The 72,089-nt window shown below is 33.8% G+C and overlaps 4 protein-coding genes across 5 annotated transcripts in view; 1 reads left to right on the top strand and 3 right to left on the bottom strand.

Moving 5' to 3' along the window:
- Window positions 1–176, bottom strand: part of LOC127557485 (olfactory receptor 52H1-like) — a 945-nt gene extending 769 nt beyond the window's left edge. The window contains exon 1 of the mRNA XM_051990796.1: window positions 1–176. This exon is cut by the window's left edge and continues 769 nt beyond it. Coding sequence (XP_051846756.1) covers window positions 1–176 — 176 coding nt within the window.
- A 22,530-nt stretch (window positions 177–22,706) lies between these two features.
- LOC127555350 (olfactory receptor 52H1-like) lies at window positions 22,707–23,654 on the bottom strand. The gene has a single exon (XM_051987583.1). The coding sequence runs from the start codon at window positions 23,652–23,654 to the stop codon at window positions 22,707–22,709; it is 948 nt and encodes a 315-aa protein (XP_051843543.1).
- A 17,292-nt stretch (window positions 23,655–40,946) lies between these two features.
- Window positions 40,947–48,236, bottom strand: LOC127555348 (olfactory receptor 52B2-like). 2 transcript variants are annotated; one of them, XM_051987580.1, is made up of 3 exons: window positions 48,225–48,236; window positions 47,612–47,687; window positions 40,947–41,851 (listed from the first exon to the last, which is right to left on the bottom strand). In XM_051987580.1, exons 1-3 carry the CDS (start codon window positions 48,234–48,236, stop codon window positions 40,947–40,949), a joined length of 993 nt encoding a protein of 330 aa, XP_051843540.1. The 2 variants fall into 2 exon arrangements, with proteins under 2 accessions (XP_051843540.1, XP_051843541.1); XM_051987581.1 differs by lacking the exons at window positions 47,612–47,687; window positions 48,225–48,236 and having other exon boundaries at window positions 40,947–41,894.
- Window positions 48,237–70,506: 22,270 nt separating this feature from the next.
- On the top strand, window positions 70,507–71,403 carry LOC127557484 (olfactory receptor 52B2-like). Its single transcript, XM_051990795.1, has one exon. The coding sequence runs from the start codon at window positions 70,507–70,509 to the stop codon at window positions 71,401–71,403; it is 897 nt and encodes a 298-aa protein (XP_051846755.1).
- Window positions 71,404–72,089: the final 686 nt, after the last annotated feature.

Genomic DNA, 72,089 nt, shown 5'->3' with positions numbered 1-72,089 from the left:
TCATGGAGGCTGCGCTCCACAGCAATGAGGTATAGCAGGATACAGTTACCCCCAATGGCCACAAAGTAGATAGCACAGAAAGGAACTGCGATCCATATGTGGAACTTCTCAAGCCCTGGAATGCCCACTAGGATAAAGAAGCTGGGGTTGTAGCTGCTGAGGTTGAATGTGGCCATCAGGTAATTCTTGAACCTTGAAGAGAAGCCAAATGCCAGAATTAGCTGCCAGAGTTGAGGGTGGCCCTGTAGAAGGTGCCACTGTCAAACGTTCTATGTGTTTAGGAGGCTCTTCTCTAGTGCAAAGAATTCTGTAGGGTGTGGTAGAGTGAAGAACTAACAGCTCTGCGTTAATTTGGGCACTTTAAAGGAGGAATAGAATAACAGAGGGCATTGTGTCCCAGGAAAGGAATAATGTGCTAAATCAAATATGGGGACCCATGAATGTACATGCATAAATATGTATGTTTACATACATATTTGTAAATATAATGCATAAATGTACTCATAGACGTACCTGTATGTATATAAGGTACACAAATGCTTTTCTCACTATATATATATATTCTCACAATATATATAATATACTGACATAGATATATATATGTATATCTAAGTCAGTATATTATATGCATGTATGTATATTAGTAAATTGAATATATAAAATGCTGTTCCTAAACAATCATATATACACACAGATATATGTGTGTATATAGTGTACTATACATAAACTTTATAGTTTACAAACAGTTTTTCTGACAGCAACTCTTTGAGGTCAGTAAGACAGAGTAATATAAACTTGTGGATAATGGATTCAGAAAGATTATGTTATTGGCCTATAGTGACAAAATTAATAAATTTGGGAACCCACATTTTGTAATCTGGCCAGTACTCTTTATGTAAAATGGCAAATGATCATATTCTTAAAATTTTAGTAATATGAACTAAAGTGATTCTTGAACTTAGAATAATCTATAAATTTTTTAATGGGACCTGATGGGGAGAGTACTAAATATTATAGCATAAAGCCTATAGTATAAGAATTGGTATGATTTATTTGTGGATAGAAAAATCATTGATATTGGGAATTTCTAGTAAGAGACATTCTCTGTCAATGAAGGTTAACATCTTTTCTCATATCAATAGCATTAAAATGTTACCTGGGAACACAATGACTAAGTGATTCTGGGACAAAGATATACTTGACTTGAACCCTAAACTTCCTAGTTTTGAAGTCAGCTCTCTCCTCTATAATATGTTGTCTCTTGTTTATATTCAAGGGGAAATGATACTTGATCAGTCAAATAGTCAAGTTATCATCATGTTGGAAGGGGATATTGTATTTCATCAAAGAATTTAGGATATTTTATGTTTGAACAAGAAACCAAATTTGTCCCCAAAAATGTTCATGTAATGTCCACTTAAAAGTACAGGATTGTTGATTTCAATCTAGAAGGGATCTTAGAAAACAGTTAATCCAATCTCCTCACTTTACAGATGAAAAAACTAGTTCCCAGAAAGACTGATTTGTTCAAAATCACATAGGTTGTCATTCTGGAGAGCAATCTGGAATTATGCCCTAAAAGTTATCAAACTATGCATACCCTTTGATCCAGCAGTGCTACTACTGGGCTTATACCCCAAAGAGATACTAAAGAAGGGAAAGGGACCTGTACGTGCCAAAAGCCCTGTTTGTAGTGGCTAGAAGCTGGAAAATGAATGGATGCCCATCAATTGGAGAATGATTGGGTAAATTGTGGCATATGAATGTTATGGAATATTATTGTTCTGTAAGAAATGACCAGCGGGATGAATACAGAGAGGCTTGGAGAGACTTACATGAACTGATGCTAAGTGAAATGAGCAGAACCAGGGGATCATTATATACTTCAATTATAATACTGAATGAGGATGTATTCTGATGGAAGTGGATTTCTTTGACAAAGAGAAAATCTAACTCTGTTTCAATTGGTCAATGATGGACAGAAGCAGCTACACACAAAGAAAGAACATTAGGAAATGAATGTAAACTGTTTGCATTTTTGTTTTTCTTCCCGGGTTATTTCTACCTTCTGTATCTAGGATATACTGTGGCATATTTAACATGTATAGGACTGCTTGCCATCTCGGGGAGAAGGTGGAGGGAGGGAGAGGAAAAATCGGAACAGAAGTGAGCACAAGAGATAATGTTGTAAAAAATTACCCTGGCATGGGTTCTGTCAAAATAAATCACATGCCCCTCAAAAAAAAAAAAATCACATAGGTTGTGACTGAGCATTCTGTTGCTAAGCTTGGCCTTCTTTCTGGTATTCCCTGAGAGAAGCCTCCTTGCTTCTCGACAGCAGCCCAAATATATAAATGTTATATCAGAATAGATTTGTTAGAGGGTTTCTTTTATGTTAAACCAAAGTATACCTCCTTGTATTTTCCCTTATTATGTTTAGTTCATATCTGTGGGACCAATTTTTTAAAAAAATATCTTTTCTACTTGCCAGTCTTTTGGAGATTGAAAGACAGTGATTGGATCACCTCCAAATTTTATTTATTCAGACTACATCACTTTCTTACTTGGAGCAATTATCATGGATTCTGGTTCATATTTCCAACATTATCCATGTTATCATTTTATGGAGATACTCTGATAATATGACAACCTGAATTAAAGCTAAAAACTTGAGCAAAGATGATCACCTTTCTTGCTCTACAGTCTTTTCAATTTGTAAGTTACATTATTGAGCTCATGCCTATCAGAAACCTAAATTAATTTATGTTATTTTTATAAATAAAAATAAAAAAATAAATAAATATGAAAATAAATAAATAAATAATGGTTATACCATTATTTGGGTATAACCTCGTCTTTCAATTTTGAACTTACAAAGTGAATATTTTTGAAAACCAGTTCAAAACTTTACATTAAACTACCTAAAAAAGTGGGAGGAAGCTATCAACCTTAAGTAAAGATATCTGCAGATCACATATTGACTTTGAAAGCCATGTATTAACAATATCAGTGCTTCATTGTATTCAGTGTATTCATTGTATTGTATTTCTCAAATATACTCTGGGAGTGTTTAAGGCCATATTCAGTCCAGCTCTCTCATTTTGAATGGCTGCTCTTGGTTATACAAGTTTATATTTCTTTAAAAAAAATCATCCCAACAATTGACCTAGAAAGTAGATCCAAAAGAGATAACTTAAGAATTATTGATCTACCTGAAAATTACTATAAAAAGAGCATAAAAGTATAACATAGAACACACATAATAAATAGAGTATTACAATTAATTTCTCTTTAAGTGAATTGTTAAAGTTCCTTACTCCCACAATGGAGTTTCTTCTTCAATGGACAAAGAAAAAACCATGAATGCTAATTAATTTATTCAAAGATTATCTTTTCTTGAAATTAAAAACTGACTTTATCACACAAGCTATGCAATTCTCTATAATCTGAAGCTAACTATTGGTCTTATCTTATACTCCCATATAGCAATATGAGAACCTTATAGGTGAAATGATCTACGTACTCTCTTTCCCCTACACACTCTTGGGTTCATAAATTTAGAGCTGGAAGGGGCTATCCAATCTAATTCTTCTCACTTTATAGATGATGGAATTAATTGACTTGGCCAATGTAGCTCAGGAAATAATCTTTATAGAAAGAATGTGAAGTCCATATCTCATGTTTAACAATGTCATTTTTATAGGTGCATAACTTTGCTAATAATTTTAACTCTGAGTAAAATATTCTCTATCTCTCCCTTCTTTATCAAATAAACTGAAACACATCCTTTAAAGTCCAACCTAAATGAAATCTTCTCCAGGAATCTGTCTCTCATCCCAGGCTAATGATGTGAGGCTTAAATGAGATAATGTATATAAAACACTTTGCAAACCTTAATGTGCTATATAAATGCCAGTTATGATTATGATTATAGATATCATTAGCCTTCTGGTAAATATTACTAATGATATCAAACAACATCACAGAGTGCAATATGAAGGTATGCTGGCAAATGTTTAATAACTAGGCTCTCTGGGAAAAAATATGCACACATTCCCACTTACAAACCTTATCTTAAGAACAATTAATAAACCAATAAATTAATCTCTGTTTTTACTGACTTCTGAAGTGTAAATATTCACACTGAAAACTTTAGAACTTACTCTTAAAAGATGGTTGGAGCTTGCTTCAGTACACATTTGCTCTGATTTTTCTTATTTAGCTTGAAAAACTTGTGGATTTCTTATTTAAATGAATAAGTATACATTCACACTTCCCCCAAAATTATACTTGAATTTTATGATCATTTAAATTAGAACCAATGGCAAAAATGAATAGTTTTCTGGATAGAGAATTAATAATCTCTTACATAAACTGCTGAATGTAGTTTTATTTAAATTTTTTACAAGTGATTAGGAGAGAATGTATTCAATACTACAACTACTATAAACAATAAGCCAATAAAATTATAAATGGTTTAGGAAGAAAATTTGGAGAAAATACTGAATTTTAAGTTCTAGTAGCACTAACTGCATTTAAAAGAATTTGAACCTAGTTTCATTTCTCTATGGGACCTTGTTTCTTTCATTTACTGTTGAGTTATACAGTAAAAAAAAAAAATGAAGCGACATATTAAAAACAAAAAAACGCATGGAGTACAAAGCATGTGTAATAAATGATCTAGCAAAGATTTCTAATGCCAGGACCTAGCCCAGGCCCCACTCCAGTACTTTCCTCAGGACTGAGTCCCTCTTATATACTCGCATATATACACATATATATATATGCATATATGCATTCATGTATGTATATGTGTGTATATCCAGAGCAGGTATGGAGAACATGATATGTGTGTATATACACACACATGATTATATACAACACACCTACACATGTCACATTCTCTTTATCCATTCTTTTGCTCTTTCACAACTAAAAGCCCCTATTCATCCAAGACAGTCTTGTGCACTTTCTTGCTTCCAGATGAGACAAGTCTGAGACAAGGTAGTTTAATGATATTAATGATATTGGACATATAGAATAGCTCCCCATCCCCACACAACCTTGTCCCTTACTTCCACCACTACTACTGCTCACAATCATGGTTTAACTCACCAAGCTCAGTTTCCAGTTATCCTACTTGTAGGAAGGAGAAATCTTTCTTTGACAGGGAACTCAGATGAAGGCTGAATGAATACCCTTGAAAGAAACAAGATAGGACTTTTTATTCTTCTCCTTGGTATCCCAGGAGGGAAAGCTGCAAGCCTGCAAATCCCTGAGTACTTAATTGTGTGTCATTCTCCAGGATATAAGAAAAATCAGCTAGATTAATCCTTTGCCTATCTGAGAACAGATACTGTATTCTGTGCAAAGAATGGCTCTAGAGGTATGGAGATCAAGAATACCTGGGTTCCTGAGAGGCTCCTGACTTCAGTGGATTGGATCATGAAACTTGTCTGACATGTGAATCTTTGGCTCCTTATATAAGAAGTATCATCTCAAAGCATTAATGGCTTCTCTTTTTCTTTAGCACATAATACAACTTCATTAATTTGTCATTCATGACCCTCTGGAATCTGTGTTCACCTTTTCAGGATTTTTTCACCCTATCTCATTTCACATAGTTCATATTCCAATTTAAATTCAGATTTTCTTTGCAAATTATTGTTTGGATTTCGTGTGCCTTCCTTTACCTCTAAACATTCACCTGGGGTCTTTTTCAATCCTGGAATTAACACAATTCTTTTCTATCACTTTGGTGTTTTTTCTTTTCTTTTAAAGTTTTTCATTTTCAAAATATATGCATAAATAGTTTTCAGTATTTACTTTTCCAAAAACTTACTTTCCAATTTTTTCTCTCTCTTTTCCCCTCACCCCCTTCCCTAGATGGCAAGTAATCCAATATATGCTAAACATGTGCAAATCATGTGCAAATCTTCTATATATTTTTTCACAATTATCATGCTGTAAAAAAAAAAAATCAGATCAAAAAAGGAAAAATGCTTCTCTATCACTTTGGTTTATGATGGTAGAGTCTGCTGTAATTTTACCCTTCCTTCAAAGTCTAGTTTAGGCAGCGTTTTCTCTATGAAGCTTCCTATAATACCTCCTAGCTTTCTTAATTTTCTAGACCATTCTATTTTGTATTTATACTTTTAAAACTTTTATTATGAGAGGCAGTATTTCATATTAGAGCCAGCCTTGAAAAGAAAGATATAGGTTAAGGTACTACTCTTGGACAATTACTGGTCATGTGACTCTAAGGAAGTCATCTAACTTTTTGGTGCTCTAGACGGTGGCTTTTCAAACTTTTTCCACTTGCAAACCCTTTTACCACAGAAATTTTAAAGTATAATTGAATATATAAAATAAGAATACAAAATCAAATATTTGCTGATAATGAATTATAATTTTGTGACTCTTACATTATGAAACCCTATATAGAGTCTTATACCACACTTTGAGTAGCTGGGCTCTAGACTTTTAAAAAATATGAAACCCATATAGAAAAAGGCTACTGAATTGTACATATAGGCAGCATATTGACTTAGAAATTATATATAAGCATTATCTATGTCCTGTTGTATTTTTATTTAATGTATTGAATACTTCTCAATAACATTTTATTCTAGTTTAGCTGTATGCTGGAATATTGCCTGCTGCAATGCCAGTGGGTTGAGTGCTTTAGACAACTCTTTAGGACTATAAAGTGTAAAGAGAGCATAGTTCTACTATTGATAGAGGGAGAATTCTCACCTGGGAATTTCCTATACCAATGAAAATTTAGGCACAGTTCAGCATTCTAATTGGTATTGTAGTTATTTGTAGAGATGTTTTATTCTTATATTAGATTATAATCTACTTGAGGACAGAGCTTCATAACTAGTAGGGGATTTTGAATATGGCAAATGTCTGCTCATTGGTAAATGACCATTTCAATTTTTCTGTGTATCTGCATGCACACACACATATTTAATCAGTGTATTATTAATTAGAAGAGGAGGGGAAATGATCCAGAATCTTTGAGAAAGTTCAGGAAACTCAGGACTGTGAAGCAAAGTCTTCATTGGATACTTGTTGACTCAACACAAATATCCTAAAAAACACAAATATCCTAAAAAAATATTCCCTGAAGGAGAAACAGAATACTAAATATAAACACCTATTTATTGTTGTACTGGATTACAAAAAAAAAAAAACATTCAGTACTTAGTACTTATACTTTATGAATTCACAACAGCATTAATTTACTGTTAATTCTGAGCAGTTAATTCTATTGAAGAAATTATTTCTCTGTTATTAAGGACTTTTATGCCTACTTTGCTCTCTTGTTTCAATTTATTCCAATACTGGCATATACAAATCCCACACACTGCCATAATGTGGCAACAATGGATAATACTCACAAGGTCACAGTAGCAAAGCAAGCTCTATTCTTGAGCATTATGTTTGGGGGACTGTAAGTGGCTATTTCAGGCTTAGAAACAAGCTTTCAATAACTTCTTTATATCAAAGAATATAGATATCTGGGAAGTTAGATGGTCCAGATGCAGAGTGAGAGTAAGAGTTAACAGAATCACAGTTTATAGTGTTTGCTTTACGGAAAAGCAAGAGTTGTATTCAATAGAACACATGAATAGTTTTCACTCTAATTGCTGGCTGAGGGAGCTCATGTCAGTCATAAAGCCATAAAATTACACCAGCTAATCATTGGAAAGGACTTTAGGGGCTAGCTAGTCTATTTTATCTCTGACCAGGAATCTTCTTTATCTACAACAATTCCCAACCAGTACCAATCAGCCCCCATGAGGAAGTTGAAAATAATGATGGAACTTACTCTACTTAGCCAGCAAGTCAATTGCACTTGGCTGACATTGTTTAATGATATTTTCCCCCATTTGCTGGGTCCAAAGCTGTCTCTCTAGAATTTGTATCCATTAATCTTTATTCTGGCCTATGATGACAATCTTTAAAAAAGTCACATCAAATGCTGAACTTTTATTAAAACAATCAAACAACAAAATAAATCCAAACATAAAATATTTGGCCCAATATATTAATGAATATGAAAGACAATGTGAATGATACAATAGATAAGGCTGGCCCCAGAATAGAAAAGTCCAGAATTCAAGTTTTGCCTTTAAAATATATTGATTGATTTTGTCATCTTGGATGAATTATTTAATCTCTTCAGCACTAGGCAAGAAACCACAGAAGGTTCTTAATTGCCAAATGACAGTTTCCAATCTATATTAGCTAAAGGAATTAGTTTCCTTGAAGGACTGAATCCAGTGTTTTAGGTTCCTAGTCAAGTCCACCTGCTCTGAATTCAATACTGTTCTGTGAAACCATCAGTTAGCTATAGAATTCTCTGAAGTCCTGAAACCACAGTTTCAAAAACTAGAGCTTTCTTTGCTTCAGATCCTACCAGTTTGGACTTTGGAAGATATCTGACACATCAAGCTTTTGGCCTCAGCAAGGGTAGCCAAACCATTTTATACTACCTTAAAAACATTTTTAAGGTTGCTGGAAAGGACATCTTTATGGGTTGTGTTCTAAGAAGTGATTTGACAGAAACATTATCAAGAGAACCTAAAAGCTGAATAAATGGAGAAATTTAATATGACTTTCTACTTTGGTTATTAAAAGAAAACTATGCTTTATTGTTCTATCAGACAAAAAAATGTTATAGGAAACAACAAAAAAAAAGTCTTAATAGCCTCTGGCCAGGCCTTAAAGGAAGACAAGTAGAAATGAAGATCATTTAAATCAAATTACATAAAAGGCATTCGGGGCCCATGAGATTAAACAAAGGTAGTATGATAGCCATCATTATTTAACACTGAAAAAATCAATCCAAGGGAGAGATTATTCTATAGAATGATAATGGAATAAGTTTCATTTCCTATAAAACCAAAAAAATGAATTTCCACTTTGTCTTTTGTAGGAGCTCCAGTGCATTGTTATCTGAGAGAGGTACATGTTTTCTCATATTCATGATATGGAATCTACCTGGAAGCTAAAAAGACCCTCATTAATATATGTCTATCTGTTTCGATTTTAACAAAAGAAAGAAAGAAAATTGTTCTCCTGTCTGACAAGTCTTGGATAGATATGACAAAAAATGATAGGCCTTTCCTTACTGGGAAGATTACTTATAATATTCAGTGCTTCCATAGAAGAATGCTAAAATTCTTTTTACAAGAGCAGCAATGTGAAAGATACATAATCTTTCATGAATGATTGCTCTCAGTTCCAGAGTTATAATTAATTCTGCAAGACTTACAATACATATTCATATTGTACAAAAACTGATTATCAAAGTTCCTAACAGCAAATTTCAAATAGTTTTTTATAGATGAACAAAATGGTAGTTGAATATAATACAAATGATTGAAGAAGCAAGTAATAGCAAATACAATTTGGAAAGATGTATTAGTGCTGAATTGAAAGTTGTGTAGTGTACTCGAAAGGCAATGAGATTTGAAGGCAAAGTACTATCAAGTGGTGAGTGTGATGGAACCATTCTTGGACCAAGAATCAAGAGGATTTAGTTTTGTCCTGGCTTTGCTACAAATTTTTTATATGAAAGTGAATAAAATCTAGCAATTCTATTAGTTCTGATCTATTGTGATTTCACTACGGGAAATGTATTTTGCTATTCCAACAACATCTCCAGTTTTATTTTACATTATTTTTTTAATGCAAATCAAAATTTTATCCAAACTGGAGTCCAGATTGAAGGAATTGGAATGGGAGAGAGTTAAAAATCTGGATTAAGATAGGGATAGGAAAACTCAAAAGGAGAAAGGGAAATGGAAAGAGGAGAGAAAGGTTTTTGGTTACCTCACTTTCCTTGCTTCTCTATGGCTGTTTTCATAAAGTAATACCTCTAGCTCCTGATTCCTTATTCTCGAATCCAATGACTTATATACACTAATGAACCAACTTCTCTGTTCTCTGTTTATCTGTTGTCCCTCACTTATTCTTCCATTATCAAATTTATTATTTCACAAACCCCTACAACTTCAACTCCTACCCTAGCTCCATATGAAGCCATTATTATGGGATCTTCCTAATTAATTTCTCATGATTTTTGGTAATTTCCACTTTCCTTGTTCTCTCAATAATACAGTTTTCCCCTTTTATTTCCCCTCAACCTTGCCTTCCCTTGTACTGCTAGCAGAATGTTTCATCTCATTCAGACATCTTGCTCTCTATTTATATATCAGAAGAACTAGATTGGAACTTACCTCTGCCCCTTACAAACTGTGTGACTTGCCTAAATCATTAACTTTTCTGGCCCTTAATTTTTTCATCTCTTAAAGGAAGAATTTGTATTATATGATCTATTAAGTCCCTCTGAGCTCAACATCCTATGTTGCTATAATTGCCATATGCTATCTTTTCTCTTTTTCATTGATACCTTGCTCTATCTACAGCACCCTCTCCCACTTTTTCTGCCAAATCACATACCTCTTTTTTTTCTTTCTTTTTTTATACCTTTGTTATTATAGTTTTTTAATATACAAGACATATGCATGGGTAATTTTTAAGCACTGACCATTGCAGAACCTTCTGTTCCAACTTTTCCCCTCCTTTCCCCCACCCCCTCCCCTAGATGGCAGGTAGACCAATGCATGTTAAATATGTTAAAGTATATGTTAAATACAATATATGTATACATATTTATGTAGTTATCTTGTTGCACAAGAAAAATTGGATTTAGAAATAAGGTAAACGTAACCTGAGAAGGAAACAAAAAGGCAAGCAGACAATAACAGAAGGAGTGGAAATGCTATATTGTGGTCCATACTCATTTCCCATAGTTCTTTCTCTGGGTGTAGCTGATTCTCTTCATTATTGAACAATTGGAACTGATTTGGTTCATCTCATTGTTGAAGAGAGCCACATCCATCAGAATTGATCATCATATAGTATTGTTGCTGAAGTGTATAATAATTTCCTGGTGGTGCTCATTTCACTCAGCATCAGTTCATGTAAATCTCTCCAGGCTTTTCTGAAATCATCCTGGTGGTCATTTCTTACAGAACAAGGATATTCCATAACATTCATATAGCACAATTTACTCAGCCATTCTCCAATTGATGGGCATCCATTCAATTTCCAGTTTCTAGCCACTACGAAAAGGGCGGCCGCAAACATTTTTGCACATACAGATACCTCTCCCTTCTTTAATATCTCTTTGGGATATAAACCCAGTAGTAGCACTGCTGGATAAGAAAGTATGAACAATTTGATAACTTTTTGAGCATAGTTCTAAATTACTATCCAGAATGGTTGGATTCATTCATAGTTTCAACAACAATATATCAGTGTCCCAGTTTTCCCACATCCCCTCCAACATTCACCATTATCTTTTCCTGTCATCCCAGCCAATCTGACTGACAGGTGTGTAGTGGTATCTCAGAGTTGTTTAATTTGCATTTCTCTGATCAATAATGATTTGGAGTATCTTTTCATATTGCTAGAAGTAGTTTCCATTTCTTAATCTGAAAATTTTCTGTTCATATCCATTGACCAGTTATCAACTGGGAGAATGGCTTGGGTTATTTTTTTTTTTTAATAAATTAGAGTCAATTCTCTATATTTTAGAAATGATGCCTTCATCAGAACTTTTGACTGTAAAAATGTTTACCTATTTATTCCTATACTCTCTAGTGTTTTTAATAGAAATGGATGTTGGAATGGTTTTCTGCATCTATTGAGATGATCTTATGTTTTTTTTTTTTAATTTGGATATGCTAATAGCTTTCCTAATATTCAACCAACCCTGTATTCTTGGTATAAACCCTACTTGGTCATGGTGTATTATTCTAGAGATGATTTTCTGTAATCTTTTTGCTGGTATTTCATTTAAAATTTTTGCATCAATGTTCATTATGCAGATTAGTCTATAATTTTCTTTCTCTGTTTTTGTCCTTCTGGCTTAGGTATCAGTACCATGTCTGTGTAATAAAAAGCATTTGGTAGGACTCCTTCAAGCCCAATTTTTCAAAGAGTTTATATAGCATTGGAGTTAATTGTCCTTTAAATTTTTGGTAGAATTCACATGGAAATCCATCTGGTCCTAGGGATTTTTTCTTAGGGAGTTGATTAATAGCTTATTCTGTTAACCAATTTACTTCTTTCTCTGTTAATCTGGGCAAGCTATATTTTTGAATGTCTTCATCCACTTCATTTAAGTTATCGAATTTATTTTCATAAAGTTGGGCAAAGTAACTGCTAATTATTACTCTAATTTCCTCTTCATTAAGGACGAGTTCTCCCTTTTCATTTTTAAGACTAATTTGATTTTCCTCTTTCCTTTTTCTAATCAAATTTACCAAGGGTTTATCTATTTTTTTTCATAGAACCAACTCTTAGTTTTATTTATTAATTCAATAGTTTTTTACTTTCAATTTTATTAATGTTTCCTTTTATTTTTTAGAATTTCAAGTTTATTATTTGACTTTTTTTTTAATGTGCTCTTTTTCTAGATTTTTAGTTGCAAGCCTACTTCATTGTTTTTCTCTTTATTTTATGCAAGTAGGCCTCTAGAGATATACAATTTCCCCTCATTACCACTTTGGCTGCATCCTACATGTTTTGGTTTGATGTCTTATTATTGTCATTCTCTGAGTTGAAATTATTAATTGTGTGTATGATTTGCTGTTTCATCTAATCATTCTTTAGGATGAGATTATTTAGTTTCAATTATTTTTGATCTATTTTCCCCTGGCTTGTTATTGAATGTAAGTTTTATTGCATCATGATCTGAAAAGAATGTATTTACTATTTCTGCCTTACTACATTTGAACCTGAGGTTTTTATGTTTTAATATATGGTCAATTTTTGTATAGGTTCCATGAACTACTGAGAAGAAAGTGTACTCCTTTCTGTCTCTTTTCAGTTTGCTCCAAAGATTTATCATACCTAACTTTTCTAATATTCTATTTACATCTTTATCTTCTTTTTAATTTGTTTTGTGGTCTTATTTATCTAATTGAGAGAGTGTAAGGTTGAGATCTCCCACTATTATAGTTTTGCTGTCTATTTCTTTTTGCAACTCTATTCACTTCTCTTTTAGGAATTTAAATGCTATACCCACTTGGTGCATATATGTTTAGTATTGATATTGCTTCATTATCTATGCTACCCTTTAGCAAGATATAGTTTCCTTCCTTATCTCTTTTAATTAGATCAGTTTTTGCTATTGCTTGATCTGAAATAAGGATGGCTACTCCTGCTTTTTTTTACTTTACCTGAAGCATAATACCTGCTCCAGCCTTTTACATTTACTTTCTCTATATATCTCCCTGCTTTAAATGTGTTTCCTGTAAGCAACATATTGTAGCATTCTGGCTTTTGCTCCAGTCTGCTATTCACCTCAGTTTTATGGCAGAGTTCATCCCATTCACATGTAGAGTTAAAACTACTAATTCTGTATTTCCTGCCATTTTATTATCCCCAGATTATACTTTTCTCTTTCTTTTCCCCCTTAATACCCTCCCCAGTATTAAACTTATGGGCACCACTTGCCTCATTCAGCTCTCCCTCATTAGAATCCTTCCCACCCCCTTTCTTATACCTTTCCCTTATTATTTCTGTATTCCCTTCTATTTAGCCTACTCTTTTCCTTTCCTCTTTTCCTCTCCCTCTTTTTAATGAAGTGAGAGAATTTTCTCTGTAAACCAAATATGTCTATTATTTTCTTTTTGAGCCAAATCTGATGCAAGTAAAATTCACAAAATGTTCCTCTCTCTCCCTTAATTCCCTCAGATAAGATAGGTTTCCTTTAACTCTTTGCAAGATGTAATTTCCCTCTTTTTACCTTCACTTTTCCCTTTTTCTGATACGATCACCTTTCCACTTCAAATTCCCTTTTAAAAAATATTATAACAGTAAAATCAAAGTATAAATGCACTCTTTATGTATGCCCATAACAGAAATACAGTTATCAAGAGTTCTTTTTTTATTTTTTTATGCTTCTCCTGAATCCTGTATTTGGAGATCAATTGTTTTGTTTAGCTCTGTTTTTTTTTTTTAATTAGGAATAAATGGAATTCACTGTTTCATTGAATGTCCATCTTCTTCCCTGGAAGAAAATGCTCAGCTTAGATAAGTAGTTTATTCTTGGCTGCATTCCAAGTTCTTTTGCCTTTCAGAATATCAGATTCCAGGCCCTTCAAGGATCCTTCACTGTGGAAGCTGCTATATCCTGAGTGATCCCCTTTGTGACTCCTCGATAATTTAAATTTTTTTCCTAGCTATTTTTAATATTTTTTTTCTTAGTCTGATAGTTTTGAAATTGAGCCACAATATTCCTTGGGGTTTTTATTTGGGGTCTTTTTCAGAAGGTGTTTGATGAATTTTTTCAATGCCTCTTTTACCTTCTGATTCTATTACATCTGGGGAATTCTCTTTGATGATTTCCTGAAAAATAGTGTCTAGGCTCTTTTTTCATCATGGATTTCAGAGAACCCAGATCTATTTTCCAGCTCTGTTGTTTTTCCAAGTAGATATTTAATATTTTTTTCTATATTTTCAATTTTTTTTTTTTAATTTTGCTTGACTGATCCTTGATATCTCAAAAAACCATTCATTTCCATTTGTTCAGGTCTGATTTTTAATGAGTTATTTTCTTCATTTACTTTCTTTTTTAACTTCTTTTTGTGTATGTCCAGTTGAATATTTAAATGAGTTGTTTTTGCTCTATGGAATTTTTTTCCATTTCATTAATTTTTTTTAACTGAGTTATTTTCTTTTTTCAATTCACAAATCTTCTTTCCTGGGAGTTCTTTACTTTTTCCATTTTACATTTCTAGGAGTTGTTTTCTTTTTCAAATCTTTCTTTTAATGAGTTATATGCCTTTTCCATATTTCTTGCAGAGCTTCTCTTTCCTTAACCCATTTTTCTTCTAGCTCTCTTTTAAACTCTTTTTAAATTCCTTCTAAGAGAGCTTTGTATGGTGGGGACCAGGTTATATCTCCCTTTGGGGTTTTGTTTGGAGACTGTCTGCTATTAGTCTTATCAGGATTGGAAATTGCTCTCTTTCAGTATAGAAGCTATCTATAGTTAAAGCTCATTTTGTTTTTTTTACTCATTTTTTGAAAACCCTTGCAGTCTGCCTTTAGAACAAGGAGGTTCCCAGTTTTCTCTACAGAACAAGGACAGATGACAGTGCCTATCCTGAGAATAGTCTGTGAAGAGTGGCTGCTCTGAGGAAATGTGACTCCCTGGGAAGAGCAGCTGCTCTGTGATTGTGTGACTGCACTGTGATCATTCTGAGTCACTCCTGGTGCTGGGTGGATGTGGCCAGGTCCTATGAATCTCTGGCATTTTAGGGTACACTCTACCTTTTGCATTTCTGTAATTTCTCTGCTGATCTACTGCTTTGCAACCAAAGCAGAATAGCCAATTTCTGGTAGAGTCCTCCCTGTAAATTCACCACCCACAGAGACTGCACTCCACCCCGATCTGCTCAGCATGCACTAAAGTCCATGTTCTTCTTCCCTGTCTGCACTGGCCTTCTCCTGCCCTATCAAGACAGATCTTTACTGACAATCTTCCAGATTATCTTCTGTTGGCAATTTATTATACTCCCAAAATTCATGGATTCTACTGGTCAAGCACTATTTCAGAAGCTGAATTTTGTACTCAGTAGTGAGGATAAAAGAGGAGCTCAGAATGAAACCTGTATCCTCTCTGCCATCTTGGTTCTGCTCCCCACATACCTCTTTTTCTTTATTAAAACTGACCTAGGAGATAGTTCTGAGTGTCAAGCTAAGATGGCAGAATAAAGTCAGGAAGCTGCTTGAGTTTTATCAGTTTCCCTCAAAAACCTTGTAAAGCCAAGACTCTGAAGAGAGTCTGACAGAATCAAACCACTTTCCAGCCCAAGATAGACTGGAGAGGAAAATCTCACTGGGGTGAAAAGGGTGTTCAGTCCAGTTCAGATAGACTTTGGTAAATCCAGTGAGAGGGTCACCACATTAAAAAACTCCTATAAGCAAGGGGCCTTTAACTTTGTTATCAGAACCCAAGTCTGTGGAATCCTGCCAGGAAGAATCTCAAGGTAAAACACATATGGAGCAGGAATAGGTGCTTACCTCTTTCCTGGTTTATAAAAAGAAGAGGTTTGTGGGAATCAGGAAAACAACTAAAAGGCAATTCACTTGAATGGAACATCTAGGTAGAATTTAGGGAATCTTAAAAACTAAAGAACTGGTTAATTTTAAAATAACTTTAAATTGATATGTATGTTGATTGGAAACTTAATTGATTGTGACACAGATTGGTTCTGTTCTAATGCCTAAAATGATTTAGAAATGGGGTTTCTTCTTGGATTATAGAACCCAGATTTGATTTGATATCTAGTATCATGAATGTCATTGGAATATAAACTTCTAAAAAAAATGAAATGAAAAGTGACATTTTTGTGGACCCATAATAATGAAATATTACAACATTTAGAAGAACAAAGTTTTTTTGGTATTTTTTTTTTTATTTTAAAGGTAAAATGATATTGAAGGCATGAAGATCAGGAAGGAGGTTCCCCACACACACACTTTAGAGTGCTTCTATTCTAACAATCTATCAATGATTCTAAAGTCTTCTGTCTTTAGAATAAGTGATCCCGAGGTCCCACCCAACTTTAGAATGCTATTGTTCTAACAATCTCTCCATCAATGATTGTGAAAATCATCTGGCTTAGTAATATAATAATATTTTCTTCCTTAGATTTTAGGGAAGATATATTAGTGATCCTGAGACTCTTTAACCTTATATTGCAATTTTTCTGACAATCTGTAGGTCAATGATTCTAAAGTCTTCTGACCTTAGTTAATCCTAGATCTGCTGGTTAGTGATAACCAAATTCCTGAGACCCCTCTTCAGTTCTATATCTCGACCATAAATTAGCATATAAATGACACGAAGAACTGGAAAAATGTGTCTCCTTGTTCTGGTTCTTTGCTAAATTCTTTTGGAACTTAGCCCTCTTCAATTGTCATTACAATTACAAACTTTGTCCCTTGACTTGGATCTGGGTTCAAGCCAGCAAATTCTTTTGCAATACTTCCTGACATTAGTCAGGACCCCAAACTTTTTGGCATCCCTTGTAAAGCCTCAATAATATAATACTTGTAAAACACTTTGAAAACCTTAAAGTGCTATTATATGAAGGATATTTAATATTTGATGAACACTATGCTTAATAATTTTTTGCTTTCTTACATGTGAGGGTTTGGGTATATGAATCATATCAGGAAGTGAATATATTTTTAAGGATAAGGGAGAGGAAGCTAAAGAAACCAATTTCTTGGGGAATGTCAGGAAGTTATTTCTTTGATCCAAAAATGAGCATTCTTTTTGATGCAGGTGATCTTTGAAATATAATAGAGAGTGGAAGAGATGTCAGAATGAAAGACAGCAAAATACTGCCCCAATTAAAAAAAAAAAAGAAGGAAGAAGGAAAATTTCATATACTGTAGGCCTGCAGACTTGATCTAAATTTCTTTTCAAACACAGGTTGGACAAGATAACCTATAAGGCTCTTTCTGTCTTGGAGAATCTGTGATATAGTCCAATGCCAATCCCATTTAAAGGCACCTACCTAGATCATACAGTGAATTGTTAGGTGGTCCTGAAGTCTGGAAGATCTGAGATCCTAACTCAGACACAGATTAGCTGGGTGACCTTAGACAGTCATTTAAATGGTACTTCATCTGTAAAATGGGGATAATAACAGCATCTACTTCTGAGGATTGTTGTGAGGATCAAATGAGATAATAATTGTGAGGGGATTAGCATAGTGTATGGCACAAAGTAAGTACTATATAAATATTAGGTATTATTATAATTCTGAATATCATGGTTGTACTGGCTAGATTTATTTCTTAAGGATCATGCCTTAAAACAAAATCAATCTGATTTTCACTGACCACCAATAAGTCCCAGGCCAAGCCCCAATTGGTCATTATTTGGGTCCTGACTGAATCATATTGAATGTAAATAGCAGTCCTTATTGCTTTGGTCAAAAATCCTGAGTCTTCCCCTCCCAGATTCATTTATTCATTCATTTATTTGTTTAGATTTATTTAGATGAAAGAGGAGATTTTTTTGTCTCAATTGCTATCTATCCTTAATCACTGAATGGGTGAGACCTCAGTCAAACTGAACACCTGTTGAAGACCTAAGCTAAAAAAGCCCAGCTTTCTTAGTGCATTAAGGATCTTCTCCTATCATCCTGTTCTATATCTGGCCATTGGACCCAGATGGCTCTGGAGGGAAAAGTGAGTCAGGGGACCTTGCACAACCCTCCCTCACTTAAATCCAATTCATTTGCATGCATGGTATCAGCTCCCTGATGACATGGTTCTCTTTAAGAACAAAGGACAAATAATAATAAGTCTACAATACTATTGACAAGTTATCATTCAGCCTGCTTTTCTCTATTGGAATAGATCTTTCTACCATAGGACAAATTGTTCAATTTGTTTTATTTTTTCTTCCATCAAAATTAATTTTGCTGCTTTGGGTTTTCCATTCTTAGTCCCTACTTCTGATCTCTAGGGCCACGCAATATGAGTACAAACCCTCTTGCACTCAATAGCCTTTCAGATACTTGAAAATATATATCAACTCCCTATATGCACTTACATTCCAGTTCCTTCCCTTTTAAAAACTAAATATTCACAATTTAATTAATTTTCATATAAAAAGGACTTTGAATTCCTTTTATTACATTGGTGTCCAGATCACCTTGATAGTGAAACTTTTAGAAATAACTTTAAAAGACTGTCTTTGTTATGATATGGTACTTTGAGGCCACAGTACTCACAATGGGAGTTTTGACTTATTGGAGAATGAGGAAACTATTATCATCCTCATTTTAGACATTTTACCTCCTGTCATACTCCCTAAAGCTGCATTGGTTTTTTAATTTATTTTCACAGCAAACTCTGGTTTTCATTGAAATAGCAATCTAGTAAGATTCCCATAACTTTTCTGCAATAATTAAATAGCATATAGTCATAAGCTCTAAATACAATATTTGGAAAGTTGATCTTCAAAGCTTAGCTATATATTTGCATGTTTCTATGTACACATAAATGCATATATTGATGTCTATATTATGTTAGTCTTATTCTGGGCTTTGAGTAATAGAAATACAATCCCATATTTCTGTCCTCTAATAGATTTGTTAATAAAATACAAGCAATATGACACATGCACACATACATGAACACATATACGTATACATTTATATATACATACAAACCAGACACTCAGCTCAAGGATTAGGAATGACTTTTCTCTACTTCATCCTTATTCTCTTACATAAGATATTCCAAAAATGGAGAAAGTTGATAGTGTGGGAGTTCTGAAACACATAACTATTTGGGGAAGTCAAATATTTGGTGATTGCAATAATTATCTAATCTGCATCAAAGTATTCTTCTATGGATCTTTATGCTATGTCCTTTGCCATATTCTATTCTCCAAATTCAGTCTGTCTGCACTCTCCTTATAATTCAGGGAATGACATTGTCTTGATTTTGATTTTGTTGCTAAGCAGAGATGGGTAGGCAGCTAGTAATGGGCTCTGGTAACACAGAGAGAAAATAGATTGGATGCACACTGAAGGATGGGGATAAACAAAATGACTTGGAAAAATGAATGTAAGGCAGGAGATAGACTAAAAATTAGAAAGAAAGAAAGAAAAAGAAAGAAAGAGAGATCCATTTATCTCTCTAAATGGAATCTTTTTGGGACCTTTTTTGGAACTCAGAGCTAGTAAGGCTTCTGGATCCCCAGTGTGCAGGATCAGACTTAAGAGTGAAATAAGATTATTAAAAACCTTAAACTGTCTAGGGAAACTGGGGACATCTCTACATTGTCTTAAGGTAGTTTGAAAAAACAATAACTTTTTTGGACTCCATATATATATATATATATAATTTCTTATTTAGACATATGCCCAACCAAGCTTCTCTAAGTGAAAAATCCACAAAATCTACAACATTGCTAGTTGTTCTTTGGAACAACTAGTTCTTTTGAAGAAAATGGAAAAATAATTGTACATTTATTCTAATTAAATATAATCATGTGTCCAACAATGTCCAAATATTTTTAAATTTTGACAAATTTAATATTTTAGCTAATGTACATAAAATTTTTCCAATTAATTATTGTAATAATTAATAATGCAATAACTTGATGAATGTGTCAAATAGTTCTCTAAATTACTGATTTAAAAAAGGCAAAGTTAGGCACAGATCCATAAGGACTCACTTGAAAATTTCTATTGACTACTTTTTTGGATTTAGCCATTCAAATGAGACTTTAGGAAATTTTCATTTCATATATATATTTATGTATAAGAATAAGAGCCACTCCCATTTTGATAAACAGTCAAAAAAGTAGGAAGATTTCGGAGGAAGAAATTCTAGCTATGAATAGCCATATAAAATGCCTTAAATCAGTAATTATTAGAAAAAAAATAAAACAATTCTAAGATTCATGACACACTTCTTTGATTGGCAAAGATGACAAAGAATAGAATGGCAAATGCTGAAGTGGCTGTGGGAAAACTTATTTTAATACATGATTGGTAAAGGTGTGAACCACAATTTCAGAGGACTAATAATAAAATAGGTTACCCACCTGCTGATAGATGATTGACTCAGTACTTTTGGGCATGGACAGTATGGGAGTTTGTTTTGTTTGGCTGGAGGTTATTTTGGTTGTTTGTTTTGTTTGTTGTTCTTAATAGGAAAATAGAGTGAGAAGGAAAAAGGACAGAGCTTCATTAAAAAACAAAACAAGCAAAAAACAAAACTAAAGATAAAAGGTCCCTTTTTGTTGTCCCTCGATTTTCTTACTAGTTCAAATTCATTCTTAATTTGACTATTCTTTGTGCTAGATTTTCAGAACCATGTATACTTTTCTACTTATTTTGTGTTAACTATACTTACTCATATCATATGAAGATGATCTTTGTTTCATACAAATTGGTTGTCGAGTTCTTTATATATTTTCACCCATGATCTCTTTAAACCTATTTTTTTCCTTATCAGATTTGGGAAGAGAGTCTAGCATGAATTTCTTTTTTTTCTTTCAAGTATCACCTAAAATCCCATATCCTACCAGAAATTTTTCCCATTCTTCCCTAGTGCATTCCCTCTATTGATTATCTCCAATTTATATTTGTTCACAATCATTTTCATGTCATTCTCTCTTCCCCCATTTACTGTAAGATCCTTAAGGACAGGGTGTCTTTTGCCTTTCTTTGAATCCCTAGAATTAAGCACAGCAACAAGTAAATAGTAGGCACCTAATTAATATTTGTTCGACTATCAGAATAGCATGCAAATATTTTTCAGTCATACTCTAGTGAATGAGTATTATCCATTCATGATCACTACCATTTGGAACTTTTTGGGTCTGATTTTCTTAATGTCACTCTTGTTGCTTCTTTATGGGACTAGTAGCTAATTTACTAGTTTAATGTGTAATATGGTAATATGAATAGAGAAAAAAATAATAATACATATGTATGCATATGCATACATAATATTTCATTTTATGGTTGCCAAAATTCTTTAGATATTTTAACTCATCTGATCCGCCCAATAATTTTGTGAAGTGGATACTATTATATCTAATTTAAAGATGAAGAATCTGAGGCAGAAAGATGTTAAATGATTCTTCCCCAGTTATACAATCAGTAAGAGCCTGAATCAAGGTTTGAATTCAGGTCTTCCTAAGTTTAAATCTTATGCTCTAGTCACCACTAAATTGCCTCACTAGAAATAGACTTGTGACTAAAAGTTCAAGGTCAGAATAAAATGATACTTACTAGATGTATAATTTTTTCTGTTTTTTTTCAGTGTTCTCATCTGTAAAAGGAGTAGGGTAGAATCTACGAATTGTTGGTTCTTTACAGCTCTGAAATATGATCTAGGTATGATTCCCCAAATGTGATAGCCCACGAAGGGAAATTAAAATTTTTATACACAAATGGGAATACTAATTGATTATTCTATTTTTAAGATATTGCTTTATTTGTGAAGCTCAATCCCATTTCTTTTCTTTTCTTTCTTTCTTTTTCTTTTTTTGAAATTTGCAGTGACAAAATTAGCAGGGTGCCTTAAAGCAAAGATTCAGTTTTGAAGAACAATAGTCCAATTGGAAAGTCTCTAGAGTTCCTGTTTTAGGTTCTTATACTCTGAAACTAAAGATCAACTGGCTTTAGCCTCAAGTTTTACTCAAATAAATTAGGCTTCAGATATGTAATATTGTGCCTGGCGCATCTTTCATTTTTCTGTTCCTACTGCTAATTTATCCTAAAATCACCTGTTTGAAAAACATTTATTTCTGAATGATAGGGAAAACAGATAAGCTATCCTAATGACTTTTTTTAATTTCACAATATGCACTGTTCAATAACAATAGGGCTTGTCTGGTTCACAAGCAGTATTGACCTTTTTCTTGATCATAAATCATCTTTACTGATTTCTGTGTTAATTTTTTTCTATCTCTACTCCATTAATTACTTGTATTAGGACTAAATTCTTTAATTTTATAAGTATAGAAAGCAATTTTGTTTCTATTTTTCTCTTTTATGGGAAATGTCACAAATTAATTTTTTGAAAGATTTCCCTCAGCTCCTTCCAATTCTCCTTCCAATAGTTAGATGTCACTGTGACCACTTTGGAGAAAATAGGAGCAGAATCTTATCTCGAATTTGCTTGGTCTTCACTCCATAGACAATGGGATTGAGAGCTGGAGGAATGGCAGCATAAAAGTTGGCAAATAGAATGAGAACATGACGTGGAACATTGTGTCCAAAGCGATGAGCAAGGACAGAGAAGCAGGCTGGAGTATAGAACATGAGGATGACACAAATGTGAGATCCACAGGTTCCAAGAGCCTTCTGGCGGGCACCATGAGAAGGAAGGCGGAAGACAGCCCTCAGTATAATAGTATAAGAGACAGCAATAAGGACAATGTCAGAAATCACAGTCAAAATGGGCACAGCAAAACCATACCAGATGTTGATTGAGATGTCAGCACAGGAAAGTCGTGCCACACCTATGTGTTCACAGTATGTATGGGGGATGATACGTGTTCGGCAGAAGGGCAGTCGCTTTAGCAGGAAAACATCTGGCAAGATGACACAGAAGCTCCTGATGATGATTCCCATCATAATCTTGATGATGACCTGGTAGGTCAGAATGGTGGTATATCTCAGTGGGAAGCATATGGCCACATAGCGGTCATATGCCATGGCCAGTAGTATGGCAGAATCTACAACAAAGCTGAAATGGAGGAAAAACATCTGGGTAAGGCAGCCTGAAAAACTGATTTTCTTGTCACCAAACCAGAGGTTGCTGAGAAGTTTAGGAATAGTGGTAGTTGACAGAATGAGGTCCATTTTGGCCAGCATGGAGAGCAAAAGGAACATGGGCTCATGGAGGCTGCGCTCCACAGCAATGAGGTATAGCAGGATACAGTTACCCCCAATGGCCACAAAGTAGATAGCACAGAAAGGAACTGCGATCCATATGTGGAACTTCTCAAGCCCTGGAATGCCCACTAGGATAAAGAAGCTGGGGTTGTAGCTGCTGAGGTTGAATGTGGCCATCAGGTAATTCTTGAACCTTGAAGAGAAGCCAAATGCCAGAATTAGCTGCCAGAGTTGAGGGTGGCCCTGTAGAAGGTGCCACTGTCAAACGTTCTGTGTGTTTAGGAGGCTCTTCTCTAGTGCAAAGAATTCTGTAGGGTGTGGTAGAGTGAAGAACTAACAGCTCTGCGTTAATTTGGGCACTTTAAAGGAGGAATAGAATAACAGAGGGCATTGTGTCCCAGGAAAGGGATAATGTGCTAAATCAAATATGGGGAACCATGAATGTACATGTACAAATATGTATGTTTACATACATATTTGTAAATATAATGCATAAATGTACTCATAGGCGTACCTGTATGTATGTAAGGTAAACAAATGCTCTTCTCACAATATACATATCTATATCAGTATATTATATGCATGTATATATATATAAATCTCATATATAACATGCTATTCCCAAACAAGTATATATAATATAGATATATGTGTATATATATATATATATATAATAGACTTATTCATACACTGTAAACTACAAAGTTTTTCTTTATAATAATAAAATATAATAAGAAAAACTATATAGTTTTTGTTGCTATACAGTTGATATCAACTCTATGAAGTCAGTAACACAAAGTAGTATAATCTTGTGGATAATGAATTCAGAAAGATTAACTAATTGGCTTATAGTGACAAAATTAATAAATTTGGGAACTCACATGTTATGATCTGGCCAGCACTCTTTATGTAAAATGGCAAATGATCAGACACTTAAAACCTTAGCAATATGATCTAAAGTAATCCTTGACCTTAGAATAAGCTATAAATTTTGCAATAAGTCCTAATGGGAAGAGTATTGAATATTATAGCATAAAGCCTATTGTATATGAATTGGTATGATTTATTTGCATATAGAAAAATCATTGGTATTCGGAGTTTCTGATAAGATACTTCCTCTATCAATGAAGGTTAGCATCTTTTCTCATATCTTTGGCATTAATGTGTTATCTGGGGACACAATGATTAAGTGATTCAGGGACACACAGTATATATATATATATTCCAGAAGTAAACTTGAACTCTAATCTTCCTGATTTTGAAATCAATTCTCTAGCCTCTACAGTATGTTGCTAAGTGCTATATAAATGCCAGTTATTATGATTATTATTATAGGTATCATTAGCCTTCTAGTAAATATTACTACTAAGATCAAGCAATATCACACAGAGCAACAAGAGGGTTTGCTGGAAAATATTTAATAACTGGACTCTCTGGAAAAAATATGCACACTCCCACTTTTAAGTTTCATTAGGATTATAAACATTTTCTTAAGTACAATTAATGGACCAATAAATTGAATTCTATTTTGTACCAACTTTTAAGTGTAAATGTTTACATTGAAAATTTAAGAACTGATTCTTGAAAGGTTGATTAGAGCTGACTTCAGTATACTTTTGCTGTGATTTTTCTGATCTAGCATGAAAATTTATGAGTCTTATTTAAATTGGTAAGTATACATCCATACTACCCCAAAATTATGTTTGAATATTGATTCATTGAATTGAATATGGAATAATGATGATTTAAATACTAGAACCAATGTCAAAATGAATGCTTCTCTGGATAGAAAGCTAATAATCCCTTATATCAAGGCCTGAATGTAGTTTTACTTAAAATTTTTTCCAACTGAATAGGAGAGAATGAAGTGAAAACTCCAAAGATAACATTAATTACTTCCAATCAACTTAATGGAATTAATTTCAGAGACTTTGAAATTACTATATAACATAACCTAAAGGTATTAGTCCAATACCCTGCTATAAACAGTAAACTAATAAAATTATGAGTGGTCTAGAAAGAACATTTGGAGAAAATACTGAATTTTAAATTCTGAGGAGCATTTAACCGTTCAAAAGTTTTTGAGCCTAGTTTTAGTTCTCTCTATGACCTTATATCTATCATTTCTGTTGAGTTATATAGTAAAAAAAAAAATGAAGGGACATATTAAAAGCCACAAATGCGTGGAGTACAGAATATGTGTAATAAATGATCTAAGAAAGGTTCTGATGCCAGGAACTGGGCCAGGTCCTAATCCAGTACTTTCTTCAGTATTGAGCCCCTCTTATATACACATAAATGTGCATGCAAGCACACATTTATGTATATGTATTTATGTGAATATATATATATATATGTGTATCTCCCAAACAGATAAGGAGAACATGATATTAGATGTATACACACTCATAATTACATGCATGTACACCTACACATGTCACATTCTCCATATCCAATCTCTTATTCTTTTACAACTGGAAGAAGGCCCTATTCATCCAAGACAATCTTATGCACTTCCTTGGCTCCAAGTGAGATTGCATCCTACCCAAGTCTGAGTTAAAGTAGTTTAATGATATTAATGATATTTCTGGACACATGCTCCCCATCCCCTCCACACCCTAGTCCCCTAACCTCCACCACTACTGTGCTCACAAACATGTTTTAACTCACCAAGTTCAGTCTCCAGTTATCCTATTTGTAGGAAGGAGAAATCTTTCTTTGACAGGGAGCTCAGCTGAAGGCTAAATGAATAACCTTATAAGAAACAAGATAGGACTTTTTATTTTTCTCCTTGGAATCCCAGGAGAGAAAGCTCAAAGCTTACAAATCCCTAAGTACTTAGTGCTGTGTCATTCTCCAGGATATAAGAAAGATCAACTAGATTAATCCCTTGCCTATATGAGAACAGAAACTATTCTGTTCAGAAATGACTCTGAAGGCATGGGAGATCAAGAATTTCTTGGTTCCTGAGGGACTCTGATTGGACCATTAAATTGATCTGACACCATGAATCTTTGGCTCCTTATACAAGGAGTATCATCTCAAAAGCATTAATGCTTTCTCTTTTTCATTAGGATATAATACAACTTCATTAATTTGTCATTCATGGCCCTCCAGAGATTATGTTCAGCTTTTCAGGCTTTTTTTCACATTATCTCACTTCACATACTTCATATTTCAATTAAAATTCATTATTCTCTGAACTTCATATGCTTCACACCACCTCTAGATGGTCATCTGGGCTCTTTTCTGTATCTGGAATTCACAAAATCCTTCTCCATCACTTTGGTTTCTTATGGTAGAGTCTGTCGAAATTCTGCCTTTCCTTCAATGTGTAGTTCATATGGCATTTTCTTTACGAAACTTCCTATAATACCTCCAGCTAGAGGAAAATCTAGCTTTCTTAATTTCCTAGATCATTTTGATTTGTACACATTCCTTTATTTTATTTTTTTTTCCAGAATAGACTAATTATTTATTCAGAATGGAAAAAAATCACAGGTCTTTGCAAAGACTAGGCAGTTAATAAATGCTTATCAAATGGGATTGGACATTAATCTGATTTAGGATTTGACCAAATGGTATAGGCAAAAACCTACCACTTACTGAAAGAGGACCCCCTGTATCAATTAAACAATAAACATTTATTAAGAACCTACACTGTGATCAAAGAGATCCTGATTAATACTTACAATTAGGGTCATAGGATAACAGATTTAGGGCTAGATGAGAATAGATGTCATCTAGTAGAGAATTTTATTTTATTTTTTTTTAATTTTTATTTAATAATTACTTTGTATTGACACTCGTTTCTGTTCCAATTTTTTTTCCCTCCCTCCCTCCACCCCCTCCCCTAGATGGCAAGCAGTCCTTTATATGTTGGATATGTTGCAGTATATCCTAGATACAATATATGTTTGCAGAACCGAACAGTTCTCTTGTTGCATAGGGAGAATTGGATTCAGAAGGTATAAATAACCCGGGAAGAAAAACAAAAATGCAGATAGTTCACATTCGTTTCCCAGTGTTCTTTCTTTGGGTGTAGCTGCTTTTGTCCGTCATTTATCAATTGAAACTCAGGTCTCTTTGTCAAAGAAATCCACTTCCATCAAAATATGTCCTCATACAATATCGTTGTCGAAGTGTATAATGATCTCCTGGTTCTGCTCATTTCACTTAGCATCAGTTCATGTAAGTCTCGCCAGTCCTCTCTGTATTCATCCTGCTGGTCATTTCTTACAGAACAATAATATTCCATAACATTCATATACCACAATTTACCCAGCCATTCTCCAATTGATGGGCATCCATTCATTTTCCAGTTTCTAGCCACTACAAACAGGGCTGCTACAAACATTTTGGCACATACAGGTCCCTTTCCCTTCTTTAGTATTTCTTTGGGATATAAGCCCAATAGAAACACTGCTGGATCAAAGGGTATGCACAGTTTGATAATTTTTTGGGCATAATTCCAGATTGCTCTCCAGAATGGTTGGATTCGTTCACAACTCCACCAACAATGCATTAGTGTCCCAGTTTTCCCGCATCCCCTCCAACATTCATCATTATTTTTTCCTGTCATCTTAGCCAATCTGACAGGTGTGTAGTGGTATCTCAGAGTTGTCTTAATTTGCATTTCTCTGATCAATAATGATTTGGAACACTCTTTCATATGAGTGGTAATAGTTTCAATTTCGTCCTCTGAAAATTGTCTGTTCATATCCTTTGACCATTTATCAATTGGAGAATGGCTTGATTTCTTATAAATTTGAGTCAGTTCTCTATATATTTTGGAAATGAGGCCTTTATCAGAACCTTTAACTGTGAAAATGTTTTCCCAGTTTGTTGCTTCCCTTCTAATCTTGTTTGCATTAGTTTTATTTGTACAAAGGCTTTTTAATTTGATGTAATCGAAATTTTCTATTTTGTGATCAGTAATGGTCTCTAGTTCATCTTTGGTCACAAATTTCTTTCTCCTCCACAAGTCTGAGAGATAAACTATTCTATGTTCCTCTAATTTATTTATAATCTCGTTCTTTATGCCTAGGTCATAGACCCATTTTGATCTTATCTTGGTATATGGTGTTAAGTGTGGGTCCATGCCTAATTTATGCCATACTAATTTCCAATTATCCCAGCAGTTTTTATCAAATAATGAATTCTTTTCCCAGAAGTTAGGGGCTTTGGGTTTGTCAAACACTAGATTGCTATAATTGACTATTCTGTCTTGTGAACCTAGCCTTTTCCACTGATCCACTAATCTATTTCTTAGCCAATACCAAATGGTTTTGATGACTGTTGCTTTATAATATAATTTTAGATCAGGTACAGCTAGGTCACCTTCATTTGATTTTTTTTTTCATTAATTCCCTTGAGATTCTCGACTTTTTATTGTTCCATATGAATTTTGTTGTTATTTTTTCTAGATCAATAAAATATTTTCTTGGAAGTCTGATTGGTATAGCACTAAATAAATAGATTAGTTTAGGGAGTATTGTCATCTTTATTATGTTCGCTCGGCCGATCCAAGAGCACTTAATATTTTTCCAATTATTTAAGTCTGACTTTATTTGTGTGGAGACTTTTTTATAATTTTGCTCATATAATTCCTGACTTTCCTTTGGTAGATAGATTCCCAAATATTTTATGGTATCAACAGTTATTCTGAATGGAATTTCTCTTTGTATCTCTTGCTGTTGGGTTTTGTTGGTGATGTATAAAAATGCTGAGGATTTATGGGGATTTATTTTGTAGCCAGCTACTTTGCTAAAATTATGAATTATTTCCAATAGCTTTTTAGTAGAATCTCTGGGGTTCTCTAGGTATACCATCATATCATCTGCAAAGAGTGATAGTTTGGTTTCCTCATTGCCTACTCTAATTCCTTTAATATCTTTCTCGACTCTTATTGCCGAGGCTAGTGTTTCTAATACGATATTAAATAATAATGGTGATAGTGGGCAACCTTGCTTCACTCCAGATCTTACTGGGAAAGGTTCCAGTTTTTCCCCATTGCATATGATGCTTACTGATGGTTTTAAATATATGCTCCTGACTATTTTAAGGAAAAGTTCATTTATTCCTATGCTCTCAAGTGTTTTTATTAGGAATGGATGTTGGATTTTATCAAATGCTTTCTCTGCATCTATTGAGATGATCATATGGTTTTTGTTTGTTTGGTTATTGATATAGTCAATTATGCTAATAGTTTTCCTAATATTGAACCAACCCTGCATTCCTGGTATAAATCCTACTTGGTCATAGTGTATTATCCTGGTGACGATTTTCTGTAATCTTTTTGCTAATATTTTATTTAAGATTTTAGCATCAATATTCATTAGGGAGATTGGTCTATAATTTTCTTTCTCTGTTTTCAGCCTACCTGGTTTAGGTATCAGTACCATGTCTGTGTCATAAAAGGAGTTTGGTAGGACTCCTTCAATCCCTATTTTTTCAAATAGTTTATATAACATTGGAGTTAATTGTTCTTTAAATGTTTGGTAGAATTCACATGTAAATCTATCTGGTCCTGGGGATTTTTTCTTAGGAAGTTGATTGATAGTTTGTTCTATTTCTTTTTCTGAGATGGGACTGTTTAGGATATTTACTTCTTCCTCTGTTAGTTTGGGCAAGCTATATTTTTGGAGGTATTTTTCTATTTCATTTAAGTTGTTGAATTTATTGGCATAAAGTTGGGCAAAGTAACTCCTAATTATTGCTCTAATTTCCTCTTCGTTAGTGGTGAGTTCTCCCTTTTCATTTTTAAGACTAACAATTTGATTTTCCTCTTTCCTTTTTTTAATCAGATTTACTAAGGGTTTGTCTATTTTGTTGGTTTTTTCATAGAACCAACTCTTAGTTTTATTAATCAATTCAATAGTTTTTTTACTTTCAATTTTATTGATCTCACCTTTTATTTTTAGAATTTCAAGTTTAGTGTTTGACTGGGGGTTTTTAATTTGTTCCTTTTCTAGCATTTTTAATTGCAAACCCAGTTCATTGACCTTCTCTTTCTCTATTTTATACAAATAGGCCTCTAGAGATATGAAATTTCCCCTTATTACCGCTTTGGCTGCATCCCATACATTTTGGTATGATGTCTCATTATTATCGTTTTCTTGGGTGAAGTTATTAATTATGTCTATGATTTGCTGTTTCACCCAATCATTCTTTAGTATGAGATTATTTAGTTTCCAATTATTTTTTGGTCTACTTCCCCCTGGTTTTTTGTTGAATGTAATTTTCATTGCATCGTGGTCTGAAAAGGATGCATTTACTATTTCTGCCTTACTGCATTTGAGTTTGAGGTTTTTATGTCCTAATATATGGTCAATTTTTGTATAGGTTCCATGAACTGCTGAAAAGAAAGTGTATTCCTTTCTGTCTCCATTACATTTTCTCCAGAGATCTATCATATCTAACTTTTCTAGTATTCTATTTACCTCTTTGACTTCTTTCTTATTTATTTTGTGGTTTGATTTATCTAATTCTGAGAGTGCAAGGTTAAGATCTCCCACTATTATAGTTTTATTGTCTATTTCTTCTTGCAGCTCTCTTAGTTTCTCTTTTAAGAATTTAGATGCTACCCCACTTGGTGCATATATGTTTAATATAGATAGTGCTTCATTATCCATGCTACCCTTTAGCAAGATATAGTGTCCTTCCTTATCTCTTTTAATTAGATCAATTTTTGCTTTAGCTTGATCTGAGATCAGGATGGCTACCCCTGCTTTTTTGACTTCACCTGAAGCATAGTAGATTTTGCTCCAACCTTTTACCTTTAACCTGCATGTATCTCCCCGCTTCAGGTGTGTTTCCTGTAAACAACATATTGTAGGATTCTGGCTTTTAATCCATTCTGCTAACCGCTTCCTCTTTATGGGGGAGTTTACCCCGTTCACGTTTATGGTTAGAATGACCAATTCTGTATTACTTGCCATCTTGTTAACCCGGTTTATGCTTTTCTCCCTTCTTTCCCCTTTCCCCCCTTCCCAGTATTAAGCTTGTGAGCACCACTTGCTTCTCACAGCCCTCCCTTTTTAGTATCCCTCCCCCGCCTTAGAGTTCCTCCCCCTATCTTACCCCTTTCCCTCCCAGTTCCCGTATTCCCTTCCGCTTAGCTTATTCCTTCCCTTTTCACTTTTCCCTTCTCACTTTTCAATGAGGTGGGAGAAGTTTCACCATAGATTGAATATGTCTTAAGATTTTTCACTTAAAGCCAATTCTGAAGGCAGTAAGATACCCACTATATTCATCCCCCTCCATTCTTTCTCTCAGATATAATAGGTTTCCTATGCCTCTTCATGAGATGTACTACCCCCACTTTACCCTTTTTCTGGTACAATGTCCTTTCCACATCAATTTCTAGAACAAGGTATACATGTATTCTTTATACATCTATATAGTCAAAATATAGTTCCCAAGATTAATCTTTACCTTTTTAGATTTCTCTTGAGTTCTATATTTGTAGATCAAACTTTTTGTTAAGTTCTGGTTTTTTCATCAGAAATAGATGAAATTCGCTTACTTCGTTGAATGTCCATCTTCTTCCCTGGAAAAAGATGCTCATTCTCGCTGGGTAAGTTATTTTTGGTTGCATACCAAGTTCCTTAGCCTTTCGGAATATCATATTCCAGGCCCTTCGATCTTTTAATGTGGATGCTGCCAGATCCTGGGTGATCCTTATTGTGGCTCCTTGATACTTGAATTGGGTTTTTCTAGCCGCTTGCAATATTTTTTCCTTCATCTGAGGGTTCTGGCATTTGGCCACTATATTCCTTGGTGTTTTGATTTTAGGATCCCTTTCAGTGGGTGATCGATGAATCCTTTCAATGTTTATTTTTTCCTCTGTTCCTATGACTTCTGGGCAGTTCTCTTTGATAATTTCCTGGAAAATAGTGTCCAGGCTCTTTTTTTCATCATGTTTTTCTGGAAGTCCAATGATTCTCAGATTGTCTCTCCTGGATCTGTTTTCCAGGTCTGTTGTCTTCCCCAGAAGGTATTTCACATTTTTCTCCATTGTTTGATTTTTTTGGATTTGCTTGACTGATTCTTCTTGTCTCCTCGAGTCATTCAATTCCACTTGTTCAATTCTGATTTTCAGTGAAGTATTTTCTTCACTCACTTTTTAAAAATCTTTTTCTAATTGTCCAATTGAGTTCTTTTGTTCTGTGGAATTTTTTTCCATTTCGCCAATTTTGTTTTTTAGAGAGCTATTTTCTGTTTCCAGTTCACTAATCCTATTTTTCAAGGATTTTACTTCTTTATCCACTCTCTCTTTAACTTTCTCCAGGCTCTTTTGCCAAGCCTCCCTCTCCTTTTCCCAAGCTTCCCTCTCCTTTTGCCAAGCCTCACTCTGCTTTCCCCATTTTTCTTCTAGCTCCCTTGTGAGAGCCTTTTTAATTACTTCTATGAGGTTCATCTGTGCTGAGGAACAGATGATCTCTTCCTTTGGGGATTCACCTGGGGACTGCCTGTTTTTAGTCTCCTCAGGATTTAGAGTCTGCTCTCTATCTGTATAGAAGCTGTCAAGGGTTAAAGTCCTCTTCAGCTTCTTGCTCATTCTGTCTAATAATCAAAGACAAACTACCAAAGAAAAACAGAAAAAACTGGAGTCTTTCTTTGGGGGGGAGGGGGGGGGGCTGGGTGTGTTATCGAGCTTCCTCTACAGATTGCGGGGGGCAGCAGTGAGGCACTAGCAGGACTGTGTTGCGCATGCGCTCTGAGATCCCAGAGCGTGCGGGGGGGAAAGAGGGGGGCGGCCAGGTCCCGAGAGACTCCAGCTGTTTGGGGTTGTATTCTTCAGCCCAGGTATTTTTAGCTTCTCTGCTGGGCTGCTGACTTGCTGCCGGAGCAAAGTATCCAAACCTGTAGCGAAGCTCTCCCCACAGAGATGGCTGCGATCACTCCCCACCCCCTCTCCAGTCTGCTCCCGTGCTCTCACTGCCGCTGCCCTCAGCCTGTGCCCGATCTAAAACCTCCCCAGCCCTCCAGTAAAGACAGACCTTTCTTGGTGGATCTCAAGGATGGCTTCTCTTGGTAACTATTTGTGGGTATTTTTTCAGTCAAGCATTAATTCAGAGGCTTGTAATGAAATGGATAGTGAGAGAAAGCGTGGAGCTTATGCAGCTGTGAGCCTCCTCTCCGCCATCTTCATTCCTTTTTTTTTTAATAAAGCTTTTTTATTTTCAAAATATATGCATAGTTTTCAACAATGTCCTTTGTAAAGTCTTGTCCTCCAATTTTTTTCTCCCTCCCTGCCCTTCATCCTCTTCCCTAAATGGCAAATAATCAATATATGTTAAACATGTGCAATTCTTCTATACATATTTCTACAATTATCATTTCTGCACAAGAAAACCAGATTTAAAAAAGGAGAAAAATGAGAAAGAAAACAAAATGCAAGCAAACAACAACAAAAAGTGAAAATATTATGTTGTGATCCACACTCAGTCCTCACTGTCCTCTGTCTGAGTGCAAATGGCTCTCTTCATCACAAGACCATTGGAACTGGCCTCAATCATCTCATTATTGGAAAGAATCATGTCCATCAGAATTTATCATCATTTAATCTTGTTGTTGCCATATACAATGTTCTCTTGGTTCTACTCACTTCAGTTAGCAACAGTTCATGTAAGTCTATCCAGAGCTTTCTGAAATCATCCTGTTGATCATTTCTTATAGAGCAATAATATTCCATAACTTTCACATACCATAATATTCAATCATTCTCCAACCAATGGGTTTGACCCAGTTTCCAGTTCATTGTCACTACACAAAATGCTAAAAACATTTTTTTGCACGTGAGTCCCTTTTCCTCCTTTATGATATCTTTGGCATATAAGCCCAATAGAGATACTTCTGTATCAAAGGGTATGCACAGTTTGATAGTCCCTTGAGCATAATTCCATACTGCTCTCCAGAATGCATGGATCAATTTACAAATCTACCAACAATGTATTAATGTGTCTGTTTTCTCACACCCCCTGCAAAATTCATCATTATCTTTTCCTGTCATCTTAGGCAATCTAAGAGATTTGTAGTGATACCCAAGAATTGTCTTAATTTGTATTTTTCTGATCAATGGTGATTTAGAACATTTTTTCATATGACTAGTAATAGATTTAATTTCCTTTTCTGAAAACTTTCTGTTCATATCCTTCGACTATTTGTCAATTGGAGAATGACTTATATTCTTATAAGTTTGATATTCATGCCTTTCTAACTTTTATTATGAGAGACAGTATTGCATATTGAAGCCAGCCTTGAAAGGAAAGAAATAGGTTAGGGTTCTACCTTTGGACAATTACTAGTCATCTAAATTCTTGGTGCTCTAGACCATAACTATTCAAACTTTTTCCACTTACAACTTCTTCCCATGAGAGAAAATTTTATTCAACCTTGGATATTTAGGTATATTAAAAGGTTATACAAAATCAAATATTTGCTGACAATAACTCATAATTTTGTGACCTCAACATTCAATTTTAAAGTCCTTTATGGGGTTTTATAGCACACTTTGAGAAGCTGGGCTGTCAATCTTAAAAATATCAAACCCAAATAAAAAAGAACACAAAACTCTACAAATAGGCTGCATATTGATTTTGAAAACTATATATTACAGAAATAGTTAATGCTTCCTTTTCAGATCATAATGCAATAAAAATTTTATTCAATAAAGGTAGACTAAAAACCAATTAGACATTAAATAATTTAATTCTAAAGAATAAGTGGGTGAAACAACAAATCACAGAAGCAATCCATAATTTCATCCAAGAGCATTTTAATAATGAGACAACATACCAAAACCTATGGGATTCAGTCAAAGAATGCTTAAGGGACATTTTATATCTCTAAATAGCTACATGAATAAAATAGAAAAAGAGCATGAATTTGACATACAACTAAAAAAGCTAGAAAATTTTTTTAAAAAATTAATTAAATAAATACCACATTAGAAATTTTGAAACTCAAAGGAGAGATTAATAAAATAGAAACTAAGAAAACTATTGAAATAATAAATAAAATTGAGTTAGTTTTATGGGGAAAAAACAAGAAAATAGATACATATTTGGTTAATTTGATCAGAAAAAGGAAAAAAAAAACAAATCACCAGCATAGAAAATGAAAAGGGTAAACTTACCACCAATAAAAAAGAAATTAAAATAATAAGTGAGGGCTATTTTGCCCAATTGTACTGCAACAAGTCTGACAATCTGACAATCTAAGTGAAATGGATGAATATTTACAAAAATAGAAGTTGTCCAGGTCAACAGAAGAGGAAATAAATTACTTAAATAGTGCCATTGTAGATCTGAACAAGCCATTAATGAACTACCTAAAAAAAAAAAAAAAACTCAAGGCCAGTTGAATTCATAAGTGAATTCCACCAAACATTTAAAGAACGTTTAATTACGATACTATGTAAATTATTTTGAAAACTAGGTAAAGAAGAAATAATGCCAAATTCCTTTTATGACACTAATATAGCACTAATACCTAAACTAGGAAGAGCCACAATAGAAAAAGAAAATAACAGACCAAGCTTCCTAATGAACATTGATGCAAAAATTTTAAATAAAATATTAGCAAAGAGATTGCAGCATCTAATCAGCAGGATAATACACAATATCTAAATGAGATTTTTACCAGGAATGCAGGGTGATTCAATATCAAGAAAACTATTACCATAATTGACCATCTCAATAAAAAACCAACAGAAATCATGTGATAATTTCAATAAAAGTAGAAAAAAAGCTTTTGATAAATACAGCATCCATTTCTATTAAAAACACCACACAGCATAGGGATGAAGGGAGATTTTCTTAAAATAATAAGCAATATCTATCTAAAACCCACAGCAAGCATTATTTGTAATGGAAAGTAGCTGGATGCTTTCCCAATATAATCAGAGGTGAAACAAGGATGCCCGTTATCACCACTATTATTCAACACTGTACTATAAATGTTGGCTTTAACAATAAGAAAAGAAAAAGAAATTAAAAGAATTAGAACAGGTAATGAGGAAATAAAACTATCACTCTTTGCAGATAATATGATGACATACTTAAAGAAACCTAGAAAATTATCCAAAAACCTACTGGAAATGTCACAGCTTTAGCAAAGTTGCAGGATATAAAATAAGCCTACACAAACCATCAATATTTCTACACACTGACAAAGCCAATCAACAAGCAATAGAAAAATAAATTGCATTTAAAATTACTGTAGAAAAAATAAAATATTTGGAGGTCTACCTACCAAAACAAACATAAGAATTATATGAATACAATTATAAAACACTTCTCACACAGATAAAGTCAAATCTGAACAATTGGAAAAATGTCAATCGTTCATGTTTAGGCCTGAGCTAATATAATAAAAATGGCAATTCTGCCTAAAATGCTCTACTTGTTTAGTGCCATACAAATCAAACTGCCAAAATATTATTTTTAGAACAAGGGAAAATAATGACAAAATCCATCTGGAAAAACAAAAGATCAAGAATATCAAGGCAATTAATGAAAAAATATAAAGGATGGTGGCTTAGCAGTACCAGGCCTAAAACTATATTATAAAGCATCAGTCATCAAAACCATTTGGTACTGGCTTAAATAGAGTGGTGGATCAGTGGAATGTAATATATACATACACCACAATAAAAGGCTTACAGTAATCTAATATTTTATAAACCCCAAACTCCAGCTTTGGAATTAGTAGTTTTCTTGATTGCATATAGTTAGGAAATATGTTTTTTTTTTCTTGTTATGTTCTGATCACATCTTTCTCAATGCATCCAGAAAGAGGACTAAGGGGATGGAATTTGGATCACAACACAGTATTTTCATCTTTGTGATTGTTTTTGCTGTTTGCTTGCTTTTTCTTTTGTTTTTCTTTTTGATATTGTTTTTCTTATGCAGCATGATAAGTGTGGAAATATGTTTAGAAGAATTGTACATGTTTAACCTATATTGGATTACTTGTTGGCTAGGGGAACACAAGATTTTGCAAGGGTGAATGCTGAAAAGTATATTTGCATGTATTTTAAAAATAAAAAGCTATTATTACATTTTAAAAAATACCTTAACCAAGCAAAAGAAAAGTTCTGATAGCTATAATCTTATGGCCCTGGGCAAAGAAATTGGGCAGCTATTTGAACTTTCTGGCCTTGGTTGCTTTTCTGTAAAGTAAAGGTGATTTATTGAGATAATCTTTCATGATCCTTTCCATTCTAAGTGTGATGATCTAAATCTAAGAATCCAATATCTAGAAAAAACCTCAGAAATCATAACATAAAGAAACATGACTTTGAAAAATTTAGGCATTCTACATCTCCAAGATCAGTTTGTTTGTTTTGTTTGATTACACATATTTGTTATGGGAGTTTTCTTTTTCTTTTTTTAAAACAGAATTATTATTTTATTGCCATTAATCATTTGAATATTAATTCAATGTTCATGCAAGCAAACAGTTGATGCAAAATGTATTTTAAAATAAGTTTTTATTTAGATTATCTATTTTTGCATCACCATAGTATTCCATATTTTCATTCTTCACAGGTCCCATGAAGCCTTCAAATAAAGAATATTATTTTTTTAGAATGGGGGAAAAGTCAGCACAACTGGTCAATTCGTTTTTCTTTCTCAACAGAGGTGGAGTCATACAGAAAGTAAAAATAAAATATTTGTCCTTCCTGGGAAAAATGAATTTAAAAATCATTGTTATTGGTGAAAAATATATAATTATTCCAAACTTCAAAAAAAGAAAAGCAGTATCTTCAGATTAGTGAGTTTGGTTGCAATTCCTGATAAAATTCTATACTGAATGATTAAAAAGATAATTTGTGAGGATTTGAAAGGATATATGATGATGTATATATATATATACATATATGTAGATGTATACACAAAATAAATTTAATAGCGAACTGTGCAAAACCTTTGACTTTACTATATCACTCTCAGACCTCTATTCCCAAAGAAATAAGAGGAAAAAGATTTATATGTGCAAAAATATTTATAGTAGCATTTTTTGTGGTAGCCAAGAATTGAAAAATAGGAGGCTTTCATTATGTTGGGAAATGACTAAAATTGTAATATATAAATATAATTGAATATTATTGATTCCTGATAAATTATGAAGTGGAAAGTTTCAAAGACAATTGGAAAGAACTCTATGAACAAATATAGTCTGAAGCGAGCAGAATTAAGAGAATAATTAATACAGTGAGAACAGCATAGAGGAAAAATAACTTTGAAGGATTTTAGATATAAATGATACAATGACAAAAAAAGAAGTCCAAAAGAATGAACATGAAATATACTTCACTCAATGAGTTTAATGTTTGGAATAAGATATACATTTTTGAATGTAGATAATATGACAACTTACTTCTAAGTATTGTATAGAGATACATTGAGGTATTTGATTTTTGTTTTTAATTTGCTTAGTGGCAGCAGCCATAGGAAGCACAGATTAATTGCAAAGCATAAGATAGGATAATTTCAGGGGGAGGCACTAACTATTAAAAGGAATCACAAAGGCTTCATGCAAAAGATGACACTGGAACAAAACTTTAAAGAAATTGAGATAATTGAGGGACATTCCATAGATAGTATATTATTGTATTTTGGTGAAAAACATGGAATATGTCAGGTTTTCCTTTATAAAACAAAAAAACCTATGTGTTAGATGAGCTGTAGTAGAATTAGGTTAAATCATAACTGTTTTAATTAATGAACCCAAAGCTTTGTCAAGATCTATGTTCTTTTCTCTTCAGAGGTGAGGAGTTATGAGTGTGTAATGCTACATATATTTAGTCACATATGATGTCTTAGATTTGCTGAACTGCCTTTTTTTCTTCTTTAAAAAAATCTTTATTACAATACATAAAATATCTCACTAATAGGGAAGATGACATATGTATTTTTGAACATGAAGAGGATATAAAAGAAAAGATTTTTTTAAAAGAAGAAGGTGGTATATTGTTAAAGGTTTTCAATACAGGTTGTATAACCACTTTCAGAGAGAGTGTGGATTCTTCATCAGATTCAGTTTCCTTATCATGGTACAATTTAAATGGAGAAGGAAGATGTTCTCCTTCCCGGCCAGTGTTGTGGGAGGTATTAACAATTTTTCAAGAAGAGAAAGTAGGCATAGTTACAATGTGAAATTAGTGGTTATCATCATCATCATTATCATAATCATTACAATAACCTGACAACAATAATGATAATAAACTATCCCACAAAGAGAGTGTTTTGTAGTGTTAAATTTAATTTAATGTAGTTTTTGGATTCATTTCCTCCTTATCTGATTTTTACACAAAACTCATGACTTAAGCTAAGCAGATATTTTTATTGAAGAGAAATTTGTCTCAGAGATCCAATTGCTTATCCAACATTATCCGACATTCAAAAATTCAATCCTTTATTAAGTGTCTGCAATGAATGTTTTTGGATGATTATCCGTGAATGACTTTGCTATTTTCAGTAATACAATGATCCACAACTTCTCTGAAGGACTTAGGATGAAAAATCCTATCCATATCCAGAGAAAGAACTGATTGATTATGTCTGAATACAGATTGAAACATACTCTCTCCCTCACTTTTATTTTTTTCTGGGGAAAGGGAGATTTATATTTTCTTACACAACGTGACTTTATAAAAATGTTTTGTGTTATTTCTCATGTGCTTTCTTAATGGGGGTAGGGGTAAGGGAGAGAATCTGAAACTCAAAGCTTTATAAATGAATGTAAAAAATTGTTTTCAATGTAATTGGGAAAAAATTTTAAAAGTTAAACAAAAAAATTGCAATGATCAGAAAACACTACACTAAGGCAGTGATGAAAAGTTCAAATGTGGATAATATAACATCCTTCCCTTCATGAAAATTATCCTCTAAAAAGCGAAATGATACAAACATAAAGTTATCATACAAAATAATACAGAAGAATTCCATTAATTTTATCCCCCAAAGTACTAAAATAAATAAAAGGAGTGGAAAGGCCAAAGTTTTTACCAAGAAGTGAGATCAGGAAGAGATTTCCTGAAAGAGGTTGTACATTTTAAAGGACAGGTAGTCATGGAAATGGCAAAGGGAAGACATTCCAAGACATTAAAGACATAAGGAGCAGCATAAACAAAGGCAAGAACCACTGGGTGAGTCTGGAGACAAAGAGTAGTTCATTTTTGCTAGAATGCTATACATTTTTCCAAAAGGATTCTTTTCTTCAATATGGAAATAAGATTCATTCAAATAATGAATTCTCTGAATATTTGCTTTAAAAAGTCGATTACATTCAACTGTATAGGGTAACAATGTCCCAGAAAAACAGAGCCTGAACTTTGGTTTCACTGTATTCCTAACAGAAGTTTGTCCCAATGTAAGAAGAAAAATCATCTTATTTATCTCCCTACCATTATAGAAGACAGGACCAAATCTCCATCCACCAAGATTATAGTTTCTTTCAACATTTCCCCTTTGGTGAGAACAAAAGGGCCACTCTCTCTCTGATCTGTTTGGTTTTGACCCCATAAATAACTGGGTTCATCATGGGGGGAACAAGCACATAAAGATTAGCCAGTAGAATATGGACATGTCTAGGGATTTTCCGGCCAAAGCGTTGAGCAATGACAGTGAAAATCCCTGGCAGGTAGAACATGAGGATGACACAGACATGTGACCCACAAGTGCTCAATGCCTTGAGCCGGGCATCCCGAGAAGGTAGCCTGAATACTGCCCGAAGGATGAGGATATAGGAGATAACAATCACCACCATGTCAAGCATGACACTGAGCAAGGGCACAGAGATTCCATACCAAATATTGATGGTGATATCTGCACAGGCCAGCTTGGCCAGCCCCATGTGTTCACAGAATGTGTGGGCAATGATGTTGGTACGGCAGAAAGGCAGGCGCTTCAGCAGAAAGACAATGGGGAAGACTGTAGCAAAGCTCCTGAACACTACAATGCCCCCAATTTTGCCAATGACACTGTGGTTGAGGATGGTGGTATATTGTAGCGGGTAGCAGATGGCCACATAGCGGTCGAAGGCCATGGCCAACAGGATCCCTGACTCCACCACAAAGGCAAAATGCATGAAGAAGAGCTGAGTGACACAGCCCCCAAAGGAGATGTTTGTATCATCCATCCAGAAGATGGCCAGAGCTTTGGGCACGGTAGAAGTTGATAGGATCAGGTCCCAGAATGCCAGCATGGACAGGAAGAGGTACATGGGCTCATGGAGACTGCGTTCAAGAGCTACCACAAAGATCAGGAGGAGATTTCCTGAGGCAGCAACCAGGTACATCAGGCAGAAGGGGATAGAGATCCACAGATGCATATGCTTCAGGCCAGGGATGCCGATCAGCACAAACATATCATAGTTGATAGTGGAGAAGTTGGGAGCAGACATATCCTGAAAATGGCTAGTCTCATCCACTTACCTTCTTGTCTGCCCTGCAGCCAAGGGCATGAGGAGTCACACAGCTAGAAAGGAGAATCATCCAATCAAGTAATTCATCAACATTTCTCAAGTCTTTTCTATGTATCCAACCCTATGCTTTTTTGTAACCATCCATTTACCAGAATCCAGTCATCATGACCCATCTTTATTAATGGATTTTTCTTCTAAACACTATATAGATACAAAATTACCCATAGGTTTTAAAATGAGAAAACTTATAGAGATCATTTGCTCACACCTCATCTTTCTATTTTCATGTGAGGAAGCTGAGATACATAAAAGTTAAGTCATTTGTCCAAGAAAAAGGTAATAAAACAGTGCCAAGTCCCCTCATTCCAAAAGGAGGGTTCTTTTCACTAAAATATAATGTAAAATAAAACAAAACAAGACAAACACAAAAACAAATGCAAAAGTGAGTACCTGTTACTTGTACAAATGCACATAGGTCATTAAAAATTAAGTATAGGACTTCCTTTGTTTCATTTAGGTTGTATAGTCAATGGATAGAAAATTGAGCTTGTAGTCAGAAAAATCTGACTTCAGATCTGACTTCACTTATTAACTGTGTGATTCTGGACAAGTTTCTTCATCCATAAAATGAGAATAAGAGTAAGGCTTACTTTCCGGTATTGTTGTGTAAGGATCAAATTATATAATATTTATAAAGAATTTAGCACAGTTCCAGGCACATGCCAGATGATTAATTAATGCTTGTTTCCTTCCTTCATAAATCCTTATACTTAATGAATACACAATATAGTTGTATTTTCCATGCATCTTGATGATTCCAAGTATTTTTTCTACATAAAGAGTTACAACTTGTCAGGCCTGTAAATTGTTTGATATAGTCTTAAACCTCATTATATCACGATTATTCTACATTTTCTTTTTAACAAAGTTTGTTGTTATGTATTTTACCATAACAATATGGGGAAAGTATAACTAGATAGTAATTAATCTGAAAAGATACACTAGGGTTTTAGTGGACCTCAAGGTCACTCTAAGTCAAGAGTTAAAATTGCTGCAAAGAAAGTTAATGAAATCTTAGTTTTCAGTTAAGACAGACAGAGTATTCTGAACTCTCCTCAGATAAAAATATTGTATTTAGCTCTGAACACCACATTTTAGGAAGAACATTGATAAACCAAACAGTACCCAAGGGAGAAAAAACAAAATGGTAAAGGACTGTGACTTAATGCCACATGATGATCTGTTGAGGAAAGTGGGGATGTTGAAGATTTAGTGGAAACATGAAGTCTTCAAGCAAAGATTGAATCACATATCAGCTATGATCTAGGGAAAATTATAGGCATTTCTTGAAATAAATTCTGAGATTCTATAATTATGTGAAAAAGACAGATAATTCATATAGCAAAATTGGGAGGTAACCTTTGTCTAACCCTACCAAGTTAAACCTGATATCTGATACCTGAGAAAAATTTAAAGAATGAGTGTAGCTCTCACAAGGTTATTTTACATTTATAAGTTAACAAGATTTGAATGCTATGAGAAAGCTTGGGCACTTTGCATTCTACCCTGTTAAAGGGAGTGATGTGAGAGGATATAAAATTGGGCTAAATTATCTCATCACAGATTTGAAGAATTTCAAATTTGAAAGTAATTTCAGAAAGCATCTAGACTAGCACACACCTGAGCAGGAATCCTACACTGTACTCCAGGTAATTCTCCCACCGATGCCTGGATAGTTTCAGTGTGAAGGCAGAAAAAACATTAGGAAACCGTATTAACTCTCTACACAAATCACTGATCTTTTGGGTGTTTCAAAATAAATAATGTTTTTATTTTCTTTTTTACTGAGCAAAAAAAAAATCACCATCAAAAATCAACATCTTTTCTCTTTCCCCCATCTTTTTCCTGCAGTTTATGTCCATCTACTGCTACTAGTTCTGTTCTCTGGCATCAAGAAAACAAAAAAAATAGTGTGGTTTAATGGAAACCACTTGGATTTGCCATCAGAGAACGTAGGTTCAAAAAGACTTAATACATGTCTGATATCAAACAAGTCATTTATTTTTTGATGGCCTCCTTCCCTCATCTCTAAGATGCTGCTACTGAGTCAAATGATTTAAATGAATCTCTCCCAGCTCCTAAATTAGGGAGGCATTTTTCCATGCTTCACATAGATTAATGACCTTGGAAAGATAACAAATTTTTGCTGCTTGTTAGCCAAGTATCCTTGCATGAGTCCCTTATTAGCACCCAGCCTCTGTCATCAATTGTAAAATGAAAACAATAGCACCAACTTTGTAGAGCCATTGTGGTGATTGAATAAGAACAAGCAAGCAAATGAAAACTTTGCTTTTTTATTTTTCACTTAAAAGCATTTATTAAAATAGTTGTTGTTTTTTTTTTTGTATCTCCCCTTTTATATGATGAGTTCATTGAGTGCACTTTTTGACACTTTTTTTTTATACCTGATTATTGCTCAGTGCCTGGTACATAGAAGGTACTTAGTAATTGTTTATTGACTATTGAGAGCAAATTGTAAATTATAATATAAATGAGAGCTGTGATTTTTGAAACAATTGAGTTTAGAAAAATGATTTTTTGGAAATTATAAATTAATATTTATTAATAATGATTAGCTATCATCTCTGATTTTTAATTGGCATTCAACCACTTAAATTAATCATTTCATTTATAGCATGAAAGATAAATAAACAAAACATTAATTAGGACAATATGTCTGGCAAATAACATTTGTGCAAGTTATATTATGCTTCTTAGGGAGCATAATTCAATATTTAACAGTACAGGAAAATTGAGTCACAGGAAATAAAAAATAACAAATTAATTGTTCTAAAACATGTTCATCCCAGGGGATCTTCAGCTTGAAGAGAGAGTAATGAGAAGGATATAACTGCTATCTGGAAGTATTTGAAAGACTATATTATATAAGAATAATATTTTTCTGCTTGATCCTTGAGGACAGAACCAGAGAAATGGTATTAACTAATAATCACTTAGCACTTTGGCTTCTCCTCCAAAAATGTTCTCTGATGTCTCATTATCTCAAAGGTTCTAAAACATCAATTGACTCAAGATGTATGATTCCAAAAAATCAGAGAGGTTTTGAGTATGGGCCTGGTGACATGCCATATGTTAGTCTTGAGGTCATCAAACCAAATTTGGTGACTATCCTACTCAAATTGGGAGATAAAGTTTTAAAGACATAGAAACTTCTAAGGACCATCTAAAGCATTGTAGAAAAGTAGGAATCAGAGAGGAAATCAAACAAATTAGCAAACAAAGATTGAAGTTTAAGATTAACCAAGTTTTCTTCATCCCTCTTTTCCTCCCTCCTTCCCTCTCTCCTTCCCTTTCTTTCTTTCTTTCTTTCTTTTTCTTTCTTTCTTTCTTTCTTTTTCTTTCCTTTCTTCCTTTTTTTCTTTTCATTTTCTTTTCTTCAGTCTCTCTATTTCTATTAATCAGCTTAAAAGTGGCCAAACAAAGGTATATTCCAACAGTAATCAAATAAGAGCTTTAACCCGCCCTGTTTTCAAAAAGGTAAGTTAATCTTCTCCTTAGGCAGTCCGGTGGTCCTCCATTCCTGAAGACTCACCATAGGGTGCCCAGAAACTGATAAGTCATAGTCCTACTGTAACTCAGAACTACTGAATGCAAAGGAAACATTAATGTCAGTGCAAAAGGGGGATGCACAAGCAATATGGTCACAGCACTTTTTTTTTTGACCACCTTGTAAGGAATATAGTGCAAAATGCTCAGACTGTAAATCAAAGAACTGAAACATGGAATAAATAAAAATCTTGTTCAGAGTGATACAATTTGTAATTGTTAGAATTCAGACTCAATTGCAGGCCTTCCAGCCAGACCTCTTTCCTCTCTGCCATGCAGCTTCTAAAGGTGCAGAAGTTGCAAAGAAGAGATTTTTTTGGTTAATGTGAGGGAAATATTCCTAAAAATGAATAAGATCCAAATATGAAAATGAACTGCCCAGGCAAATATCTCCTCCTCAGAAGTCTTGGTTAGAATAGTTGACCATGATAATGAATGTTCAGAAATGGGATGTTATCTGGATTTCTTTTCAGCTCTGACAATTGGTGATACTATGGTTGTTAGGAGTTATATTTCAAAATAAAACTTGTATCACATACTCCATTGGCAATGTGGCTTCAAGGCTATAAATCATGCCTCAGAAATAGGAAGAAGATTCAGGTCTTCCTGCCATACTCATTCTGTGACCCTGAACAAGTGGCTTAAACTCTCAGTACCTCCAGCCTATTCTCTGTAACTGCAAATTATAGTGACATTGTCACTCTATGGTGGTTGAGGGAATTTCATATTAAAAACAGTATAATTTGGGCTGTAGTGTATAGAGCACCGGCCCTGGAAGTAGGGGAATCTTAGTTCAAATCCAGCCTCAGACATGTATGACTCTGGACAATCACTCAATCCCAACTGCCTTGCCAAAACAAAACAAAACAAAAAGTGTCATGTAATCTATTATCTTTGTTAAATCAAAATTAATTTATGGAGTAGGAAAAAAAGTCAGGGAAATTTGAGTTCCTCTTTTCTCTCTGTCCCTACCACACAATGAGGAATGGAAGAGAGCTAACCTTTAATTTAAAAAAATACTTTAAAATGTTTACAGTAATGTAAAGAAAGCTAATCCAGTGGAAAGTAAAGAGTTACATTTTGACAATTTGGTGGATTCATGATCTCTTCCACATAAATATTCCCTCAAACTGTAATATGAACAAATCAACTATTCTTCTAAGAAATTTTTATCTTGTGTTACTTTTTTTCCCCTGAACTCCCAGAAATTTCCTATCATGAGGGTTTTCAGATGTGCTGGAGGTCAGTCCTTTGACCATCTGATCTTACATAAGCATCTAAGAAACAGAGGGACTGAACATCATTAGCTAGCTCTCCCTCTCTCCAGATGACTAATCCACTTCTTTTCCAGACATCTATTTCATTTAATGATGTCTCCCATGACATTTTTAGATCATGATCGCTCTTTGGCACTATATTACTATCTACCATATTCTTGTAGAGTGGTACAAGGGCAATTTTCCTTATACAGTGTCTGGATCCAGGTAGCTTCTTGAGGCAGAATTTGGAGTCAGGGACAGCCAAGTTCAAATATTGCCTCAGATGCTTATAAGCTATGTTACCATAAGTAATTTACTTAACCCTTGTCTACCTCAATTTCCTCATCAGTAATATGAGGAAAATAATAGCACCTATTTCATTACTTCACAGAGTTGTTTGAAAGAATAAAATGGGGTAATATCTGTAAAATGCTAGCATATACCATAAGCCTGGTGTATCATAAACAATTAATAAATGACTATTGTACGGACCTTCAAGTTCACTATGAAGGTAGCCAAGTGGTGTAGTGAATAAAGTATATTTGAAACTAGAAGATGTGTTTTTAAATTATGTCAGACATATTAGCTTTATAGCGCTTAAACAAGTCACTTAATCTTTCCCAGACTCAATTTCCTCATCTGTGAAATGAAAGGATTTTGTTTGACAGTCTTTAAGGCACCTTCCACCTATAAATAAGAGATCTTATTAACTCACTGTCTCCTGAAGCAGCACATTGCATTTTTGGATAGCTCAGATTATTAGAAAATTTTTCCTTGTGTTGTGTTGAAGAAATATATCTCTTTGCATTTTGCATCCAATTAAAAACAATGCAGTCTCAGAAAGATTGTTCATATTACTCAGAAGACTTGATTTCTGAACAGAACTCTGATTCTTACTAATTGTATGACTAATCTGGTTTAAATTTCTGAGTCCAATAATAACAAATTTCATCTTTCACCACTGCAGACCTTTATGACAAAACCTGAGAGCAAATTAACAATTTTCTAAACCTCAGTTTCTACATTTAGAAAATGAGAATGATAATAACCAAACTATACACAACCTCTTAGAGATATTGGGAAGACTAAATGAGATCTTGGATGTTAACTATATATATGTCAGCTGAACTAACAATCAACTTTTGATTTGATCGTTGTTTTTGTTCATGTTAAACAAATATATTGCTCAAGGAAAAGTAAAATCATCATACCCAGGAGGTTCTTCTCTAGGGGATTCTGAGTTTGAGAACTCCAAAGTCTTAGTCCCTTGAGAACAACATTCTAGCTATGATGGGAAGTAGGGAGGAGAAAGGAGGGGGAGAAAGGTAATCATGGGAGCAGCAGGGCATTTTTCCCCCTTTTTGTCCTTTCCAGAGCCTTAGAAATCTTACCATGTACAAAGTTCCCTATACCTTCTAAACACAATTTCTGCCATTCCAGACCCAGTGGACCAGAGCTGTAACAAACAATTCTACAATTAAGGAAGTAACAAACTATTGCTCTCCACTTCCTAGTCATATTGCCTTTATGCAGCCTCTTCAGCATCCTCATTCCTGGCATGCTCAGCTAGGATTAGTGTTCTTTCATTTTATCTTATTCAATTCCGGACCCTTCTCCTCCCCCTATTTCTCAGCTACTTCCAGGCTATGTTGCCAAGTGAAGAGCATTAAATTAGATTTTGGATGTTAACTTACATAAAATGTAAGCTTTACATAAAAATCAGCTTGAAAAATTGTTCCATGGTACAAGGATTTGGAGTTACAGTGAATAAAAATATGGCCTAAGAGCCAAGAAGACTTGGATTAAGGGTATAAATATAAACAATTGCCTCTATGGAGAAAACAATATGTACCTACAACATATGTTGAAGTGTGATCTGTGGTGTTAACATTTTCCCCACTGTTTTCTCCCTGCTTTCCAACTTTTCCTCTCCATTATATGTGCTCTTCCCTTTTTTTTTTTTTTGAATATAAGCTTTATTTTATTTTATAATTTTAGCTTTTTATTTACAAAGCATATGCATGGGTAATTTTTCAACACATGACCCTTGCAAAACCTTCTGTTCCAACTTTTCCCCTCCTTCCCCCCACTACCTCCCCCAGATGGCAGGTAGTCCAATACAGAATGTAAGCTTTATTAAGGCAAGTATTATCTATCTTTCTCTGTATGTATCCACAGTGTTGTCCAGAGCTTGACACACACTAAATACTTAATAAATATCTTTTAATCCATTCATCTATCTATCCATTCATTTATTAAATCATTAATTTATTCAATCAAAATGCCTGTAATGAGTGATAGTCTGCTTATATCTATCCTACTAATCACCAGTCTTTGTTTTTCCATACCTATCCACATCAGCTTTATTCCTGTAGAGAGCTTTTTTGACTTCCTATCCTACTCTTCCCTGTCTTTTCATTATGCCCTCCAGATCTCCTGTTTATTATTAATAATCTTAATAAAACATAAATCGCTCTAACCTAGTTTGACTCTGAAAGCTAACAGGATCTTCCAAAGTTTGGAACCCAATTCTCCCTGGAATTAGAAGTCTTGGGGTTATTAGAGAATTTTCAGAATTGAGCCAAATGCTCATTTCTATTTTTAAAAAATTTCAAAACCAAACCAAAACAAAACAAAGCAAAAAAAAAAAAAAAAGATTTTTCACAAATTGCTTTCAATCAGTATCCAATGGTAGGAAATAATGCCTTAAACCTAATCTTGTATTCCCCTCCCCCGCTGCATAATAAAAACTTTTAATTTTCTTTTAAATTCAAGGAAAATGATACATGAGCTTTAGTACTGATGGCTGCCAAAGGAGCTGGGAACAGTTGATGATTGCATAGGCATTGTGATGTGAGGGGCATTGAAAGTCTCTCTGTCTTCCTCTTCCCTACCCCATCATAAACATGAATTTCACCCTCTGAAGCTCCTTTTTCTGAGTTGCAGATCTTTGAGAGCAGGGACTGATTTTTTCCTTTTTAAAATTCCAGTCCTTAGCACAATGCCTAGAACCTAACAGATTTTCTTCAGAGGACTGTTAGGAAAATAGATGACATTTAGAAAAGCAGGGATGGGGAGAGAACTCTGGGTATTTTCTGTAATACTCCTCCATCAGCACATGTCTGCTCTATCACTATATAGGTAGAAAAGCCCCTAAAGATCTCGTCCCAAACTTCACTTTACAAATGAAGAAACTGAAATTCAAAGATAAATTATTTTATTGAAGATCAAATAATCAATTATTACCCAAATGGAATCAACTTCAACTCTTCTAATTCTAAATTCTATGCTCAAATGGCAAGAGGCTTTCTCTACATTCAAATGGATTAGTTTATTATGGAATCTGAGAATCTCAGTGTTTCAAGAATGACAGGTGTCATTTAGTTCAGTGACTTCTTAAACAAACATCATCTTTACAATATGGTCAATGTGTTAATCCATTCTTTTCTTAAATACTTCTGATGAGAAGGGATCCCCATGACCTCAAAAAATCAGAGAATTTGAGAGATGAAAGGGTCCTCAGTAGTCTCATAGTCCTATCTACATCCCCTATTACTTCTGAATAGCTCTAAATTGTAGGATGCACATCCTTGTTTCTAGCCTAAATTAGCCTCTTAATTTACCTAATTTGTTCAAGTAAGGGGATCGAAAATGGACTGGTGAGTTCTTTGGTATAGACAACTTCTGGGTGAGGAAACTCTCCCTAGTCTTTCAGTTAGCACTTTCTTTAGAATTCTAGTTTTAGAGAGTCAGCAAAACCATGGAGATTTTAGGGTCACAGAGACAGCGTGTGTCAGACAGGCAGCTCTTGAACCAAGATGAAGGCTGACTGTTATATTTTCTATGTGAATATTAACATCTAAGAAATCAGCAGGCAACCAAATTGGAGGTTGATTTTTTTTTGTTTTTATGAGTGTTAAGACTTAGCAAAATTATGAAGAAAATGTTAGTATGCAGATTATGCTTAAAAATATACTGCTTGCACATTTTCCCCTAGAAAACCAGTTGTTAAACAGTTATATCTTTAAAGCAAAGCTTTCTGGCTCTTGGGGCCATATCTCCCCTACAAGCCTAATCTCTGCTCTATGGGACAACTCTTCACATATTTGAAGATAGATATTATACTCCCAGGGAAGCTCAGTAGTACAGTGGATAGGGCAGCAAATCTGGGGTCGGGAAGACCTGGTTCAAATTTCACTTCAGAATCATATTTGTCAAGAAAACCCTGAAATAGGGTGACAAAAAATTTAATGCAACTGAAAGGTTCAACAATTATCCCCCCTACTCCCAACCTCTCTCCTCCAAAGTATTCTCTTTCCCATGCCAAACATTCTCAGGAACTTTTCTTCACTATTTGAATTAGTGCTAGTTTGAAAGAATATATTATAAAAAAAAAAGAAATTTGATTGGTTCTGATTGGCTCCAGGGACAGCAGTAAAAGGAAAGAGAACAAATATTTATGAAGTGCCTACTATATGCCAAACACTATATTAAGTGCTTTGCAAATATTATCTTATTTGATCCTCACAATTCTGGGATGTAGGGACTATTATGATCTCCATTTTATTGATGAGGAAACTGAAACAGAAAATAAGTAAATTGCTCAGGATCACAAAGCTCGAAAATGTCTGAGGTCAACACCATAGACTGCATTTGGAATCCAAAGACATCTTTTAGATTCTTGGTTATCATTTAAGGGGGATGTTGTCTTTTTGCAGTAGAAGATGTACTGATGACTTTTCAGGTCCTTTTCAGCTCTGAGATTTTGGAATTCTGGGAATACACATCAGAGAGGTTCCTTGGAGAAACTGATCACCATAAGAAGGAATCTTGGATATTTCCCTACCAATACATTGTCTGACTAGAAAGGAGGACACACACACAAAAAAACCAAAAAACAAAACAAAACTTTGACCAAAGAAAAACAAGTCTATTTCTCTTGCATACCAGCCCAACCTGATGGACTTAGGAATGGATTCTATCAACAACCAGAGTCTTCTAGCAATTAAACAATTAAGAAAGTCTATTTTCCGTGGACTTTTAAAGCTGTCTCCATCCACTAGCCCTTGTGACTCACTCACCTCCCTTCATGGTTTTACTAACACCACAGATAAAAGTGCAAGGCAGCAACAGAGACTTCTGATCTGGTGGGAGTGGCTGAAGAACTATTTATCCTTTATAGAAGCCTTACAGAAAATCTCAGGCTGTCTAGGATCTGAAACTGTCTTCCCTAGTTAATAATTCCCCAAGGACAAGTCAATTCAACCCAATTTAACAAATTTTAGAGAATAACACTAGAGAATCTTTGATTTAACTTGCTTGATTTCTTCCTTTTGAGTCCCCTGATGATTTTGGGAGCTGTTTATGCATGGGGAGTAGGAGGAATGAGTAAAAAATTATGAGATGATGTATTTACCAATCATCCCAGGTCTTAAAGGGCTTCTTAATTAGAGTTCTCTTGTCCTTAAGCAACCATAGCTTTTTCCCAGTAAAACTCCTAATGCACAAAACTATGGTGTATTTCCTCACAGGAATGGCCGTAAGAGCCAGACTGTAAGAAAAAGATTATTACTTTTATTAGAACATTTTAATTTTTCTTCCATAAGCAGCATCACTCTAGCATCTCCTGCTTTTCTTATTATTGATTCTCACTGACTTTTGACTATTTTTAGTAATTTGTATGATGCTTTGAGGTTTGCAAAGTCTTTTATAACATTATCTCATGTTCTTAAAATAACCCTAGGAAGTAGGCATTAATGTGCACATTTTAGAAATTAAAAAACTGAGAGATAAAGAAATTAAATGTGTTGCCTGGGTTAAATCACTTGTAGTTCTCTAACGCAGAATATGAAGTTGAGTATTTCTGATTTGGACCCGATGCCACCTAGATGAATATATTTCTAATCTTAGAACCCTTCTAAAAAGGAGAAAGATATGATTACAGTAAGCAGATTGCAATGAACATTTGACAGACTCTGAAGTATACCTATGAAGAGAAATTTTACTTTTTGTTCTAAAGTGCACAACTCAGTGAGCTTATCAATGTTCTGAATTAAGTGCACCACATTGGAATAAGTGCAATCTTTCAAAAAAAAATTACATTAAAGGGATAGATTCAGATGTGCACTGGAATTTTTCATTGAGAGAATGGAATTTTATAAATCAGCAATCATTACATTTCAGAATATGATTTATCATTTTGTTATAATAAGAAAGTGTCAACAATACAGATTAAACTTGAAAGTCTATGTGTACATAATTTTTGAGAGCTTGATTATTAAACATCAGTCATCAAGCTCTGTATTGCTCTATAAAGATCATTTGACTCAGCAGGAATACTGTAGAAGGCTCAAGGAATGGACTAGACTAGAGGCCTGATGATTCTAAGCAATAATAATAGCAGTAATAATAGTAATAACAGTCATAAAAATTCAAGCCATTTTGTAGCATTGTAACTTTTGCAAATCACTTTACATGTATTATCTCATTTAAGTCTCACAGGACTGGTATACATATGCCATCATTTGGATATTAGAGTTTTGAGATTTATTTGTTTGTTTGTTGAATTGTTTATTTTATTTTTAGGTTACACACACACACACACACACACATATATATGTACATATATAATTTTTTTTACATATTTCCATATGAGTCATGTTGGAAGAAAAAAATCAGGAGAAAAAGGAAAAACCATGAGGAAAAAAACAGAAGGAAGAAAAGGTGGGGGAAATAATATGCAGCATTCTGCATTTTGTCTCCATGTTTTTCTATCTGGGTGTAAATGGCACTTCCATCCAGACTTTATTAGAATTGCCTTGGATCACTGAATTGCTAAGAAGAGTCAAGTCTTATAGTTGATCATCACACAATTTTGTCATTGCTATATATGATGTTTTCCTAATTTTGCCTGTTTTACTCAGCATTAGTTTATGTAAATTTTTTCAGGCTTTTTGAAAATTAGCCTATTCATCATTTTTTTCATAGAACAATAATATTCCTCTATTTTCATATGCCATAATATATTCAGGTATATCTTTGTTGATGGGCATCCACTCAGTTTCCAATTCTTTGCTAACACACAAGAGCTACTATAAACATTTTTGCACATATGAGTATTGCAGTGTTCTTGTTGGTTCCTTCATTTCAGTTCAGTAATAACCATGAGAATAATCAGGAATATAGTTCAAATTCTTCATTGTCTCCTTGCCTGGGGCTAGGCAGATTTCTGGAGAGCCTTTCAGACTGGCCTTGGCCTCAGTTAGGGAAGTGCAAGAGGCACATGGTGGTGTGAGATGGAGTAAATCTTTCTGAGTCTGAGAGCTTGTGCTTCAGCCTCCAGCCACCACAAAGGTGGATGATGGAATGAATCTGTCTCTTAGTCCCACCCTGGATGAGTTTGTCCCAGTTTTATATGCTCTATTTTAATTACATCATCAAAGATTTGAATCTTGTAGAATAGGTGTCAATCTTGTAGAACTATATTAAGTACTACGTACATGTACTGAACTAGAGAACTATTAATCACTATGCTAAAGTAGATAACCATTGTCTTATCAATCCCATTGAGTTAGCACCTGTGATGACCTTGTATTTTAAAATTAGCTGGAGTCAGGAATTCAGGTTAAGTGAAAATCTTCGATCTTTATTCTTTGTGGAGGTGAAGGGGGATGGTGATAGGAATGTGAGCAGCCGCGATATGAACCCAACCAGCAGTCTCTCTGCCTCTCCCTCTGCCCCTCTCTCTCCGCCCACCAAAATCGTCCCTATGTCATTTCCCATACAACACCTCAAAACTTGCACAAAGAGTAGGTGGGGGCCATTCTTTCTCCAAGCATATATATTAATAGAATATGGTCCAATTACTATTCAGCCTCATGTGCTTGGGACCTCAGTGCATCAACTCGAGCTTCAGCCCATTACCAGCACCTTTTAAGAATCCTTTTTTTAAGTATAGAGTTCTGTTCCTTAACAGGATATTTTCCCCTCTTTTATGATTTCTTTGGGATACAGATACTGTAGTGGCACTGTTGTATAAAAGGCTATGCACAATTTGATCTCTCTTAGGGCATAATTTGAAATTGCTCTCCAGGATGGTTAGATCAGTACCTAACACTACCAATAATGTATTAGTGTCCCAGTTTTCCCATATCCCCTCCAACATTTGTCATTATCTTTTCCTGTCATCTTAGCCAATCTGAAAGGTATAAGGTAATATATCTGAGTTGTCTTAATTTACATTTCTCCAATCAATAGTAATTTAAAGCATTTTTTCATGTGATTAGAATAGTTTTAATTTATTCATCTGAAAATTATCTGTTCATATCATTTGATCACTTATCAATTGGAGAATGGCTTATAGTCTTATAAATTTGAATCAATTCTTTATATATTTTAGAAATGAGGCCTTTATCAGAACCTTGAATATAATTTTTTTCCCCAGTTTTCTGCTTCCTTTCTAATTACTTTTGTCTGCATTGGTTTTGTTTGTACAAAAGCTTTTTAATGTAATATAATCAAAATTATCCATTTTGGATTTCATAAGGCACTCTAATTTATCATAGACTATAAATTCCTTCCTTCTCTACAGATCTAAGAGGTAAACTATCCTTTGTTTTCCTAATTTGCTTATTTGTGTCACTCTTTATGTCTAAATCATGAACCCATTTTGAGCTTATTTTGGTGTAGGGTGTTAGGTGTGTTGGTCAATGCTAGTTTCTGTCCTATTATTTTCCAATTTTCTAAGCAATTTTTGACAAATAGTGAGTCTTTATCTTAGAACCTGAGGTTTATGAAACACTAGATTACTATAGTTTTTGACTACTGGATCCTGTGAACCTAACCTATTCCACTAATCAACTACTCTATTTCTTAGCCAATACCAAAAGGTTTTTATCACCATTGCTTTATAATATAGTTTTAGGTCTGATATAGTTAGGCCACCTTAATTTGCATTTTTTTTGTTAATTTCCTTGACATTCTTGATCTTTTGTTCTTTCAGATGGATTTTGTTATCATTTTTATAGCTTTTGTAATTTCTTGTCAGTTTGATTAGTATGGCATCAAATAAATAGATTAATATATTTTTATTATATCAGCCTGGCCTACCCATGAATATGTAATAATCTTCTAGTTGTTTAGATTTGACTTTATTTGTGTGAAAAGTGTTTTGTAATTGTATTCGTAGTTCCTGGTTTTGTCTTGGCAGGTTGACTCCCAAATAGTTTATACTGTCTACAGTGACTTTAAAAGGAATTTCTCTTTGTATCTCTTGCTGCTGGATTTTGGTGGTAACATATAGAAATGCTTATGATTTATATGGATGTATTTTGTATCCTATAACATTGCTAAGGTTGTTAATTGTTTCTAGTAGTCTTTTAGATGATTCTCTAGGATTCTTTAAAGGTACCATCCTATCATCTGCAAATTTATAATTTTGTTTCTTCATTATCATCTGCTCTAATTCCTTTAATTTTTTTTCTTCTGTTACTAAAGCTAACATTTCTAACATAATATTGAATAGTAATGGTGATATTGGGCAACCTTATTTCACCCCTGAGCTTATTGGGAATGCTTCTATTTTATTCCCATTATATATATATATATATATATATATATATATAATATTTGTTTATGATTTTAGATAGATGCTAATGATCATTTTGAAAAAAAAACTCCATTTATTCCTATGTTCTCAGTGTTTTTAATAGGAATGGCAAAGTTGGATTTTGTCAAATGGTTTTTCTGTATCCATTAAGAAAACCATATGATTTCTGTTAGTTTGGTTATTGATTTAATCAATTATGCTAATAATTTTTTCTAATATTGAACCAGTCTTGCGTTGCTGGTATAAATGCTACTTGCTCATGGTGATACTACCCTGGTGATAACATGCTTTAATCTCTTTTCTAATGTTTTTTATTGCTAAGATTTTTGCACCAACATTCATTATGGAAATTCATCTATAATTTTCATTCTCTATTTTGATCTTACTTGGTTTAGATATCAGCACCATAACTGTGTTATTAAAAGAATTTGGCAGGACACTTTCAGAATAGTTTGCATAGTATTGGAATTAATAGTTATTTAAATGTCTGTTAGTATTCATTTGTAAATCCATCTGACCCTTGAGATTTTTTTCTTAGGGTGTTGATTAATACTTTGCTTGATTATCTTTTTCTAAAAAGGGATTATTTAAGTAAGTTATTTCCTCCTCTGTTAATCTGAGCAATCTACATTTTTGTAAGTATTCATCCATTTCACTTAGATTATCAAATTTATTGTCATGGAATTGGGCAAAATAGCTCCTACGTATTACTCTAATTTCCTTCTCATTGGTCTAAAGTTCACCCTTTCCATTTTTAATATTAGCAATTTCATTTTCTTCTTTCCTTTTTCTAATCAAATTAATTAAAGTTTTGGCTATTTTCTTGGTATTTTCATGGAATCAATTCTTAATTTTGTTTATTAGTTCAATAGTTCTATAACTTTCAATTTTATTAATCTCCCCTTTTATTTTCAGAATTTTGAATTTGATATTTAATTTGGGGTTTTTAATTTGGTTGTTTTTCTGGCTTTTTTAGTTGCATGCCCAATTCATTGATCTTCTCTTTTTGGCTGCATCCCATAAATTTTGGTATATTATCTCATTATTGTAATTCTCTTAGATGAAATTATTGATTGTTTCTATGATTTGTTGTTTCATCTACTCATTAAGATTAGATTATTTAATTAGCAATTAATTTTTGGTCTATTCACATTCACAGTGATCATTACCAGCTGTGTATTTTCCTCCATCCTATTTTCTCCCTTGTATATATTTTTGTTCTCTCTTTCCACTCTGTCCTTTCTCACGAGTGTTTTGTTTCTGATTAACTGCCTATGCTCCTTTCTATCACCCCACCTCTCTTTCCTTATTCCTTTCTCCTACAGCATTCTATTCTTTCTACCCTCTCCCTTTTCTTTCTTCTTTCAATAGGGCAAAATAGATTTCTACATCTACCTTAGTGCATATGTTATTCTCTCAGAGCCAAAATTGATGAGATTAAGCTTTAGACAATGTTCATGCCTCTCTCTTCCTTCCCTCTACTCTAACAGGTCTTTTGCGCCACTAATTTATTCTGTTTTAACTCTCCCTTCCTTTTCCCCCATTACAATAATTTTTCCACTCCTTAATATCCCTTAAAAAATATCATCACATCAAAGTCAACATACCTAAACTCTCTATGTATATCCCTTTTAACTGCCCTAATAAAAGATATGGTTCTCAAATTACAAGTACTGTCTTCTCATGTAGGAATGTAAACAATTTAACCTTTCAATAATGTTTTTCTTTTCTTTCTTGTTTACCTTTTAATACTTTTCTTGAGTTTTGTTAATGAATAACATTTTCTGTTTAATTCTGGTCTTTTTAGTAAAAATGATTAAAAATCCCCAACTTCACTGAAGATACATCTGACCTGGGAAATAGATTCAGAAGAGATAATTTTAAATTAATCTTAAATGTTTAATGAATTGAATTGTTGAGTTTTAAAATTCTCATTTTTTTTTTTTTGGTTTGGGAACAGGATTCTAGAATTTTCCTTTAAATCGTATTTCTAGAGTTTGACATTATTGAAGAGGAACATGGCCATACTGGATATTGCTTCTTCTGAGGAACTATAGAAAATTATCTTGGTTCTTGAAAAACCTTAATGCTTTTAGGTAAAATAATAAGTTCCTACTCTGTGGATATAATCTGTTTTCTCGTTAAAAATTGTGTTTCTCTTCTAAAATATTCTGTATTAACCCTAATTTGTCTTTAAATTCTGTGCCTCCCTCAATTATCCTTTGAATTCTCAATCTGATAAATATAAGTTTGCATAATATGGAGATATTTATATCACCAAGCATTATATAGAAAATAAAGTGAATAGTTGCATGTCTCTTTTTCACATATACACACACAAGATGACTTCTCTAGTGCAAAACTTGAAATAGATAAAAAATAAAGTAAAAAAAAAATAAAGTAACCTATGGCCAAAATAAGTAAATAAATTGTTTTTCAAGGTAAAAAAAGAGCTATATATAACTCACCTTCTATATAATGCTTGGTGATATAAATATCTTTATTTATATGAGGGCCAATATTTCCCTCATAGTAAACATTTGACTCTTCTGATCAATTCAATGATCAAAGAAAATTCTAAGACTCATGATGAAAAAAATGCTATCCTTTTCCAAAGAGACAACTGATGAACTTTAATTGTATATTGAACCATAATTTTCTCACTTTATTTTTCTTGTTTTTTTTAATATGGCTAATATGGAAAAATGTTTTAATGATTTGATAGGTATAATTGGTTTATTGCCTGCCTTCTCAGTGGGGGGAAGGTAGGGGGATGAACAGAATTTGGAACTCAAAATTTAAAAAAAAAAAAAAAAAGAACATTAAAAGTAAATAAGTAAGATTGTCTAAAAATGATTGAAAGGGGAAATGAGAAACATTGGAGAGGATGTAAAAAATTCATGCATTGTAAGTATAACTATGAATTGATCCAATCACTTTGGAGAGCAATCTAGAATTATATTCTGAGTTATATATTGTATTACTTAGAATAGCCAATCTTTCCCTGTGGATCATTGTTACAATATTGCTGCTCCTATACTTAATGAGCTTTTGTTTCTTTTCACTTCATCTAGCATCAGTTCATATATGTCTTTCCATATTTTTCTATAACTCCATAACAATCACATCTAACAACTTTGAACTTTCATTTTTAAGTACTTAATATTTGCTAGGAACTCTGCCAAGTTCTGAAGATACCAATGAGAAAGAAAGAGAGAGAGAGAGAGAGAGAGAGAGAGAGAGAGAGAGAGAGTAAATAGGCTGCTATCCTTCATAAAAATAATAGTAACAAAATAAGAATTCAATAGTTATGTTTTTTCATTATCATCTATTATCAATAGCTTCATTAACCTAAAGTAGCTGACATCCCATTCTTTGACCCTATCCCTTATTTTAATTTAATTATCCCCAACTTTAACTTTAAAATTTCTTTTTAAAAAAATTTTGTCCCTAAAATTCAGAATAAGGCTCAGTTCATTTTGGTCTTTAGTATTACTGACATTTCTCCCCTTAAAATAACAATTTATTTTCTTGCAATTACTTGTAAAATATAATGGATTACTTGTCATCTGGGGGGCTGAAGGGAAGGGAGGGATTAAAATAATTTTGGAACACAAGATTTTGCAAGAGTAAATGTTGAAAAGTATCCATGCATATGTTTTGAAAACAAAAAAGTTTTTTTTTAATTACATGGAAAAATATTGAACTTAATTTTTAATTTTTTTTTATTTACAAAACATATGCATGGGTAATTTTTCAACATTGACCCTTAGAAAACCTTCTGTTCCAACTTTTCCCTTCCTTTCCTCCATCCCCTCCCCTAGATGGCAGGTAGTTCAATACATGTTAAATATGTTAAAGTATATGTTAAATACAATATATGTATACGTATTTATAGTTATCTTACTGCACAAGAAAAATTGGATTTAGAAAGAAAGTTAAAAATAATCTGATAAGGAAAACAAAAATGCAAGCAGATAGTAACAGAAAGAGTGGAAATGATATGTTGTGGTCCACACTCATTTCCCATAGTTCTTTTGCTGGGTATAGCTTGTTCTCTTCATTACTGAACAATTGGAATTGATTTGAATCATCTCATTGTTGAAGAGTCACATCCATCAGAATTGATCATCATATAGTATTGTTGTTGAAGTGTATAATGATCTCCTAGTTCTGCTTATTTCACTTAGCATCAGTTCATGTAAGTCTTGCCAGTCCTCTCTGTATTCATCCTGCTGGTCATTTCTTACAGAACAATAACATTCCATAACATTCATATATCACAATTTATTCAACCATTCTCCAATTGATGGACATCCATTCAATTTCCAGTTCCTAGCTACTATTAAAAGAGCTGCCACAAATATTTTTTGCACATACGGGCTTAGTATGCCCAGTAGTAGCACTGCTGGATCAAAGGGCATGCATACTTTGATAACTTTTTGAGCATAGTTCCAGATTGCTCTCCAGAATGATTCATAGTAATAGTCCCACAACAATGTATTAGTGTACCGGTTTTCCCACATTCCCTCCAACATTCATCATTATCTTTTCCCGTCATCTTAGCCAATCTAAGAGGCATGTAGTAGTATCTCAAAATTGCCTTAATTTGCATTTCTCTAATCAATAATGATTTGGAGCACCATTTCATATGACTAGAGATGGTTTCAATTTCTTCATTTGAAAATTGTCTGTTCATATCGTTTGACCATCGATCAAATGGTTTCAAGAGAATGGTTTGATTTCTTATAAATTTAAGTCAATTCTCTATATATTTTAGAAATGAGGCCTTTATCAGAACCTTTGACTGTAAAAATGTTTTCCCATTTTATTGCTTCCCTCCTAATCTTGTCTGCATTAGTTTTTAACATTATTTTTTTTTAAAAATGAGTTCCAAATTCTTCCTCTTTTTTCTCCTCTCTGAGAAATCAAGCTATTTGTTGTAGGTCAACATTTGTAATCATGAAAAAGATATATTCATAGTAATCATATTGTGAAAGGAAACAGATGGAAAAAAAAACAAGAAAAAAGAACTGTTTATTGTAAATCCTTTGGAACTTTCTTGAGTTATATTTCTGAGAATAACAAATCATTTATAGTTGACGATCATATAATATTGCATTACTATGCATATTATTCTCCTGGTCTTTCTCACTTCACATCAGTTTGTGTAAATATCCCCAGGTTTTTCTAAAATTATTCCCTTCTTCATTTCTGTTTTTTTTTCATTCTTTATTTCTAATAGTGCAACATTATTGTATTACAATAACATATCAGAATTTATTCAGCCCTTCCCCCATTGATGAGCATCCTCTCAATTTTTAATTCCTTATTACCACAAAAAGGAGCTTCTATAAACAATTTTGTACAAATAGGTCATTTCTTTTTTAAAATCTTTTTAGAATACATCCCTGAAGGTGGTATTACCAGATCAAAGGGTATACACAGATTTATAGCCCTTTGGACATATTTCCAAATTATTCTCCAGAATGCGTAAATCAGTTTATAATTCCACCAAAAATGAAGGTGGGAGGTAGCTTCTATTATTATCCCAATTATGCAGAAGAGGAAACAGAGGCAGAAATTACTTGACTTGCCTAAGATCACACAGGAACTATCTGAGGCAAATATTTGAACTCAAGTCTTTCTGATTCCATCTAGGCCCACTTTTCTAGGGTTACCTGTCTCCTAAGCAAAACAATGTGGAAAACAACTTCTTGAACTAGAGTGGTTGGTTTCTGTGGCCTATGTGAAGGCAGAGAACAGTAGCTATTTAATTTGGATTATAATATTGTTAACATTAGGATTCTTTCTAGCATCCCTATTGATAGTCCCTCCTTCCCATGCTCCATTCTCTTTCTGAAGGCCCCTGTATTTATAAACACACACACATACACACACACACACAGACACACACACACACATACACACAATTCACAAAATTCTCCCTTAGAACTTCCTTCTAATAGACAACTATGTGGTGTTGTGGGCAGATTACCAGAACTAAATTCAGGAAAACCTGCATTCAAACATGACTATGGACATTTGCTAGTTGTATGATTGTATTTTTAAAAATAATATTTTATTTTTTCTCCAATTACATATCATCCATTTTTACAAGATTTTTGAGTTCCAGTTTTTTTTCTCTCTCCCTCCTCTCCTTTTTTTTCTTTTTTTTTTTAATAAGAGCCTTTTTTTTTTCAAAATATATACAAAGATAGTTTACAACATTCACCCTTGTAAAACCTTGTGTTCCAAATTTTCCTCCCTCCCTTATCATCTCTCCCCTCCCCTAGACAGCAAAATAATCCAATATATATTAAACACATATAATTGTTCTGTACATATTTTCACAATTATCATGGTGCACAAGAAAAATCAGATCAAAAGGGAAGAAAATAAGAAAGAAAAAAAATCAAGCCAACATCAATAATAACAAAAAGAAGCAAATACTATCTTGTTTTCCACATTCGGTCCTCATAGTCTTTTCTCTGGATGTAGTTGGCTCTCTCCATCACATACCTATTGGAATTGGCCTAAATCACCTCATTGTTGAAAAAAGCCAAGTCCATCACAGCTGATTATCACATAATCTGATGCTTTGGTTTCATTCATTTCATTTAGCATCAGTTCATATAAGTCTTTCTAGGCCTTTCTGAAATCATGCTGCTTATTGGTTTTTACAGAACAATAACATTCCATTACATCTATATATCATACAAGTTGTATAGTTATAAGGAAATCTCTTACCTTCTCTCTGCAGTTTTCTCATCTGAAAAATAAGGATAAGCTCCTACCACAATGATCATTGTGAAGATAAAATTTATGATATTTGTAAAGCATTGTAAAAATGTTAAAACACTATATAAATGTTAGTTGTTATTAACAAATAAGCACAATCAAATTAGCTCAATTTAGTGAAACAAATCTACACATTGTCCTCATTCAAAAATGCTTATTTTGATCTGCCATTCTCAAAAAAAAAAAAAAAATCCCAGCCTCTCTGGGAGTTGGGATGGGGAAGGAGAACCAAAGAGAAAGCTATCATAATAATGCTATATCATAGGTGAGAGTGAGAAGAAGAGATGGGAAGATGAAGTGTGGAAACAGCGGTTACCATGGAGAAGTATTACTCTCCCCATGGCACCAGTTTAGCTCAATAGAGCAAACATTTGTCATTTTTCAAATAAAGAAGAGCTTCTTAAACTTTTTCCACTCAAACCCTCTTCCCCCAAGAAATTTTCACATGATCCTGAGTACAGAGTTATATAAAATATATTTCATTTTATATAATAAAATATAGGTATATAAAATGATAAAATACATGTACATAATTTATTTTAATAAATAAAATAGCATGAATAACCAAATATTGAATAATCTAAATTAATAATAATAAATTATAAGTATATGAAATATAAGTCAAATATTTACTGAAAATAAATTATGATTTTGTGACCCCACACTCAGTTGCATGATCTCACAGAGGGCCATAAACTACAGTTTAAGAATCTAGGAAATAAAGCAAATATTTATCATGTATCACATACTTGACAGAAGTTCTCATGTTCCTATTAAGACTGAGCTTTTTTATACTAAATATCTGAAATTTCTTTAGTCTATCCTCATGTGGAATAATTTCTAGTCCCTTCACTATCATGGTTAATTTCTTTGGAAGTTCTTTTTCAGTTCCTAAAATATGTTAACAGAAATTGAACATAATATACCAGACATGGCTTTCTCAGTAGTGAAAATATTGGCATTATTAACCATCTTCTTTGGGTGGATATGTCACATTAATTTCTTTCTGTTAGTTTATGTTGAACTTTTTGTCCTCTATAACCTTCAGATTGTGGGATTTTTCACATTAAAAGTTATCTGACCTTTTTTTCCTTATCTCTTCACATTTACTTTTGCTTTATTGAAGCCAAATATTATGTTGATATTACATTTATTATTACTAAATTTCCTTTTATTAGGTTCAGACCATGATTCAACTTGTTAGATTTGGCTGAGATACAAGTTTTTCTCCCTGACAACATAGCTTTCCATCTTAAATAAACGATTAATGAAGATGACTACCCTGACAAGAAGGTGGGCTATCATGCAAGGAAATGAATTTTCTATCACACAAAAACTAACTGTGTGTTCCTCACACTTAACCATTTTGTGTTTTATTTTCCTCATTTATAAAATTGAGATTAATATCTCAATCTCCTTAGCATATAGCATCTATCTCCCAAGGTTGTTATAAAGGTAAATTCAAATAATGTTTCAAAATATTTGAAAACATTAAAGAACTATATAAATGTCAGTTATTTCTCTTATTAAGTGGCATGGAATCAGCTGAACTGGGGACCAGAACTGGAGGGCCAAATTCCTCACTTACACTGTATTATTCTCTTTTTTATATTTTGCACTACATTTATGCAACAAACATTGTGCATACCCTGTGACTAATAAGTCATAAGGGGGAGAAAAATCCTGCCTGAATTTCTGAGTCATGAGTGGAAGTAACTGTTGAGATTCCATTCCCATTGGGACTGGTAAGCAGGAGGTATAAATGCTAGTGATACCAAGGTCTTTTGGATACCAGGACGAAATCCAAGCAAGTGAGGTGAGTGATATTCTTCCTTCAGGAAACAGAGAAAGACTAGAACCCTTCATGGGCATAGTAAGTTAATGAAAGGCAAAGAGACAGTGGCAGAAGGTACATGACTAAAAGGAAGAGATACTGGAAAGACTTAGAAGACAGAATTAGGAAAGGGAAAATAGCAATGGGGTCTGCAAAAGTAATAGAGATCACAAAAAAGTGATGAAAATGAGTTCTCAAGAGATTGTCACAACATTAATAAGGGGAAGAACAATTTTTAAACTTGTAGTTTTTTAATCTGAGTTCTGTACTTTTAAAATTATATTACCAGCCTTAAACTATGATCCCTGGTATCCAAGCTAACTTAAAATCTAACTGGTAAATAAGCCTGAGTCCTGTGAAAATACAAATAAAAATATAATTAGAATGATTTCATAAGAATATGAAAGTGACTCTCTCATATAGATTATCTTTCATATATGTCTTCTTGTGCTCTACCATTCTTATTTATGCCTTCTCATATTTCCTTCCTGATTTAGATAATATGCTAAATTCTGTCCTCTAAATTATTTTTAATAGTTTATCATAGGTTTGTGTAACTCACATCATCTTTTTTTTAAAAAAATTTACCTTTTTCTCTAATAGAGTGTTTTAAATGTTTAAATATTGACTATTATACCTTCCCAGCATCCTCTCCCCTTCATTTACAATGTTTCCAATACCTTAGTAATTTATAATTTCACCACTACAAAGTTTGCCTTTCTAATTCAGACTGAGCCTCATCTTTGAGAATTGCTGCAGCAAAACATTTCCTAACCTTGCAACCAACATTATATCAAATCACATTAAGTTGTTTTATTTTATGTATCACATTATCATCATTACAGGACACTACAGTGATTTTTTCTGAGTCATCACTTGTTTGATTCTATAAAAAATATGAAAGAATAGTAATTGCTATAGAGGCTAGAACAGGGACAGAGTGGAGACAGAATAATGTAGTTTGACTCTATGCCCAATGATCTGAGGGCTTGTTTATGGGGTAAGGTGCTGTTCTATTCAAAACAAGCAAACTAGAAAGGTTCTTTGTGTTGAAACAAGTACAGGGAATGTTGAAACTCATGGAAACAGGAAAATGATTAGTTGAAGGAGCAGTCAGAATATGCATATTTATCTATTATTTGCAATATCATATGGACACAGATTATAGTTACCAAACTAGAGTAATAATATCAAATATTGCTGACCATGACCATGATAGCTATAAGAAAGAAAATGATACTGAAAAAGATTGAAATTTGGTAAGAATTACCAAAATGTAAAGAGGCATAATATGAGTACATATTGTTGGAAAAATGGCAGCAATAGAGTTGTTTGATGCAAGGTCGCCACAAACATTCAGTTTTGTAAAAAATGCAATTTCTGCAATGAGCAATAAAATCAGGTATACCTATATAAAGGGTCACACTGAAAATTTAACAATTCACTCTCACTATTTGATTTGTGCGCTGGCTTCAGCACATAAGAGACCACTGCTACTTATTCCCTGGGTCTGAGCTCATAATACTCATTAGCCTTGAGGATTTATTTTATGGCTTTGACTTTAAGAAAGTAGACCCTCTCCTGTACTCCTTAAATAGATGTAACTTGTCAGTAATATCACAGAACAACATGAAGAGAGATACTTAATTAACAAGTTTGTTTCTTAGACAGGTCAAGGACAATATAACTAAAGAGAAAGTGTAAGTGTAGTCTACTCTGAGATTTATATATCTTCTAAAATATCCCCAGCTTCCAAATTAGAGTCCTTAAAATATTATGGTTTTTTTTGTTTGTTTGTTTTTGGCCTATTTAAATTTACATTGACTGATTGCAACAAGACTTTAAATACACTTCCCATGACATGATCAAATTCCCTGTTGACAGCTATGTATAATGCAATCTTCAAAAATTTAACTTAATCATTATGAGATTGATTACTTTTGAAACAGTGAAAATCCTTAGGAACTTTTGCTTGAAACCCTCATGCAAAATCAGGAGAAATGCTCAGTTGTCTCACCTGCAAGTGAAGCTAAATTTTTCTGAGTGATACTATCAAATCAATGGAATGATACTACACAGAAATTTCCAACATTGCAACTTAGAAATCATTTATTAAATACTTCTGAAAAGGATTTAATTTTAAAATTATTTAGTGTCTAAAAATTAAATGTGTCTAAAACATGATAAAGGATAAAGTTTTAGGGATAAATAATCTAAACTATACACTAGTACTGAAGGCTTGAGATATCTGCCATAATCCAAGGAGATTTTATAAATTTGTTACTCTAGAATACTGATTTGATGTATTGAAATAAAACAACATTATACTCAGGTATATTTTGATGGGTAATGGATGCAACATTTAAAGAAGAATGTTGACAAATGTGGGTATATTCAGAAGGGATCAGTAGTAGGATGGAGACCATAGAATCACAAATTTAAAGTTGGATGACATCTTAGAGGTTATATTACACATTATATTAGAGATCATCTGATCCTATCTTTTTATTTTACAGATCAAGAAACTAAGATTCAAAGTCATATAGCTAATAAATGGTGAAGTGGGGATTCAAACCCAGATTCTTAAATTACAAATCCAGATTTCTTTCTACCCTCTCGTGTTGGCACCTTCCTACTCACCCAAAATCCCTCATTTTGTGGATGAAAAGTACAAAACCCAACAGAGCTAAATGGATTATCTAAAGTCACATGGGTAATGAGTATAACAATAAACATTTAATCCAGTCACAGAGTTACTGTATGGGACCTCAGTAGCCATCTTGTTTAATACTTCTTTGAAAAAAAAAATCCTTATTCTACCATAATTAGCAAATGAGCAGATAGACTATACTTTAACAGAGATCTATACACAACATCTATCTGTTTGATTCACTTTTGATACAGTCTGTTGTGAGAACTTATGTAAAATTGTGACAAAATTTGGGTGGTTGGAGAAGTTTATCAGTATTGCATGTCAGTTTCATGATGTCATACTTTCACAGGTTCTGGAAAATAAGTGATACTTTCATGCTTTCCCAGGCACCAATGGAGAGAATCGGGGCTCTGTGCCCCCATGCTTTTTAGCATAAAGTTTAATTTTGTCAGACATCTTCACAAAAATGACATCAAGGTCAACTAATTATTTAACTTGAAAAGGCTACAAGCCAAGACTAAAGTGGAGGGGGAGTTGGTGCACGGTTTTTTTGTTCATAAATTATTGTGCATCTGAGACTGAGATACAACAGTTCTTGGCTGCTTGTGCTAATTTTTGCCTAACAATTAACATTAGCAAAACATAGGTTCTCTATCAGTCAGGGCCATGCCATCTACATGTGGATCCATCAATTATAGCAAATGGAGAAACAATGAATGCTGTAGATAAATGCATTTATCTTGATATTATAATTTCCAGGGATGTCTACAGAGATGATAAAGTTGACACATGCATTGCCAGAGATAGCTCAGTGTTTGTGAGACTGAAAGAAAGTGTAGGAAAGGAGTCCTATTATATTATCTACCAAACTGAAGGTCGATAGAGCTATTGTGCTCACTTCATTGTTGTATGCCTTTGAAGACACACAATCTACCAGCACCATGTTAGGAAACTGAATTGCTTCCATTTGAATTGTCTTAGGAAGACTTTGAAAATCTCCTGGCAAGATAAAATAGTGGACCGTGAAGTCTTTTCTACAGGTTGAATGTCAACCATTCAAACTCTACAGCAGAAAGTACAACTCTAATAGCTCAGTAACATTTGATTGTCAAATGTACATTTGCCTAAAATCTATATGGACAACTTAATCTAGGCAAGCACTCATATGGAATTCAGAGCAAGAAATACAGTGCCTTTGTGGAGAACTTTGAAATGTATTGCATGACATGGAAGATGCTGGTATGCTGACATCAAAGAAGGCTCTGTCCTCTATATCTGAAGCAGAATTATGGTAGCTCATAAGAAACATGAGTTGTAAAATTTTAGAGACATCTACATTTCAAATGTTCATATGTCAGACCTATGATGAAGTCTTCTGAGTTAATATTGGTCTGATCAGTCAGTTGACACACTGTACCTTACCCCAACATAGTCACTTCATACTGGTCTTCTTTGAGTACAAAAAACAACCAATAAACAGATAGACACAAAGAGGTGGGAAGTTTTTTATAGGAATAGGAAGTAAATTTTACTGGAAGGCAGAGAGAAGATGGGAAGTTGAATCATATGGTGAATGATCTTGAATGTCAAACAAAGTAGTGTTCATTTCATCTTAGGAGTAATTGGAGTATTTTGAGCAAGGAAGAGCCACACAATATGTACCTTAGGAAAATCAATTTGGCAATTGTATTAAGGATGAAATGGATAATGGAGAAATTTGAGGGAGGTTGAGCAATTAAGCAATTGTAGTATTCCAGGTGAAAGTTGATGAGGACCTAAAGCACATACTGGCTATATAAATGGAGAGACATGAGGATTTATGGCAGGAATGTTTTAAGGGTAGATTTAATTAGCAATTTCTTGGATATTGGTGAGGGGCTGTAAAATAGAATAAAGAATCTAAGATTTTGCACAAATTGTATTACCTGAATATTGGTGATGCCTTGGAAAGAAACAAGTACATTAGAGGAAAGGGGCAGGTTTATGGGAAAAATAATAAATTCTATTTTAAATGTGCTAAATTTGAGATGAGGATGGAAGGTAGTCATTAAAAACCCTCAAGAATAGGCTAGATTATCCTTTGTTGGTAATATTTTACAACTAAGCTATGGATTGGGATATGTGATTTCATTTCTTTTGTGAAAGATTTGCAGGAAACAAATTTGCTAATTACTTATTGATTTATTTTTGCTATTTAGTGATAGCTTCTTAATGTTTAATTAAGATCACATTTTATCTTATTTATTGATAATCATGAGCTCCTTGATTGTGGCTACAATCTTTCAATCCCATTACTTGAATTTGTTTACCTCAGATCTGCTCACCCTAACACATTGTACAGGATTAGATATTTCCCCTCTTCACAGCTCATATCTTGACTTTGACCCTAAGTCTTGAGTTTCCTGCTTTAGGAACTCTGACAGACCTCTGGTCATTGTAAAGCCAAGATGAGAAAGTATGAGGAATGTGCAAAATTCTTTAATCTTTGATTACAATCTCTAGTCACTTTGCAAGTTTCTTCAATGTGACATATTAAAATATTCTGTCTCTCTCCTATCTACCTCTCAGGAAGGTCTATCCACAGGACCACTGAAGAAAGCTTTCCCATGTTATTTTCTATAGCATTATAGTATCAATATCATTTTAAGAAAAAAAGGGACAAGAATAGGTGATTTTTCACCAGTAGAAGTACCAAGGTTTCATGAGTGCTATATAACAATATTTGTAAATATAAGTTTTTTATCATCTTAGGTGAAAAATCCCTGGAGTGAGAAGAATAAGGAAAAGACATCTGTTACTTGTCTGCTGTCATGGATAATTTCAATTACACTTTCCACCCAGATGTCATCATTTTGAAGGCCATCCCAGGCCTAGAGAAAATACAGTTTTGGATCTCCATCCCCTTCTGCACTATGTATGTGGTGGCCCTTGGAGGTAACTCCCTGCTGATCATACTTATCTGGATGGAGCACAGTTTGCATGAACCCATGTATTTCTTCCTGGCTATGTTGGCTATGACAGACTTCTTGCTCTGCAACACCATCATGCCAAAGATGCTGGCTCTCTTCTGGTTCCAGGCTGAGTCCATTTCTTTTCAGGCCTGCATCACCCAGATGTTTTTTGTCATTTTCATCTTTGTCATGGAGTCAACAATTCTTTTGGCCATGGCATTTGATCGTTATGTGGCCATTTGCTTCCCATTGAGATATACCATGATCCTAACCCCCTCTGTAATCAAGAAAATAGCAGGATTTTCTGTGGCCAGAGGCTTGGTCCTCACTTCCCCTTTTGTCTTTCTAGTAGAGCGCTTGCCATTCTGTGGTAACAATATCATTACTGATACATATTGTGAACAAACTAAGATTTCCAGACTGGCCTGTGCAGATATAACTGCCAATAATATCTATACTCTGGTATTGTCATTCTTGTCCACAGGTTTGGATGTGTTTCTCATTTCCATTTCCTACATGTTTATTCTTCGAGCTGTCTTCCGATTGCCATCCTGTGATGCCCAATTGAAGGCTCTCGGTACTTGTACCTCTCATGTTTGTGTCATCCTCATGTTCTATCTTCCGGCCTACTTAACAGTGCTGACCAGCCAACTGGGATGCGGAATCCTGCTGGCCAACCTCTATGTAGTTGTGCCCCCTGCATTGAACCCCATCATATATGGTGTCAAAACCAAGCAGATCGGGATATTGTTATAATTAGGCTCTCCCGACTGGGCCTGTGGTGTGGTGGGGAAGGAGTTCAGGAAGATCAGACAAATTAAACTGTTCTATGTGTGGTCCTCTGGCTAGAAATGTTGTTACATCTAATTTCTGTGGAGATTGTAGTATCAAAGGTTATTCCTTTCATTATATAATTGCTTGCATAGACAATAACTGTACACAATAATATTCATTATAAGGAGGGAAGTTTTGATAGAAAAGAAAGAATCCTAGGTATAGATGAGAGTTGCACTGAATACCTAGATCAGAAATCTCCAAAAACTTCCCTTTAACTAAATAAAGTCTATACTATTCAAGATCTTGCATGATTTGGATTTCTAATTTGTCTTCAATTTGGCATCATATTCTTATTTTATTAATTTGCAAGATATAGTGAAAGGACTCCGTTTTTCTTCTCATTGCACTATGATTTGGTTTTTGTTTGTTTACATGTTTCTCTTTTTCCTAGAATGTCCTTCCTTTCTTGCCAAACCTTTGCATTTCCATCTACTCTTCAAAGCTCAGATCACATGTCCATAATGCTTTCCAAGATCCTTTTAGTTCAGAGTTATCATTTTCCTCTCAAAATTGCCACAGACTTTTGTACATTCCATATACATATATGTATATGTATATATATATATATATGTACCTCACTTGAATTACTTTTTGTATATGTCTTA

Source organism: Antechinus flavipes, chromosome 3, assembly GCF_016432865.1.
Source record: "Antechinus flavipes isolate AdamAnt ecotype Samford, QLD, Australia chromosome 3, AdamAnt_v2, whole genome shotgun sequence".
Classification (NCBI taxonomy): Eukaryota; Metazoa; Chordata; class Mammalia; order Dasyuromorphia; family Dasyuridae; genus Antechinus; species Antechinus flavipes.
This window is presented reverse-complemented; position numbering and strand designations above follow the sequence as displayed.

Bases quoted from the DNA above. Each gene is read 5' to 3' on its own strand.
- LOC127555350 (XM_051987583.1), bottom strand. From the start codon at position 23,654: ATGGCCACATTCAACCTCAGCAGCTACAACCCCAGCTTCTTTATCCTA.
- LOC127555348 (XM_051987580.1), bottom strand. The intron at 41,852-47,611 runs AAATGCAAAGAG...ATGATATGTTTG, and splicing joins ATTGTTTTTAATTGGATGCA to TGCTGATCGGCATCCCTGGC.
- LOC127557484 (XM_051990795.1), top strand. From the start codon at position 70,507: ATGGATAATTTCAATTACACTTTCCACCCAGATGTCATCATTTTGAAG.